The sequence below is a fragment of the Eupeodes corollae genome, chromosome 2 (assembly GCF_945859685.1).
Source record: "Eupeodes corollae chromosome 2, idEupCoro1.1, whole genome shotgun sequence".
Classification (NCBI taxonomy): Eukaryota; Metazoa; Arthropoda; class Insecta; order Diptera; family Syrphidae; genus Eupeodes; species Eupeodes corollae.
This window is the reverse complement of record NC_079148.1, coordinates 29,736,174-29,789,461: the sequence shown is the minus strand read 5'-3', so window position 1 is coordinate 29,789,461 and position 53,288 is coordinate 29,736,174. Positions and strand designations below refer to the sequence as shown.

The window sequence follows — 53,288 nt, the reverse complement described above, 5'->3', positions numbered from 1 at the left end:
CACCGTTGCGAAAAATTTTATGTTAAAATTGAATTTTTGCGCGTTTGGAAAAGAACAGGTCAAAACAAAGAGAGCTTTAAACATAAAGAATCTCACAAACGACATCATCCGTATTCAAGGAACGATTCAGAATGAAATTAGTTGGACGTGTAGGCGTTCATTTTATTTCCTAAATTCTGAATTAATACTTTTTTTTTAATTAAAACATAATCTGTATTTGTTTTAGATATTGCTTTCCTCCACCTGCTATTTTTGAATGTTATCAATAGCCGTATTAATAACAGAAGTTCATCAAAACTTCTGTCGTCACCCTTAAATAAATGAAGAACTTGCTTGGGTAGGATCAGAGGTCTAGATACATTTTTTTAAATTGTCATTTCGCAAAGCTATGTGAGTTCAACGGGTAAGCCCAATATTGCCGTTTGATTACAGCTTTATTCCCTCTTTTTAATTCAAAGGCGCATATCAGTGCGAATTCGTAAAAATCCATTTTTAGAAATTCGGATTGACTTATGATATATCTTTCAAAAAAAACAAAAAGTATATTTTAAATAATTTTGTATTCCAACAATATATCTACTCTTTTCTCTCATAAGGAACAGAATAGGACAGATTTAAAACTATTTTCTTTCGTGTATATGAGATAGAAAAACTGAATAAATGTTCCCTGTGTATTGGTTTATTTCGTTGATTACTTTCGGAGTTGCTTATGTGCGCGATGTTTGGGCAACTAACTATCGAACTTTTGGTCTCGAAAAAATTGCATGTGCGCACCTAGCCTTTAGTTAACTTACTTACTTAAGGTGGCGCTACAGTCCTGTGTGAACTAGAGCCTCACCCAACAAACTTCTCCATCTAGCTCGGTCCCTAGCTAGATCTCTCCAGTTTCGCGCTCCAAGTTGGGTGAGGTCACCTTCCACTTGTGCGCGCCACCTGATTTGCGGTCTTCCTCTACTTTGCTGTCCTGTGGGTGTGGATTCGAAGACTTTCCGAGCCGGAGAATTGGTTTCCATGCGCTCTACGTGACCCAGCCATCTTAGTCGTTGGACTTTTACCCTTCTGGCTAAGTCTACGTCGCTGCACAGCCTGTACAGCTCGTCGTTCCATCTTCTCCTCCACTCCACTTCGATGCATACGGGACCGTAGATCACACGAAGAACTTTTCTTTCGAAACGACCCAAGGTTCTTTCATCCGCTTTTGTCATAGTCCATGCTCCTGCACGGTATAGCAGGACGGGGATGATAAGGGTCTTATTTAGCAACACTTTGGTTCCACGAGAGAGGACTTTACCACTCAATTGCTTTCTTAGTCCAAAGAAACAGCGGTTAGCAAGAGTTATTCTGCGTTTGATCTCAGCGCTGGTTGTTTTCTGCGCTTACAGCGGAGCCTAGGTAGACGAAGTCCTTGACTACCTCAAAGTTACGTTTGTCGATGGTGACGTTTTGACCAAGACGTCGGTGTTGCATGTCCTTTCTTGACGACAGCATGTACTTTGTTTTGCCCTCATTGCCCCCTCCGGCTCAATACTCACAAAAGCCCCATTGACATCACGCTGAGTTCTTCCGATTATGTCAATTTCATCTGCATATGCCAGTAATTGGACAGACTTTTGAAAGATAGTACCTCTAGTGTTGACGTGTGAGCTCTGCACTATTCTTTCAAGCACGATGTTAAAAAAATCACATGACAGCGCATCACCTTGTCCAAAACCTTTTTTTGACATCGAAAGGTTCTGTTCAAACGCACTAGTTTGGCAGAGATGCCTAAACTAGACATGGCTCTATACAGCTCGTCCTGTATATGCTGTCATATGCGGCCTTGAAATCGATGACAAGATGATGGGTGTCGATTTGGTGTTCTTGGGTTTTTTCCAGCATCTGCCGTAATGTGAATATTTGATCAACTGTGGACTTTCCTGGTCTAAGACCACACTGATAAGGACCAATCAGGTTGTTGACGATGGGCTTTAGACGTTCACATATTACGGCAGAGAAGATTTTATAGGCGATGTTAAGTAGACTGATTCCTCTATAGTTGGTGCAGTTTAGAGGGTCTCCTTTTTTCAGGATCGGGCAAACAATACTAGCCTTAAGCTGGCAGCTGAAAATTATATAAGTGTCAGTGTTGAAGGATTAATTTGACGAAAAAATCCAGATCCACAGATTTGATCTTAAATAGAAAATAAATTAATTTGTTTCTGTTCCATGGAATTAATGTTTTATTTGAAAATGATTGAATTCTGTTAAATATTCAAACAAAACAAAACAAATACAAAAAATTACATCTAATAGAATATTTTGCTTTATTAAATTGCATAGTAGAAGTGTCATAATTCATTTCATAAAGAATGAAAATAAAGAACAACACGAAACTAAATGTCAAAAGTTTTCAATTAGAAGCTAGTTTTGATAATAAATAATAATAATAATAAATAATATACTACCTTACCTGCTCTGGAGGTTAACCGTCCGGAGGTAAACCGGCGGTGGTAAACTGTCCAGAGGTAAACTGGCAGAGGTAAACCGGCGGAGGTAAACTGGCAGAGGTAAACCGGCGGAGGTGAACTGTCCTGCTTCGTCAATTATTGTCTCATGAAGAAAAATGTTGGACAGTATTTTTCACATGGTTTTTGTAATCAATAAATAATGTCTTAATATGAATTCCTATACAAACCTTTCGGTAAGAGTAATTATAGATTAAAGATTAGTCATTGAAAAAATAAGCGCTCACCACACTCCGAAAATGCAATCTCTATGATTAAATTCGGACTGGATATGGAAAAAAGAGCAAGATAATTGAATATTTTATAACATTTATTTTTATTTATTTTGTAGCTATTAACGGCCTTGCACATGAAAGCGAACAAAGAATGAACGAATGGACGAACAGTCCTCATTTTACACATTTCAAAAAGTCAATTTAAAACAAAAATGCGTTTAAATTATAAGAAACCAATTGACACTTATTTAGGATGATAAAATTGGCATTTTATTCTCTAAAACAAGACAGTTACGAATTGAAGAGTGGCTGCTACGAACTGTCACAATCAATTCGCGTTCCACATACCATTCAACCTGCAACTAATAAATTGTTCGCGCTCAACTTAACCTCAAAATTATATCACTCTTGTGTTGTTTGTTAAAAATGGTAATTATAAATTGACAATTCGTGATTGTCTGCGAATAGAAATAAAGCTCATGTGAAAGAAAAGTCAACATTTTACGAACGTCCACAGTTCGCAGTTCGTTGCTCATATAGAATATGCTTTTACTCCTAAAAATTTGAAATTATTATATTTTTCAGGTTCTTAAACGTGTCTTTAAAATGCGAACTAACCTTTTCGGTGTAGATTCTAATTCTATACAAACAAACAACATCTGAGCTCCTCAAAACAACCCTGCATTTTCTTTTATCCGAAAAAGTAAACAAAAAACCATCTGTCAAACTAATCTGTCATCAAAATGTCATCTAATTGCAAAAACGATTTTCTGTCAAAAATTTTCGAAAGAAATTAGAAGGAAATTTTTTTTGTAGTCGTTGTCATGTTTTTCCGCAGTTGGCTTTTTCTTCATTTCAATCAAAATTAAACTAAATCAAATTTAAACTACAACAATCTTTCTCTATCCTGTGTAAATAAACTAACTTCCAAATTTCCAACAACAAAGGAATCCCAAGTGAAAGCAAACTAATGTATTACCTACCTACCTAATATCTGTAAGTAGTGAAAATCTGTGATTTAAACTGATTACGACAAAATTTAATTACTTCGGAGCTTTGATATTGACCTAAGCTGTAATTTTGCAATAAAAAGAACAAATGAAAAACATATCACTGAGGTACAGTGGGAAAACAAGAGTTTTCTTTATTTTTGCGTGGCTAACCCAAGTCGAAGCTTCTGCTTTTATATCAACACCCACTACAAAGTCAATGAATTTTATATTCATACCTATCTATGAACCTACGTACGTACTATTTGAAGCTAATTGAGCTTGGGCGGATGTGTGTACACTTCTTTTCCAAAGCATGATTAAATAAACAGTCCAAATTTGGGCACGGTAACGCGTACCTACCTAGAAAAATAAGTTTTAATTGCCTTAACTCCATATGGAAATAATTATACACACATTTGTATTTATTCCAAAATTGTTATCAAATGTCAACACATCAATCTTCTCACTCAGAAGACAAGTCAACACCATTTAAGTCAGAATAATGTTGAGAATAATGTTTTTTCAGATTCCCATAAAGTAGTCAGTTGGTTTTTGATTTCAGTTAATCAATTTTTGTTAATAAATTTTCCTCAGAGTTTTGAAATAAAATGTTTAATTTTGTTATTTGACTAAAAAGGGATATTTAAAGGCATCAAATTATATGTATTTCATTATAAAGGGAAATTAACAATGCAAAGCGATTCTTCTCGTGACTTCACGAATTCTGAATCTTTAAAGCCTTGAATTGATTGACATTTACTTTATCTTTCACCTGGCTCCAAAGAGAGAACATTAAAGTCGTTGAATTACCAGATCTCCGTTGGCCAAATGATGTATTTAGTCTTGCAACACACCTTCGAGGAATAATATTGTCAGAAAATATTGCTTGCAAAATTACTTTTGTTTATTTACTTGTGTAGCACGTAGTATATACTTCCTTACTTAAGGTGGCGCTACTGTCCGGGACGGACCTGGGCCTCAACCAACATGCGTCTCCAGCCAGCTCGGTCCCTAGCTAGCTGTCTCCAGTTTCGCACGCCAAGTTGGTTGAGGACTTCAACTACCTGCGTTCGCCACCTGAGTCGCGTTCTTCCTCTACTGTGCCGTCCCTTGAGATGGGATTCGAAGACCTTCTGGTTGAACAGTGTCCACATCAATATCTTTTGATTCCCATTACACAAAAATCATTGGCCATAAATATGTCGCAATTAATGCAACTTAAACGTTGCTTCCGACTTATTTTCTACTAACACAGCAAAGCTATCAATTGGCATTCTTGGATTAGGAGCTCTAAATGCAACAATTCTCCATATTAACGTTGGTAAAAATGGGTCTCATCTCTGAAGATGATTTTTCAATGAAAACCGTATCATTCCTTCAACAAACCAACAAGCAAAGATACAACGTTGCTGGTAATCGACTGGCTTGAGCTCTTGTGTTAACTTTAGAAGCTTTAATAATTAAATAACCTATCCAAAAAACGTTATGATTTCGTTTGTGTTATGCCTTATTCCAGAGATTGACGAAAAATCCATAAATCTGGGTTTTATCAACACTCCAGGATGCAGCAGTAACTGTTCCTGCGAAATGTTCAAGATTTTATCGTGAAGTTTGTACTTGTTCCTCTTTTTGAGTTCTTTTTGAGTTATTTTAAAGGTAATTAAAGATACACACTTAAAAAATAGGTCTTAGACAAGGTGCTGCGCTGTGATGCGATTTTTTTAACATCGTACCAGAAATTATGGCAAAAAATACCACAATGTCCCAAAGGGAGTAGAAATTTCTGGTCATTTGTAAAAAACGTACGAAACACCACGTCATCCTCGGTTCCAACGCTTGTCCACAATGACACTCCCTATGTAAGCTCGATTGATAAAGCCAATTTGCTTGCAGCACATTTTGTTGTTAATTCGACGCTACCGGAGAGTGTCATGAGTCCTCCTGTTCTTGAGAGCGTAAATGATTCTATGGGACGAATCTTCTATCGAACTCGTGCAGTTGCAAGAGTACTGAAAGACCTTGACATACACAAATCCGCTTGCCCGGATGGTATTCCCGCTATTATTCTGAAGAGCTGTTCTTCAACGCTGGCAAAACCACTGCGTAAGCTTTTCCATCTTTCCTACTCCTCAGGTCTCTTTCCGAGTGGATGGAAAACTGCATTTGTCCAGCCTGTCCCTAAAAAAGGCGAATTCTCCTCCCCCTCTAACTATCGTCCAATGGCACTCACGTCCCTTCTTTCTAAGGTCATGGAAACGCTGATTAGTTATCAGCTTAAGAAATATCTTGAAGAACGGAAGCTGCTTAATGACCGACAGTATGGCTTTCGTAGCAATAGGTCCACTGATGATTTCATGGTTCATCTCACCGAACAGTGGAACAAATCTTTACATCGTTTTGGAGAAAGTAAGATTATTGCACTTGATATTTCAAAAGCATTTGATAGAGTTTGGCACCAAGCTCTCTTATCGAAAATGCGTGCTTTTGGTACAGATGAATCTCTTGTTCGTTGGGGTTAGAAATTACCTTTCGGACCGTTCAATTCAAGTAGTGTTGGGCGGGTTCAAATCTGATATTCACAGAATAAACGCTGGTGTGCCCCAGGGCTCCGTTTTGTTTCCGATGCTCTTCCTTAGTTTTATAAATGATCTTTTGTCTGAAACTTCTAACCCACTAAATTGTTTTGCTGATGGCAGTACCCGCAGCTTTTCATATTTGTTTTTAATTTTCATCCTTCACATATTCGATATTGCAAAAAATGCTGCTAGGTGCTTAGGATTTCTCCGAAGGTGCAAGAAATTTTTCACCTCTTCTGATCTGGCTGTAATTTATAAAGCCTTCATTCGTCCAAAACTTGAATATAACTCGCATATTTGGGCAGGTGCCCCTAAAACAAGTTTAAGTATTTTAGACAGGAAGAAGAGCTTTGAAAATGATAGGCGATAGAACTATAACGGAACACTTTAACACTGCCACAATGTTTCATGCCTTTCGTTGTTCTACCGCTATTTTTATAAACACTGTTCTATCGAATTAGCCAGTTGCATTCCCCCCTAAAACAATTCAGCCGTAATACTCGTATTTCTAGGAATGCACATCAGTTTCACCTTGAGCTCAATTTCGGACGTACTGTCAAGTATAGAGATTCTGCTTTTAACCGCACATCGAGAATGTGGAATGCTTTACCCAGCTCTGTTTTTCCCTATCATTTTGATATTCAAAACTTTAAGACCAATGTGCATCGGTATCTCCTCTTTAATCCTTCCCTATTTTCCTAACGCTCGCACTGTGTTTAAACTTTAAACATGTTAAGGGTATTAATAACCCCTTGAGTGCCCGTTTATTATAAAAAAAACTATCTTTCAAAAGTCTGTCCAATTACTAGCATATGGTGATGACATTGACATAATCGGAAGAACTCAGCGTAATGTCAATGGGGCTTTTGTCAGTATTAAGGCAGAGTCTACACAAATGGGTTTAACGGTTAATGAGGGCAAAACAAAGAACATGCTGTCGTCAAGAAAGACTCCGTTGTAAACTCAGAAAACAACACCAGCGCTGAGATCAAACGAATAATAACTCTTGCTAACCGATATTTCTTTTGGCTAAGAAAGCAATTGAGTAGTAAAGTCCAATTTTGAGGGACCAAAGTGTCGTTATATAAGACCCTTATCATCCGCGTCCTACTATACGGTGCAGAAGCATGGACTATAACAAAAGCGGATGAAAGCATCTTGGGTCGTTTCGAGAGAAAAGTTCTTCGTGTGATCTACGGTCCCGTATGCATTGAAGTGGAGTGGAGGAGAAGATGGAACGACGAGCTGTAAGGGCTGTACAGCAACGTAGTCTTAGCCAGAAGGGTAAAAGTCCAACGATTAAGGTGGCTGGGTCACGTAGAAACCAATGCTCTGGCCCGGAAAGTCTTCGAGTCCAAACCCACACGACAGCGCAGTAGAGGAAGACCGTGAATCAGGTGGCGCGCACAAGTAGAAAGTGACCTCATCCAACTTGGAGCGCGAAACTGGAGACATCTAGCTAGGGACTGAGCTAGATGGAGAAGAGGCCCTAATTCACACAGGACTGTAGCGCCACCTTGAGTAAGTAAGTGAGTAAATTAAAAAAGAATGTTAGTTTTATAACGGAAGCAAAGAGAGATAGATTTTCAAAAAAGGACGATATAGCCTGACCCGTGTGTACACCTAAACCTCAAAATAATGGAGAATCAAGCGACAAGCTAGCCAACCAGTAAACAACCAGATTCAGAGATTTAAAGCAACATTTTGTAATAAGGGTGAAAAATCTTCCAATTATAAACTGTACTCAATCAACCTCAAAATCAACTTTGTAATTAAAATTAAGCTCGTCAAGTCGCCCCGCACAACCGAATGGCTTACCAGAGCGAATTTATGATTGAGGTATTCCAATCAATTAGATAACAATTCAGGAATCCAAACATCAGCAATAGTATACCCACTGCATGAAAAGGGAGCTTTTAATAATCCAGAAAACTACCGGGGTATATCATTTTTGAACACCTCAGTAAAGTTATTCAGTGCCCTGATATTCAATAGGTTGACGCGATGGGTGGATAATAAAGGAATATTAAATGAGTTTCAATCGGACTTTAGGAGAAACCGGTCAACTTCAGATCAACTATTTTCATTGATTAATATTGCGGAAAGTTACAAAAGAAGGATCAAGAAGCTATGTGCATTTTTCGTAGATTTTCGCGCTGCTTTTGATTCCTTTGCACGTGAGGCACTTTTTTATAAGTTGTACAAGATGGGAATCCTAAGTAAAATTATTAATGTATTGAAAGCTATGTATAAAAGCGACGCCTCGTATGTTTGGGATGGTGAATTCATTTTAGAAGATTTCGCAACGGAAATGGGTGTTTAACAAGGCTGCGTTTTGAGCACCTTGATCTTTATATTATTTTTAAATGATGTCGTTGAAGCTATTGCAGGAGTAATTGAGGATCAAAAAATTCGTCTTGACTAATAGCTTCATCATCAACATCCGTTGGAATCAAATTTTCGTCATCAGATGCCTCCACTGTATCGCTCTCGGTTGGAATTAAGATCTCTTCACTACTAACTGCTGCCTCGTCATCTTTTGCTTCGTTGATATGGAACTCGCTACTTGTTTCAACTTCTTCATTTCTTTAAGACATTATTTTTTTTCATCAAAGATAACGTCACAGGATTTGACAATTTCATTGGTTTCAACATCAATGACTCTGTATCCCTTCGATTCTGTGCAGTAGCCAACAAAAAGACGTTCTTGTGATTTGGCATCCCACTTTTTGCGTTTTTCACGGGGAATGTGAACGTTTGCGCTAGAACCGAAAATTCTTAAATGGTTTCTGCTGGTGTCGTTTCATTGACGGCAACCGTTGGACTCCGATTTCTCATGTAGCAAGCTGTATTGATTGCTTTCGCCCAATATTTCCTTGTCAAATTTGCACCAAATAACATCGATCTCGCTTTCTCTACAAGAGTTCTATTAATGCGTTCAGCAGCGCCATTCTGCTCCGGTTTGAATTGAATTGTGGCTTGATGTTGTATACCATGCGCTTTTAAGAAGTTTCCAAAATTATTGTTGACGAATTCCTTGCCATTGTCACTTCGAATAGCTCGTATTTTAGATGAAGTTTCTTTTTCAACACGTACCTTGAATTCTTTAAACTTCTCAAATGCCTCATCTTTGTTTGCTAAAAAGTAAACAAACGTTTTACGTGTGAAGTCATCCACGAAAGTCAGCACATATCTTTTGCCCCCAATCGATGGCTCCTGCATGGGTCCACACAAGTCGGTGTGTAGCACACCCAGTGTCCTCTACATCAACCCGCATCCCAACTGCTTGCAAAAAATGAGGTTAAACTTTAAACCCTCAGCATACCTATTGGGGTTGTAATAGGCTTTTCTTTTATATCGAGCAACACCAGTGTCGCCCATTGCCGAAATATGGAAATGGTCTCCAAAGTCTGTAACAACCTTTCCACCCCTATTCAACACCTTAACATTCGTTAACCAGTCCTTTCGGCCAATTAGGTGAACGGTTGCTCATACCAATCGTCAGTGTTGAACTTACCAACTCAGAGTGCGGTGGAAGTACTAAGCTGCCTTTGTGACATTAAACCAGTTTCAGATTTTTCTCTTACGGACTTCTTGGCAGCACGACATTCTGCAGATCGATGGCCAACTTTGTCGCAGTTAAAGAATTTGCCATGGAACTTACTACTACCCTTCTTAAATGGACGTGTTCTGGAAGACAAAGCTGTTTCCTTACCAACGTTCTCAAAGCGCGCAGATTCAGCTAAGAGACGTTCCTTGATCAGATCAGTAGTGAGATCAGCTCCACAGTTCTCTAGTGCCATAATTAATGGCTTGTAGAAATCCGGAAGGCTAGCAAAAATCAGAGCGGCAACGACCCCGTCCTTGATTTCGTTATCGATTGCTTTCAGTTGTTGAGCAAACATAACCTTTTTACTTAGGCACTCCGACATGCGACTTAACCAATTCCTCAATAAGTGCGGCCACTCTGGAGAAACTTTTTGGCTCGTAAACGCTTTGGAGCCTACCCCAGACCTCTTTTCCAGTTTTGAGTTCACGTATGTCTGTAAATATATGGGTTTTCACTCCAGACACAATTGCCGCCAGAGCACGTGACTCTTGTTTTTCGTCGGACTTGGTGTCATTCCCATAATCCCATAAATCGCAATTTAAAAGATGGATTTTCATTGCGTTCTTCCAATCAATGAAATTTGATCTGCCATCTAGTTTCTCGAATGATGCTGGAACTGATGTAGTCGACATTATGAAGACTCGCTGAAATACTCCGCTGGCGTTTTCGTTTTTGTCTTTTTCTATTTCCTTCTTTGATTCGTCCTCAATGTTTGTTTCAATCATTAGATTGATAAAAGTTCATTAAACTTTTAAATCGACTGTTTTGAACCATCTGGGCCCATAACCTGTAATAAAAAACGCAGTTTTAATAAAAGTTGATCTTTATTATATAAAATGTAGGCAACGAATGATTTAAGAAAGATCATGGTTATTGAGTCGCTGAGCCGCTGACGTGCTGACCAGAGAGAAAAAAACTAAACGAGAGAACCAACTTCGACGGTTGCTCTCTTTTTGCCTACAAGCTGCGATTTGCACATAAACTTGCATATGTATTAACTCCATATAAAAAAAATGTGGGGAACGAATACTTATGCAAGAAGATGTGCATACTCCCCACATTAAAACAAAATGGCGTCCACCTTTGAAAAATGGCGGATGCCATGCTGTTCAGAGGTGTTCAAAGAAAATTCAAAATTGTGGATGAACAATTTTTTGGTATTCTCATTGTGTTACTTTGGGAGTAATATCATTCGAATATGAAGTGAAATTAATTACTCTTGTTAGGTGCCAGAACAATGAAGTTTTAGCAACAATTGTAAATTACGCATTTAGAGAAATATTAGTTAGTTATTTGAAGCCAGTTTTAATTATTAAGTAAGTAAAATAAATAAGGTGGTGCAACGGTGCAATGAGAATTAGGACCTAGAAACATAAAACTCTGAAAGCACTACAACTATTATTTGTTTTTTTATTATAGCTGCGTTTATGCGTTTAATTTTCGCTCAGACCGTTGAAAAATGCAAAAAAAAACTCAGATTTAGTTTAATTTTCAGAGTTCATCGACTTAATTTTGGCTGCGAGAGTTGCTGGAACATTGACAACGAGAGTTAAAGAATGTAAACATGGATCATTAAAATAAAACAACGCAGAAACATTGAAAACATTTTTATATACTCATCTCTTTTTTACATTCCTATTGTATTTGTGTGTACTCGTTGTTTATTTTCTTTATGTTACCGACATTTCCAAAATGCTGAAAATAAGTGATTTAAGTAGAGACTAAATAAAAAACCGTGAACTTCTGTTTCCAATTTTCATCGCATAAGATTTGTGAATTGGCGATAAGCTATTTTCACTAAGCTAGTGTGCTGTTTTTAAAGGCTTAACTACATATGTAAGCCGAAAAGTACTTTTGTACAAAAGTAAAAGTATTTGTATTCTCGCTAGGTCAGTAGTTTTGTGAAGAGAATATACAAATTTGTTCTTCAACCAAAATTTAAGTCTTATGCATCATTTTTATAAGTTTTCCAGTTCTACTATTTATTTATATCTTATCTTTCAGTTATATAGCGACAAGGAAAAATCTGTTAGGGAAAGTTCTAACTACAGTTTTCCTGAAAGTGCATTGTGGGTTATACATAGATGTTTGCTAAACTTTTTAGGCTATTCATAAATAAATGCAAATCCAAGTTAAGGGCTAAACCTGAATAACTATAAACATAGAAAATGCTGTGTTCAAGTAATTATTATCGCAGCCAAATTTCATAATTAATTTTGTTGGTGTATAAAACAGCTGAAAGACTAATTCATGACAAATAAATGTCACGTTAACAATAAAATCCAGAAAATATCGATTGATACCGTAATTACAGAAGATATGGATATTTTATATAAATATTCCCGGTAAACTGTAGACCTTTATTATTTCCGCCTATTATAATTAATTCGATGTAAAATAATTCAATGCAGTATATTGTAGATAAAACAGCAGTTAAGTTATTAATTAAGGTATTACTATTGAAATAAACATAACATACATTTTTATAAAAAACATGTACTTGTTCATAAAAAAACCTTAACCTTGTTATACACTCTTTCTGAACACATCTTTTCTGGTTTTGGTTGTTAATGCCATCTATCTGTAACTCAAAGAAAGAGAAAAGAAAAACAAATTCACCACAATCTTCCGTTTTAACGTTTACCGTAATTCATTGACAAACGAAAATTGTTTGCTAGAAATAATTTGTGAAAACCAGAGAGAGACAGAAATATCAAATGTCTCGATTCTCTCTGCTCTTCGAGGTGAAAACATGTATACACCGATACGAATTCAACACGCTATAAAAAATGAGAGTAAGAGGTTCCAAAGGGACGGAAACGAGGAAATTTGGCTCTCTCATTTAGTTTTTTCTCTCTGGTGCTGACTGCTGAACTCCTGACATGTTGATGTGCTGAACACATGTTGCTTAATTTAAGGTGGAAACATATGTTTAGTTCCCCTTTTTTGTTAGCAGATGGCGCCAGGTATCATCGGTTAGGTGCTATACACATTTCAACAATAACAAATTATTGAAGGCAATTTTTAAAGCAAAATAGAAAAAAAAAGAAAAAAAAAACAGCAAACAAAATTTTAAATTGTATTAAAAATATTAAGTTTAATTAGAAAGAAATTTCAATCTGGTAGACGGCCTTAAGCCAAACCATATTAATGTTAAAAACAATTGTTATATTATATTACTAGTCACCTAGTTCGAAAAGCCATCTTGGAATACCTTCTGTACCACATTCTATTTATGTTATTATTTATATAATGAACTTCCCGATCCGATGATAATGAACAAAGATTTTGTTTAAATTTTAGCGACTTTTAATTTCGTTTATTGTATTTTTCAGATCTGGAAACATACCGACGAAAATATGCGCTTTAACAAACAAGAACTTATTGATTTTGCTAGCAACTCAGATACACAATTCGACAAAGAAGGACTCTTGTATATAACCGAGCAAGAAAGAACCGGCTATATATTTCGTTCAAATGGTAAGTCTCCGAAAAAAATAACCAAACAAATCCTGAATAACTCCTAATGTCTTTTTTTTTCTTCGACGTTTTAGTGAAACATCTTCGATGGTGCAAATTACGAGGAAATCTTCTTTTTTATCTCAAGGACGAAAGTAGTCTATCTAAGCCAATTGGATTGATTGTTATTGAAAACTGTAAACCTGTGATAAATACCTATGAAGAGGAACCAGAGGGTTATCCAATTTCACTAGGTAACTTAAATTCTCCTCAATTATAAATTTCAATAACCAATGAATTTGTTTTTTTTTTGTTTAGAATTCCCAAATAACGAAACAGTGCGAATTATAGCAACAAGCTACCAAGATCGCATTGATTGGTACACGTTCCTGCAAAACGCTAGTTGTGTCGACCTAAATCTCCGAATTGAATTGTTAAATAATAAAATTGCCTATGCCAACATGGGCAATCGCATTACAAGGGGAGCTCCAGTGGCGGCAAAACCTCAAGAAGAAACAACCGCAACAAAAGTTGAAGAAGGTGATCTTATACAATTTTAATCATTTCAAAATTCACAAATAATGTTATACGAATTAGGTTTTAAGTAGTTGAATAATTTTTAAACTTATTTTTATGGAATGTATTCGATTTTATTTGAAACGAAAACAAAAAAAAAAACAGAACAAATAATAATATAGTGCTCATTAAGAATGTAATTTTTGCCATGTGAATATTTTGTTTGTTTATTAATTTTTGTTTTGTTTTTTTAATTAAGATTTAATTTTTAATGAAAATAAAACTCTAAGCTTTATTTTTAAACATTAACCCTTGAACCTAACATGTTTTATTTTATTTGTGGCTGTGGCAAGTAAAACAAAAAAGAAAGAACAAACTTATTGTTTAATTCCTCATAAGTCATAAAATAACATTCATTATTCATTAAAAATGTGTAATTAATTTAATATCATCAGTTTTTCTTATGCATTTTTCGAAAATATTTAACACAGAAATATTAAAAGTAAAAGTTTAAAGGAAAGTTTCTTCTTTTCTCCAAAAAACTGCATGATTAACAAATTTATGATATTTTTTGGGATTCACTGTTAGAACGTATTCTTTGATAACATTTTTAATTCACTTTCAATTCTTAAACCCTTACATACCTCATTCATTACCATGACCGAATGAATTTAAGCTTCCACCAAGAACCTTTTATTTTGAACCAAGCATCCCCAGTGTCCTCTACATCAACCCGCATGTATTAAAATATATTCCTTCATACTTCAAGGAAGATGAATGTGAACATTTTACACTTTTATTTTATTTGTTATTCACGTCGATTTTTCAAAAAATAAGAGTTCTTCAGAATCTTAAATATCTAGAAAAATTATTCCTCTACCCAAGTTAGTCCCATTCTTGCATTTGGAACGTAGTATTTTGTGTTTTTAGATGGTTTCATCTTATAATTTTATCGTCTCAATAAAAACCTTTTGTAAGAAATAGTGAAATAGTCAATAGAGGCCTTAAAGAGGACGCTAGAAAGTAAGTATTCGCATTTAAAGGACTCAATTTATTTAATATATTCTACTAGAGAATCATTTTCAAGCTTTTCTCCGTAAAGTCATAAACATAAACTGGATTACTGATTCTCAAATTTATTTAGTGCTGCTGCTTTTCAAGGCCCCAGTTAAACTATTATGGCCTATTATCTATCTTACAATCTTACATCTTTTTGGTCAGCTACCCCTTGATTGATGGTTGACCTTGGTTGCGAAAAAATTACCAGATAAACAGTTTCTTACTCGATTTCGCTGTTGGGATCTATTGGGGATCTCCAAAGGAATTTCTTGCCCTTTGTTTCTCTCTGTTATCGGGAATTTGAATACCAGTGCAGCGAGTTTCCGTAAATAAATAATTCCCAGGTAAATTTTTGAACATCATCTACATTTTTCAAATCTAAATTTTATTGCGGTGCCATTTTGAAACCGTGGAGTGACGTGATGGTAGACTTCTGGGATCAATCCATCCACTGGTACTACCCCTACGGTGGACTTGAAAAGTTCTTTAATAGTAATTCATGTCATGAAAAATGGTTATTTGGTTAGCCGTTGGTATTCTGCATAAGGACTATAGGACCTTGACCTTGATTCTTGAGTGCTTTAAGTTGTATTTTGGGCTCATCCATACAAAATGCTTCTTTTAGCAGTTGGTGAGATTTGATGACTGCTTTTTTGCTTAAAGACAAACGTAAGAGGCGCTAAAAGCTTATGCACCTAAAGCTAAATGCCTTACTTGGAAAATGGAAATTCTAGTACAGCATTATTTTATTCAAAACAAGAAAAAAAACCAGCTGCCTTGAGTCTGTAGTTTCGAAAACCAAGTTGATTGAGGTCCTTACGATGATTTTTCTCATGGAACCATTGGGCAGGTTCAGACAACATTAGGGACTTCATTTGCAGTCAACTGCCTTCATGATTGAAGGTACATTTTGACCAAGGCAACTAGTTAGTTTTTCAACTGTCATAATCTTCAATCTTGGAACTTAACTTCACTAACCTCTACCTTCGGTTCCTTGTAAAAAAAGACTATCAAAAACCTTATTGTCTACAAAACACTCCTCAGGCAATCTACAAATCCAAAACGATTTGTATTTTGTATTGTAGAGGAACATTACTTATTTCTCTTCCAATTTGACAAGGAACTCTTTTCCACAAAAGATTGAATGGAATTGTGCAGAAAATAAATAATAAAGTTCAGCTTTCAGTTGAATTAAAAAACATCATTAATTGTCATTGTGACATAAGTTCACTTGACTTGATAGTAGGGAGATTTTTCTTGACTAACTTTCCAGTCAACTTTCCAATAAAGTTGCCTAAATTGGAAGGCGATTGGCAGCTAGCCAATCAGATACTAAAAACTTGCATTACTTGCAGTCCCTTATGTCGCCTGAACCTGCCCATTGTTTTTCATTTATTTTACATGTCTTTCCAGTCTTTTTGAACCCCTTTCAGATCTTCTCAATTTTGAAGCTTGAATCACGAATGTTTTTAAACGGTATGGTATCAAAAAAGCCCGTAGAAACGCTGGTTAGAAAAAGTTATTACCATTTAATTGCAGTGTTGATATCGATGACTTTGTTGGATTAGAAGCCTAGCTATATAAAGTCCTGACACTAACCAAATTGAAATAATTCAGCGGACAAAATTTCGTCTTTCCTTTTGCCTCTACTTTGGTCTTAAACCTAAAGATGATTGATTTTCCTTAAATTTGCCTTTATAAGCTGTCGTTAGAATTTTACCTATCCTCAAGTCAGAAATGTTTGCTTAGTTTTCTTCAAGCTGTTCAAAACCTTATTTCCAAGTCGAAGTTAAATTTCGTTCATGTGAAATTAATAATAAGATCTAGCTTTTAGAATTCAAAGCAAAACAAGTTTTTTTTCAGTTAAACACAAAATAGGACTGAGTTTGATACAGAAATAAGACTAGTTGACTAATGAAAGCCTTATACACAATTCGGTCTTGAAAAACTATTTGTTTTTATTTTGTCAACCTTTCGATAAAGTTTTATTCTTACATTTTTCAGATCTCGTTGAAATTCCAATTTGCGAGTCAGCACTTTCTTGTGATACTTTATCATCGGACGAAAACGGTCGTTTCCCAAATGCTCTGATAACAGTGCAAATTCGTAATGGAATCGACTGTTGTTGGCGACAATATGCCCGCACAGAAGTTGTCGAAAGTACTGCAAATCCTCAGTTCCTGTGTACAGTATGTTTCCGAGCGAGTGATTATTTGAATTCCGAATCTTTAGTTCGGTTTACCTTGTACAATATTATTGAGAAAGTTTCACAAACTTCGATTCCGATTGGATTTGCTGAAATCGGTCTTGGAGTCATACAGGTTTGCATTTCTTTTTTAAAATCAGGTTTGGAAGTGTTTTTATGTGTGTTTTTCAGGATGCAACTAGATTTCGAATTCCTCTAAAATCGGCTGCCGGTGATGTTGGCTTCATTACAATTGCATCATGGGCACCGGACCCAGACGTACGACCACCAAGGTCACCTGCGAAAGTCACTGACCAACAATTCAAAGGTTTTATTCACAATATCTCAAAAATAACAACTTTTGTATTGATATGTTTTGTTTTCAAGGCCATAGAAGATCACAGTCACTTCCATCGAAATTGGGTGTAAAATTATTCATTCCAAATCATGAGAAACTATACGAGGTCTGCACTAATCCAAGGGTGAGTAAAAAAAGTTTAAATCAAGAGTGGACAAAAATCAACTAATAAATTGTTATGAATTTGAAGATCCATACCTATCGCTTACATTCAGGACTTGGTGGTGATATAAGCGTTCAAGAGGTTCTTATGGAAAGTCGGTATTGCTTTATCATTCCACAGCAATTGTTGTGCGTGTACTGAAAATGTTGGGAAAGAATTTGAATTAAACGTCTTTCTCTTCTCAGATCGATTTGGATAATGAGAGAAAAAGAACTTCTCCAAGAAATATCAGGAATGGGTGAACTTGGCGGAGAATGGAGACTCCGGCAAATTGAATTACTAGACAAACATTTGAAACTTCTGAAAGATTATTCACAAGCAAAACAGATTTTGAAGCAAAAAACAGAAAAGGAAGATGGTAAGTAAAAATCTCAAGACAAACGTTCTGATTAATAATTTTGTGAATTTCGCTTAAGGACCTTATTTTAAACAATCATCGGTGAAGACGGACGAATCGTTGGAATTTATTCCAGTTAATTTACATTTACAACGAATGTGGGCACATAATGATTCTCTGAATCGCACAGGAGTTGTAGATGTAGTAACTGTTGGTGCCTTTACCCGACATGCGGGCAAACAACGAACTGGAGGCTTAATTAAGTAAAGTTTGAGATTCTCTTAAATCCAATCGAATTTTTTTTTAATTCTAAAAAACTATTTGTAGACTTCTCCAACAAATTCGAGATTCTCCTTCTAAATTCGATGATAATGAGTGTAAGGTCCAAATAGCAAACGATGCTGTTCAAGCTGTGAAGCAGTTACGTCGGGAAATTGTAGAAATCATGTCCCAACTCTTGTGCTTGGCCAAGTCGAAGAATCCCAAAGGAATGATGCCGTTGTGTAATGAAATGATTTCTAAAACAAAAACACTTCTCAACATCTGGGAGCCGCGACTTGTTGAGGAAGCCTTTTCATTTATCGAACAACATCGTATAATCGAAGAACCTGATAACATGATGATGGTAAGCTTATAATTTATTTCTCCTCAAGACAACTTTTAACTAATGACGAACATTTTTAGCCAATGTCACCATTTAAAAAAATCACTCAACAATTAAGTGCACTTGATCTTAAATCTCCAGAATTGGAAGATTTTGCAACACCAGTTGTAGCTCCACCTGATCTTTGGCCAAAATCCCAACGAAGCTTAACCACTCCTCGACACTTTGGCTATTCGAATAATATGCGAATGAAGTCACCATCTTTGACGGACATAAATGCCATATATTCCATACAAAAGTCTATGAAGATCTACAGTGATCAATTGAGTGCTAGAGAATCGAATGAAGAAGCTTCATACCAATCACTTCCGGCTTCGGTAAATTTCGAGAGTGATATGAATTTTCAAGATTCTCACTTCGATGATAGTCCAAAGTCGGGACAGCTTTTAGATGATATGCTAACCGACTTAAGAGCGGGGTGTTCAAACACTCAGAACTCGACTTATAATTTCGATGGGGAAAATCTATTGCCTCCAAACTGTTCTTCCATCATTGGTCAGAGTGTTGGGTTTTTAGATACGAAAATGATGAGTACTAGTCCTTCGGCCAACTACTATCGTCCCACTGAAGAACCAGAACCCCTAGATCTCACTCAGTTGAATATTGAAGCAAGCGTCATGTGCCTAGTGAGCAAAATCAAATTTCTCTGTGGTCGGTGTGGGAGTCCTGCGATTCGTTTGAGACATCCAAAAGATGGAGCAACAAAACGAGGAAGCATTTCGACTCCAGCTCCTGATGTTGTGGCCAATCAAACTCAATTTTCACCAGAAGGTGATGTGATTGATGATGCCACGGGTACTGGAAATGATGCCGATTTGGAACTCAATGAAAATTTAAAAGCTGAAGTTGAAGTAGAGGCGCGTTTGAAGAAAGGAAATAAATTTACAGATGGTTTGAACTTTTTTGTTTTCTCCTTTTTTGAAGAATTTTCAAACTTTTCTATGTTTTTTTGTATAGGTTTAGATCTATCTATGACCACCGATTGGGTTTCAGAGCTTCGACCATCAATGCGAAAGCTTCGTCATGCTATGGATGGGTTGTTGAAAACTGCAAGACTAATGCATTCTGTTCAAAGACTGCAACAAGATATGAAACGAAATAGTGCCAATTTAGACATATTGTACCGCAGAGATGTATGCTTCTCTCAATCAGTAAGTTAATGGTTTTGTTTTCTTTAAACAAATTCGAAATGTTGAAAATGTTGTGTACTTAAAGCTCACAGCTTTAATCAGTGCTCTTATGGCCAAACTCTGGGGAACTGAAATAACCCAGAACTATATAAAAGTTCTCACCGATTTAGGACCTATTGCTTATTTTGAGGGTTTATTGTCTCTATACGGAGGTGAGACAGATATGTGGGGAGACATGTCGGTTGCAATCGAAGATCTCCTCACAGTTCGATTTACTCTAGTCAGGAGCAATATTCAGAGGTTTGTTCTAACTTAAAAATGTAAAGTTCATGAAAGGGATTGTGGTTTTTGCTTTTTTCAGAGATTCTTCAACAGTGCCATTGCCACGAGTTAGTGGGGTTCGTAAAGCCCTCAACGTCTCGCTTCCCGTGCCTGAATCCGTGTACTCCATTTTGCCAACACGAGAAATGGTCACTTTCAAAGTGACTCCGGTCTTCTTCAATATTGGCATCAACGAAAAAGCAACTCTAGCCGAAGCACTTGGCTGTAATCGTGATCAACATCGTTCGAATTGGGATAATTTCGAACGTCTCAAACAATATCACATCAGCTATCGAAAGTTGAGCCTAAATTCCCCAGATACTCCAACAAAATCAGAACCATTCTTACCCACGCAAGCAGCCACGAATTTTCTTTATTTAATGGAAGAGCAATTGCGTTCGAATGTTTCGAAAAATATGAAAATTCTTCATTTAGCCGAGGATATATGCCGATCAATGTCTGGATTGAGATTCACATCGTGTAAAAGTGCCAAAGATCGAACTGGAATGGCTGTGACATTGGAACAGTGTCGGTTGTTAGTGCAGGAATTTCATTTGCCAGCTAAAAGTGTGCCAAATGTTTTGAGTGCAATGCGAAGGTAAAACTAATATTTATTTTGAAATATGAAATAAGAACTTAAAATACATAATTTCCAGTGAGGGTACCCGAATGGATAATGTTAAGAAAAATATAGGAAAACGAAAGTATGCCTTCAATTTACCACAAGTTTATTCGTTACCTGCGATGTATCGCCCACCATTAGGCTCCTACGGAAAAGCTGAAACATAGAAGTCGACAAAAATATCTCCCAAGATGAATCTTTAAGATAGTTTTACTTAATCAAGTTTAAAGTTACATAAACAGCAAGAAACAGACATTAGTCTGACAGCACAACTTAATAGACAGAAAATTGTTTTCCATCAAATTATCACTTTTAACTTGAAACAAAAACAAACAATTAAAACTTTGTTGCAATATTTATTAAATAAGAAAAATTAGTACTTAAAATATTTTTATTTATTAGTTTATAATTTTCCTTGGAATTTTAAATTTGTTTTTTTTGTTTTGTTACTTACTTACATTTAATTTTTTCCTTTTTTTCATTTTAAAACTTACTTTTAATTATAAACTGGTGCAAAATAGGAATCCAATTGCTAATTTTACAACAATAAAAAAAGAGTGATTTGTTTAAAATAAAATTTTACTGTTCTAACAGAACAACAATCAATAATTATTAATTAATCATAAATATGTGCCAAATATCAAAACCAAAATGTTATATAAAGTTAAGTTTATTTTAAATTTTACTCTTATCAATTTGATTCGTTTTTAATTTTAAAATTAAATAGTCATTTAAGTTTATACACTGTTTTTTTAATATACGCAACGCAATATATTGAAAAAGTACTAAGTTATAAATGGCAGCGTACTTTTTCCAAAAATTTAAAAATTGAATGAATACAAAATTAGAAATAGATAATTAAAATAATGTAATTTAATTTGTTAAAAAATACGATACAAATTAAAAGAAAAATTATGAAAATAAGTTTTGGAAGTTTTAGTTTTTCACTTAAAAGTTCCGATGATTATGCGGATGAGTCTATTTGAAATTCAAAAAATAAATTTATATCGGCAAAAGTGTCTTGGGGAGTCTTCTAATTCACTTTCAAAAATCATTTGAAGAATGAGGCTTTTATTTTGCCTTGGCAAGGTTTAAGCTTCAGCGCCATATATGAGAATCAGGATTATGAGGGTAACTAGTTGTAATTCTGCATTTGTTTTCAGCGCTGGTGTTGTCTGAATTTAAAACGGTCCGAAGATAGACAAAGCCCTCAACCAATTCAAAGTTATAGCTGTCGATATTTACGTTTTGTTCTTGATAACACTATGTACTTGGTCATCGACCACTAAACCAATGTTTCAATTCCGTCGCAATGCTCAGAAACGCACCAATCGCGCTTTGATCTTATTATTATATCCATATAAATAGCGTATCCAATAAATTGGACGGACCATTTTTTTATAATAAGCACACACTCAAGGGGATATTACTACCCTTATTATGCAGTGGCAAAGTTTGAGCACTAGGAAGAGGAGAGAGGGTTTAAAAGGAGATGTCGGTGCACATTGCTTTTGAATTCCTGAATATTGCAAAGACTAGGAAAGACAGAGTGTGGTAAGACAATCCACATTCGCGTAGTATGGCTAAAGAACGAATCTCTGTACTTGACAGTACGGCCGAAGTTGGGCTCGAGGGTATAATGATGAGCATTCCTAGAAGCGCGAGTATTACGGTTGAACTGTTTAAGGGGATTTGACTAGAGCATAAGCCGTGTAAAATGTCAGACAAGAGACCTTACGACGATTTTCAAGCGAAGTAAATGAACTTATGATGATATTATCATCTATCAAGTCTGAAAACGAATATGAAAAGCTAAGAGAACTATCGTCAGCGAAACAATGTATTGGATTAGAAGTGCATACAGGAGATCATTAATAAAAGTGGAAAAGAGTGTTGGAGATAAAACAGAGCCCTGGGGCACTGGACTTCAGACTTGAATCTATCTAATACTACTTGTATTGAACTATCCGAAAGGTAATTACTAATCCCATGAAGCAGAGATTCATGAAAACCGAAAGCAAGCACTTTCGATAAGAAAGCCTGATGCCAAACCCTACAAATGCTTTTGAAATATCAAGTGCAATTATTTTACTTTCTCCAAAACGATGTAAGGATTTGCTCCACTGTTCGGCGACCATGAGATCAACAGTGGACCTATTGCTATGAAAGCCGTATTGCCAGTCATTAAGAAGCTTTCGATCTTCAATATATCTCTTGAGCTGATAATTAATCAGCGTTTTCATGGCCTTGGAAAGAAGGGACGTAAGTGCAATCGGTTGGTAATTATAGGGTGAGGAAGATTCGCCTTTTTTGGCAATAGGCTGGACAAATACCATTTTCCATCCGCTCGAAACGAGACCTGATGAGTAGGACGGATGAAAAAGCTTACGCAGTCGTTTTGCCAGCGTTGAAGAACAGCTCTTCAGAATAATAGCGGGAATACCATCCGTAACAGCGGATTTATGTGTGTTTAGATCTCTAAGGACTCTTGCTGCAGTACGAGTGCGAAAAAGATTGGTCCCATAGAATCACTAACTCGCTCAAGTACAGGTGGAGTCATAACACTCACTGGAAGCGTAGAATTGGTGGGGAACTGCCAAGCAAATAGATGAACTTTCTCTTAAGAGCTAACAAAAGGAGTGTCATAGATAACGAGCGTAGGAACCGATGAACGGGAAGAATTCCTCATGTTTTTTACAAATGACCAAACATTTTTACTGCCTTTGGGACATTGCAGTACTTTTTGCCGTAATTTTGGTCATGTAAAAATTTGGTCCGTCGAATATAGGCGTTGCAGGCCTTACTGTCTTTATAGCAACGAAAACTTACCTCTTTGGCCCTAATAACGTCTTAACAGCTCGCATCAAACCATGCGTTTTCCTAAGGTATGATACTTTTAACCCTGTTAGGTATAAAAGATCTCATTCCCAGGAGAATTAAGCTTGTAATCATATCAGCGCTGGCGTCAACATCCGATCGAGAAACCATAGTGACCAGTTAAAGATCCTGAAGTAATTATTGTTGAATTGTAGCTGAATTCAGCCACCTCAATATCTTTTAAGTTGTTGCTGAACACAACCTTTTCTACTGTATTCAAAAACCAACTGTGTAGTTAGTCTGTTTCGTTTTTAAAAGGAATAAAGTTGTGAAGTGTTTCTTTGTTAAAATTGTTTGTTTTATTTAAATCAATCCAATAATTATTTAGACCGTCCCAGTTGGCTTTCTCGTATTGCTAAACGGTTCTCTTAGGAGCTCTTTCTTTAACTGAACAGTTTTGACATGAGAAATTGGCTGATATAACACAATGCAAGTACCCGTAGCGTGATGGTTAGTGCATTGGACTGTCATGCAAGGGGTCTTGGCTACAATTCCTGCCTGTGCCACCTAACTTTTTTCACGGGTACTGCCTCTTTCGAGGAATTTCTTAAATGAGCCGATTGGATTCGGTATATAAACTGTAGGTCCCATCCATCCCTGCAATTATTTGCACACAGAAATGGTTGAGAGTTGTAAGTCACTAGGCCCTTGTTCTTCATGGACTGTTGCGCCACCTAGTTTTTAACACAATCGTCAGATGTGCCTAGAGGAGATAGAACACTAACAGTGTACTTATTAGGTTCAGAGGTAAGAAACAAGTCAATAGTGTTTTCTGCTCGTCTGCTCGACTTTCAACGTCCGATATTCGGGTGGGCTCGTTGACCAGCTGAGTTAGATGGTTCAACTCAACAAAGATTTCCGCACACAGTCCATCGGGTGTTGACTGGCCTGAATGATGAAGCCATGAAGAATTGTGTACATTAAAATCGCCCGTAACAACGATTTCAGTGCAAGGATAGGACGAAACACTTCTTTGGATGGAATCAGACAAAGCATCAGATTCATGAGAAGTGGATACTCTGACTTAATTAGAGCTTCGATAAAGGAAGCAACAGTGTGGTAAAAACGGAGAATTGAAACCACATATAATTAAAAAAGGTATTTTTACAAACGCCATATTGTGGTAAGAGCTGATAAGCAACATCATTCCTAATGATTGGAGAGGCCATGGTGGGAAAAGAATAAAGGAAACAAGCTATACCTACCCATGAATAAAGAATTCAGCAAGATCTGAATCCTCACCTACTTGGGTTTCACTTAGTGCCAAAATAGCTGGCCTGTATGAAACAGTATGGCGGTATGCCAACACAAAATTTGCCCTTAGCCCACGAATATTACAATAATCTACTCCGAATTGTTCAGTCATTGCAAAAACCAATACAGACAGAGATGAGAAATAAAATTCACTGAATTGAAACACAGAATAATTATCAATACCATTCACTGCTAGTGTTATACCTTTGGAAGATTGTGCTGTGCCTCAAGTTTTGAGTACTGATTTATGCACAATTCTGTCCAGACCGATGTTGAATAAGTCACATGACAGTGTATCACATTTTTTGACAGCTAGAGCATCGGAGAGATATTTCCGAACTTGTTAGAGTAGCGTGCATTGTAGTTTTGCCCGGGCTTAGTTAAATGGCGTTTTTTCGCTTGCAGCGGAATTGGATTAGTCATCGCTGTTATATAGTTTCGAGAAGTGACTTTTTGATATTCTCAGCATAGATTGCAGTTCTATCACGCTGTCTTCATTTGGTTAAGAAAAAAGCTCAAATGCATGAAAAAAGAAAGTTAAATTTTATTTTTTAGAACGTATATAAAATAAATAAAAAAGTATTAAATTGAAAATTATGAATCGTTTTCGGATACCGCCGACACCAAAGCTGTCCCACGCAAAATCCAAAAATCTGGGGATTTCTTACTCTCCAATAAAATTGATAAAATAAAATTTGTTGAATGTCCAGTTGTAGACAATACTCCTGAACGGGCTTGGGTCTTATAAAGGGGTGCCTATTTGATTAATAATGTTTTATGTTTATTTATCTATGTTTTAAAACTTTTCAACTGAAATTACCTCATAACGGTTACCAGGGTGCATTTTCAGAACTGGGATGAATTGAATAGCTGGCAAGCGGGAGTATAATTCTCCTTCGCGGGCATCACTAAGCCCTCCTTGCTCTCGATCCCATCGCGCTGCCTCAATGAAAATTCCATGGCAAATGACTCCTACTTCGGGGATTATCAAATTGCCATAAAGATCTTCATCCTGTTACCAGAAAAATAATCATAGAATTCCAGATTTAAAAAAGGGAAGACAATCTTTACCTGCTTGCCTTTCTGATGTTTTTCAAAGAATTCCTGTTGTACAAGAACACTCTCAGTGACAGAGAAATCAATTTTCAAAGAATCAATTGGTAATTGATATTTTCGTGCGTGTGTTTGAAGAACTCCTGTTAGAAAAGATTGCGGGAAATACAAACCACTTAGCCAGTATGAACGTGGTGAGCCATATTCGATCCAATTTTGCATGAAATCAATTCTTCTCTGAAAATCAGCTATGTAATTTGGTAGAGGTTTGATGGAAAGAAAACTTTTAGCAGTCCACATCTTCGGAACCATGTTATTAAGAAGTGACCAAAAAACTTCTTCCAATGATTCCGACATAACAACCAATCCTTTGATGGCTTTGTTAAGGTTAACTAAGCTATCGTGGACGATTTTCAGGAATATATTATATCGATCGGTTTCTTGAATGAGGACAGTTGTAAGTGAGGGGATTTGACCCCTATCATCCAACTAAAAATAAAACGTTTAGAAAGCTTAAGAAGTCTTCAAAAATTTAAACTTACAATTGAGAGCGTTGGATGCATATTTTCTCTAGAAATATGTGTTACCAAAACTTCTTTTATATTTTGAATTATTTCCAGACAAGTTTCATTGTCCGATGACTGGCTATCGTCACTAGCTACTTTCGGTTGTCCCAGCATGAGGGTGGATATAAAGAAATCTGTTTCCTTAGTTTGAAAAACAATATTGGCATTTTGGTTCATTCCGAAAAGTTCGGGATCTTCATCAATAGGGAAGGTCTGCACATACTCTCGATATTCTTCAAGGGTTTTTTTTCTCGGATTCCGGTAGAACGGATTACTGCTATACGTATAATTGACATCGATAATTATGGGCGAAGAAAATGTCTTTAAAATGGTCTTTAAACAACGCAGATCCCAATAGTCCGTAACTCGCCCGCCCCAAGTGATTTCTCCGTTTATATAAGCAATTGCTTCCCATGGGATATCTTCGGGCGCCATTTGTTTTCTATCGATAAAAACTTCAAGTGTCTTGATTCCACACTCACGATCGCTTTCATTGAATTCATACATAATGTTCCAACCGAGTGGACCAAATTTTCTTCTCTCCAATATGACCGAGTGAAACATACAAATGCCAAAGACCAAAGCCCTCCATCTTGGCCCGAGTACATGATGCTCGAAAAAGTCTTTCTCGAGATCAGCAAGTGCTCCTAGAACATTGGCCTTGATTCCCTTTGGTGGTTCATTTGTGAGCTTTACCGAATTCTGGAGTACACTTATCGGAAAAGATCGAGTAGGCATCGATGAGAGAAATAGACGGAAATCGGTATGGGCTTTTGTTAAGCCCAGAGTTATATTTCGAACAATATTTTCCATTTGCTGCATCCAAGATGTAGCTAAATGGCAATTTTGCAAGAAGACCCAATGGCCCGTTTTAAGACTACGATCAATGAGGTTTTCTGCAATGGGACCCTGACCTTGACCCAAGGATATTGAGTAAAATTTGTCGGTGTATTGCATTTCCTCGGAAAACTTCAAGAAACCTGCCATAGGATCTGAACCACTTGAAAGGACGAAAACCAGGGGCGTAACATTTGATGTGTCCAGATATCTAAAACAAAGTGAAGAAAGTTCGTACTTTATATGGTTTTCTAGATGAGATTTTCTTAAGATCTTAGGGAAGCAAGAGTCGAATTCATAGTGGAGAAAATTCAGCAGGAATTTAATTCACGATCGTTTTTATGTTAACTTACACATTTTTCAACTGACTTCCACCGGACACACTCACAAAATAAGACCCAATTGTAGCACGGACATATGCAGTAACACAAGATGTAAACTTCTCTTTTCGAAAAGCTTTTACCAACATTAGTTTTTGAAAGTTTGATAATTTTTCATCCCAATTATGGGTACTTTCATTTTTAGTTTTACCAAAATTAAAGACCTAAAAGTAAAACACTTTTAAAGATAATATTATCATTTAAAGGCAAATATTTTATCTTACTTCTTTAAATTCGTCAATAGTTAATATGAAATTATTTTTAACATCAGCACAAAGACCTTTGAAATCATCGAATGTATGCTCCAGAAAACAGCATAAAGCCCATTCTTGAGATGACATAAAAACATTACGTGGCTTTTGTTTCATCTCGAAAGTTCCAATAATTCCTCTAGTAAGAAAATTGAATTCTGTTGTAAGTAAACGGCCTTCCTGCAGAAATTATTGAAGACTTGACTTCTTTAATTAGAACATAGCAAAAATGTTACCTGTTTTTCAATTGCAAGTGATAAAATTAAACTGAAAATAATTTTATGATTTTCAAATAAACCACGAGAGACATTCAAAAACATGGCTTTCAATTCTTCTTCCTTAAGCTGAGCTATGCGTTCTTCGGTGTCCATTTTTGGATGGTCAACTTGAATAACATTACAGAAAACCATAGAGAAATATTTCAAACTGTATTGATACATAGGATCAATTTCGGCCAAGCTTGCAATGACAAAGTACAAGATTGCTCCACGAGACGCTAGACTCCTGTATCTTTCTCGTGTGGCAGTGATCATTTTCTCTGTTTCTTCAGTATCAATAAGTCTAGTAGCAATGATAAGAGATGTTTCCTAGACAAAGAAACATCATCTGACTTGTTTTGGATAAGATAAGGTTAAAGAGAAAATATACCTTAGCATCATTAAGGGTTTCAACTAATTCTTCATCGTCAAGAATATTGCCTTTCGAATTGAATAGAAGTTTTAAAACTTTATCTTCCAGAGCCAAAAGCTGTTGTTTATCAGTATTAATTTTTACAATAAGATCATTTCGTTGAATTTCTAGGGCTGGCAGCTCAATTGCCACAATATCTCTAAAAAGGAAAATACATATTTATTTTTTGGGGAATACCCAACTCATAAAACCTACGCTAATAGTTGATCTTCAAGTCCGGCTTCTGTAACCAGAAAATTTACCAAAGTTACATTTATACAAATTTCTGGTAAATAATGTGGATTTGATAGTTTCGTCGTCATGTAAAGTTTAAAATTATCATCATAATCAATGACAACTTCTCCCAACTTTAAATAAATACGTCCCTCCTGAATGAATGTTTCACGCTGCAGAATTGGACGCAATGCTGGATCGATGGTTTCATCAATGTCTTCCAAGAGAACGGGAAACCCTTGTCGTATAGCATTTTCTAGGATTCGTAAAAAGTTTCCATCGGTCATTTTCAAAACATACAAATTGTTTTTCTTTTCGAGGTTTCTTATCCAACGATTAGCCTGAACATTATTTTCAATACAAAATTGAGCTCGTTCATGAAAAGACACAGATTCAAAGTTAATACCTGTTCTTGAGGATCAATCATGAGTGGCCATCGAAGTGCTCTTGTAGCATAAAGACCATTCTCTACCGAAATTGTATCTCTTGGAAGTCCAGCCATTGTCCATGATCGCATTTCATATGCATCACCAAGTGTAGCCAAGAGACTGAAGTCATCACTGCTTGGAATTTCATGTTTTTGACATTCAGCAACCCAAGTTTCTGTTAGATTTCTTCGATAATCAGCTGAAAACGCTCCCAGATAGGCAACACAAGCTGACGAAATAAGCACATCACCAGGAACAGCCCAAAGCTCATTGCTCAAAACCTTTAGAAATGTTATTAAAAAATTATTTAAATATCAGTTACACATTCATTTCCATAGTCTAAAACTTACTTGCACTGTTTCTTTCCAACGAATTTCTTCATCGGCTAAAGCTGAAGTTAACCGACCAGCCCTGTTAATTCTTCCATAAGTTAGATCGACACTGTCCTGGATGACCTTAAATTCACGGCTTTTCACTTCGATTGAATCTTTGAGGGCTTGAATCTTGGCTTCTACGTCAGCTAGTTCTTGTTGTTTGGCCCGTAGAACTTTCATCACTTCGTTAAGTTCGGCTTCTGCGGATTTTTGACGTTTGATTTTAGGCTCAACAACCTTATAGATTTTTGCAAACTTATCAATTGCAATTACCCATAAACTTACGCCCTTAGCTACTCGAGAAACTTTTTCTATTTTCTAAAAAATAAAACATTAGAAGATTAGAAAAAGAAGAAGTTCATTATTAGGCAAAAACGTACCGCCGGAACAAAATCTTTGTGGTCAATATAAGCTTTCACTTTTTTAAGTGTAGCCTCTGGAATGTGTTCCTTATCGTATTCCATTAAACGTTTTAAAAAATTGACATCTGCCATAATTACCTTAGCAGAAGCCCATGTCGGTCTAAAATGTTTCAAACTCAGCAAAATGCTTAATACTTAATTTAAATCATCATTTATCACTTACTTAGCTCCGAGTAAAATGCAAACAGCTTCCATGACAAATTGTACCAATTGCGGTGGAGTAGTGAATGCCTTAATCTCATTTATATCCGCCTTACTTAAACTTTTTAAAGCATTTTCGGCTTCTTGTAAGGCAGGCATTGCTATTTCCAAATCTTTCATTGCATCATCAGCTATAGTTTGACAAAGTTCAGCTTTTTCTTTGGCTACAGTTTCATCTTTGGCAACTGATTCCTTAACAGCATCGGAATTTTTGGTATCTACTTCGAGCTTGGACAAGAGGACTTTCATTTTTGTTGATTCTTCGTCCAACTGCGGAACCATTACTTCGAGGTCTTTTTGCATTATAGCAATCTTAAAACAATTCGAAAATACACAAACTCTACTAAATCAAAAGTTAACTCTTACAATTCTATTGGTTTCAAGAATCTTATTAAGTCCGTTTGAAATACGCTTTCGCTTAGCAATAATTATATCAGTTCGACTCTTAAGGATACTCTTATAGAGCTTCAGCAATTCCAAATAGCTGCTTGGTGTTGTGTAGTAATGGCGTTTCGTTTCTTTGTAAAATTGGACAGAAGCTTCTTCAACCGACTTTGAAAAGAATACAAACAAAAAATAGGTTTTAGCAAGATCTCTGTAATCAAGACTCTTCATTTCTTACCTTATGCATAAAAACACTCGTCTTTGCCAAACTTTCTCGATCTTTTTGCTTTTCAGCAACATCTTGTAGGACACCAATAGCAACGGAGTAAAGTGCTTCAGCTGGCCAGCTAGAGAACCAATCAATAGTTGTACAATTAACCAATGACGGAAACATTCGACATCTTCGTCTAAATGCATCACCAACTGGACTCATAGAAATAACAACATGGAGATTATTCCTCACACGATTTATGAAGAACTTGTAGATGTCATCTCTAGAACAACCTTGCTGCAAAAGTTTTAAATAAAATGTTATCTGTTTAAAGTAAGCTTGTCGAAAAAAATACTTACAGCCTTATTTGAATCATTGCACGCTTCCCGTGAATCTAGGATAACTTTTTCGTATTCATCACCTTCAAAAAGATTTGGCACTTCACCGGAATTCAAAATGTTATTGATATCTTCTAGGAATTCCTCTTCGACAATTTGTGTGTCGACGATGAGGAAAACAAGCGGACAGTTCTCAACCTGAAAGATTTTCCAGTTAAAAATTGCAATTTCAGTCCAGTTTTTAACTTGGTTTACCCCAGCACTTCTATAGAGAATTCTTAGATCATCGTGAAAAGCAACAATATCGTAATTTCGTCTTAGTTCTATTTGGAAGCACTTGTATTCATTAACATGGGCTGCTAAGCGAGTTAAGGACTGTTTTCCCATTCCTGCAACTCCGACTAAAAGTCCATTGCCACGATCAGCTCTTAACAAACGTGCCAGTCTTACCGTGTGCTCTAAAGCATCCTGGAACATTATCAACTTCATATCCTTTCCAGTAGTCGAATTGAAATCATCCATAAAATCCATCAAAACACTTTCTAACTTCTCAATATCTTTTATTTCCTCGTAAATTCTTTCGGCACGATTCTGTCCAAAAATCATAAAGTCACCAAATAGTAAAACTTCACCTCCTGTAACGACTGATTTATCGAAGTGCTTTTGGCAAACTTCTGTCATGAGAGCCTTGAAAGTATTTTCATCATCGTTATTGATTAAGCGATCGGAATAAACCCGCATATTTTCGTGATAAAACAACCGTAACATTTGTAAGTCGGTGCTGTAATTTGAACTATCCGATTGAAGAATTCCCTGGACACACTTAGATAAGTCTCGCAAATTGAAAATGTAATGAGATTTATCTGGGGTTGGAAGCATTTCTTCAGCTATGCGGGAATAGACTTCGACGAGAGCATTGCATAGGGGTATTGCAAGTGGGCGGATAGCTGCACAAAACTCATTTAGAAATCTAAATAAAGATTATTAGAAAACTGAATAAATATATTAAAACAAATATGTACCCAGATAAAATTCCAGCAAATATTGTAGTAAGGATTTCATTAGTTGGTTTGGGAAGATTAAGGAGTGCAAAGTGACGAACAAGTCTGCAAAATAAAATCATTACAAGGTTTTATTTTATTTAACAATGTAAAAGAAGATTAAAAACCTTGGAGTTAGTGGATTTCGACCGCCACCTGGTGGAGCGCATCCTACACCAAGAGCAACTTCGATCACATCTTTCCAGTATAACTTCTCCCGATCGTAGAATCCCTTGCAATCCAAAAATTGTCTGAAAATCAATATGAACTATTAGAACTGAATTGAATGATGCTTGAAGCCATTTTGCGGAAGTTTTTAATATCATAAATAGATACAGATATGATTTTAGATCGAAAGCCATCTTTAATCAATTATCTGACCGATCCGGATAATACGAGGATTTATCAAATTAACTTCTCTCGTTAGTCACTTACCTTAAAAGTTCAATTGGGGGCTGACTGCCATAGGTATCAAGTTTAGGCATATTAACATCGTCTATAAATATTAACACACACTTTCCAATTGGAGCACTTAGTAAAGTTCTTCTACGTTTCTCTAACTGAGCTTCAATCATTTCTTGTGTTCGAATACTGCTTGTTTGTGCTGAAAAATTTAGCAAAACCGGAACGAAATTTCTTGTTGCTAATTTTTTTAGTGTTGCCATTGCAAGTACGGTTTTACCAACTCCTGTATCACCGGTAATCATAACAGGGAATTTTCTTAGAAACAATAACTGACAAATGTATCTAAAATTATAAAAATATGTTCGAGTCAGGCTACAAATTGCCTAAATATGAAATTACCCAAATTTAGTTGTATCTACAGTTGGAACTTGCATATCAAAATATTTATCCGAAGGATTAAAAACGAAAGGTTCGAGAATTGTTTGCCATTTTTCCCATTGATTCTGCTCTAAATTGACACGATATTCCCAGATTGAGTCCTCGGGAAGCCTGTAAAAAAGACATTTTAAGTTTTAGAATTTTAAACTTATACGATAAAATCGATTTACTCATTGATTATTTCTTCGTTTGAAAGAATTTTTCGCATTCGCACCTCAAAAACAGTTTGCGACTCTTGTTTGAAATTCGATGCAACCGACCAAAGTGTCGACCAGACAAAGAGTTTAGTCAACAAGCTTTTTGCATAGTCTAATTCCATCGATGTTATTTTCACAGTCTCTATTAGAGCAGTGAGTAATTCACAACACAGAAGGGTCTTAGAAGTGACAACTTGGTGAATTGGAAAAGTTCCATGTTTGATGCTTATTTTGATAAATTGTTCAAAATATGTTTTAAGTAAACCGTGAATAAATTCTAATTGATCAGGAGTCAATAATTTCGTTATCGTTCCATTTCTCCAGGATTGTATCAGCGGCAAGCAACCGAGTTCATCAGGATCAACATAAACCATGCCACAACGCGACACAGTTGCCGGAGAAGCTTGTGCCAAATCTTGTACTTCGAATACCATATGAACCCAAGGAGTTAACTTTATTCTTTCAGAATTGGCTAAACAAAGCATTTTGTTGTCATCCAGGACTGTGTTCATGTTTTCGATCCAAACTGCATCTACAGGGCCATCACAGACGATCCATTGGTGAATCTCATCTAAAATGCGTCAAGGTGCACATAATTGGGAATAAAAAAATAAAAAGTCTATTACCTTCGTTATTCACAGCAGTTCGAACGGCCAATCCCAGCAATCCATCTTGCCATTCCATTGTCTTCAAATTCACATAGCCATACAACTCATTCATTGACACTGACTTTGGGTTGAGTTTTTGTATAACAACTTGTCGGAATTGAGGTCCTTGAATTTCGTTTTTGAACAAATAGGTCAGGGCGTATTCTAGTGCATGTAAAACAGTTGACTTTCCACCCCCCGTTGGACCCACCAACATTACACCCCAACGTACACACATGGTCTCATAGAGTTGAATACATTTTCGAATTGTCGATGGAACTGGTTGAAGATTTTTCTCTTCCAATCCAACCACCATTCCCTGCTGCAAATCTGGGTGCGATGAATCTGGCAGCTCAACGCCAGGAAACAAATCCGAAAGAATTCCACGAAAAAGAAAAGCATCGTCAGCCAAAAACTTGGGAATATTCGAATCACGGAGAGCTGCTATTAAAGTAATGTCCTCGCGCTGATTCGGAGCCGATCTCTTCAGAGAACCAGCCATGACTAGAACACTTTTCACTGCACGCATTCCAAAATCATAATGATTTTGTTGACTCAGCTGTTCACTGCACAACTTGTACATTTGAACCATTTTGTGAGCCAAAATTTTGGGATCTTCAAAGCCTTCGGAATATAGAATAACTTCTGATATGAGTGCGTAATCGGGTACCATCATCGATATTGGACGGAATAAGGCTTTCAAGTTATCCGGAAGTTCTGTTCGTCCAGCATAACCCGGATTCATTGTTATATAAACAGAACATGATTTATTCAGCTTGATTTCTCGCCCTTCAAAAATAAACCTCTTTACATTTGCAACTTTCGCATTTCGAATTGTTATCAATTGCTGAGCAATCACTGATAGAACTTCGATATCTATTCGATTGAATTCGTCAAAGCAACACCAAGCTCCACATTGAGCTAAGCCTGAAAAGAACCGACCCATCATCTTGTAATCCAAGCCTTCTGAACAATTGAAGACCACACACTGTTTGGCAACAGCTTTGGCAAGATCTTTAGTCGTTTCGGTCTTTCCAGTTCCAGCTGGACCAGCTGGAGCACCACCTAGATCCATTTGCAAAGCACCCATCAAACACAAGTAGCATCGATCAGTCAATGGTGTTAGAACTAGTACACCCCCAGCACCAAGGTATTCATAGTAATAGGGAATTTTGGCCGAAGCCATTTGTGAAACCATAGTTTCTTTGATATCGTCCCAGTAGAATCGAAGCATCTTGAGCCAATTAAAATCCGTTCTGTAAAATTTCAAATTGAAACACTTGTCTTCTAAAGTTAACAGAAGAAACTTACGATTTTACAACATTTTTCTCCAATAAGTTAGTGACTGAATCTCTAGCATGAACATCCACTGTAATCAGGGCGCAAAGAACTTTTCTCAAAAGGTTTGAAATCTCTTTGCGCGTTATTGCCGCTAGGGCTGATAAATTGTCAAAGCATTTCATTTCAAATTTTTTCAACGTTTTGAGGATATTATCGTTCGTTTGGTCAGCCTTATCATAAATAGAGTGAATTTCAGCAGCCCATTGTTGTTGAGACACCGTAAGAACTACTTGATTTGGGTGATCTTCAAGGAGGTATAAAATAATTGTATGTAAGTTTTTAAATCTTATATTTTCTATTATACCTTCAAACCATTTATAACGTTCCTTAGTAGGATAACAATGATATCCAAATTTCATGTAACGTTTAACTGCCAGAAACATGGCTTCTTCTACTTTACTTAGCCATTCTTCCACAGCTCCACGGGCCTTGAGTCCTTTTCCAAATAGCAACTTTTCTCCCTCAGGTGAGAGCATTGCGATAATATCATTTGTAGCCACCATTTTACCCCCCTCCCCACTCTCCTTCTGACCAAATTCCAGTTTTGAAATTGCATCGAAGCATTTTCTTAAATGTGGTTGAACAGCTTGAGGAACTCTTGTTTGAGCGAGTATTTCAAGAAGTTCATCATTTGATAGAAAATAAAATCTTAATTCACAAAATATTATTAGATCTCAAAAATTAAATGTATACATTTTGGATTTACCTCGGAAATACCACCCTCTTTACCTCCAAATAAGCTTCAAGACCTCTTGTTATACTATCCAGCATTTTATTGTGTTCTTTAAGAGTATTATATGTATCAACATTTGTCATTACAGGAAGAGCTAGAGAAATTTTAAGGGAATTTCTCATAATTTCCTTGAAGCTCCGATCTACGATGGCGAACATTTTCGCCTCGTTTGGTAATTGCCTTTGAATGTCAGGCGATGAAAATATAGCTTCTAGATACATCCATGATGTTTGACAATTACTCCATTCCTCTATAATTGTACACTTATTTGTATTTTAAGTTAAATATTATTATTTTGTAAATTTATACCCATTGTTTCGCCAAATTGTTCCATCATTGAAATCCATTCGTCAACCTTTGCCTTGATGGGACCAACATATTTTGATGCAGCAATTGTGTTGATATTAACATTGGAATCATCCAGAATCACTTGCAACTCATCAGTTCCCATCAAAATAAAAACATCTTTCGAATCTCGATGAGGAAATATCATAAGTTCAGTCTCTTTCCAAATATTCTCAATACTCCTCAACATATTTTCCAACTGAGCTTCACCAGTTGCTTGTGATGAAATATCCATAAGCTGATTTGAGATCTCTTCATCGAAAGCATGGACTGATTCGAAGCTCGAAATGTGGATATTCTCTTCGTTGTATATTTTCATTCCCAGTATACCTTCTATGTCAGTATAATGGCGCTAAAAAAAGAGAAAAATATAATTCACTAGATCAACTTCCTTCAAAGTTTTTAAGTTGTACCGCTTTAAGATTGGGATTCCTAAGATAGCCCAGAACTGGGAGTTTTTCTCTAAATAACTCAGCACTAGCCTTCAAAGTTGGCACCAACTCGTTGGGAGGTAAATATTTTTCAAATTGAATGCAACTTTTCAATATTTTTGCATTCAAATTGCTCATCGCCTCAACGTTTAGATGTTGGTAGCCTAGCTTCTTCCACAGTTCTAAGGAGCTCTCCCATTCTTCAATGCTGTTCCAGAGATTTTGGCGCATACGAATTTCTTGAAATGCACGTTCCAATTCATCGTAACGTGTAACATCAATCTTAAAATATCAGTATTTTTAAAAAAGCTACTAACATAGTAAAACATGTTTTAATATTACTTTAAAATCTTTTTGATATGTTCGATATTCCTGTGCTTTTTCTTGGCACTCATTAAGACGTTCTAAGAGGGCACCCAGTTGGAGTTTAGTTTCGTCGGCATCAGATTTTTTCTGTAACGATAAATGATATTAGAAATGTCCAAACTTAAAAGAATTTTTTTTATTTCAGTTCAGTAAGATTAAAATTTCATTGTTGTCCGTTAATTCAATTTAGGGGGTTTTGCACTTAAACAAACTTTGCTTAAGCGAATACAACTTATGTTTGCGGTAGCCCGCATAAGTGAAAAAGTTTAATAAAATACAAAATAGAAACATTTTATAACTTAAATTTTAGTTTTGTTAAAACGTTTCTATATTAAAAAAAAAAATGTATTTTAAAATCGCATTTTTTTCCTTACATCTAAAAATTTAAATTCTTGAGCCTCTGCAGCTACATCTCGAATTTCTTCGAATATCAATTTTATATCTTCATGAAGAATTGCATTTAATTGTTGAATAAATATATCTCTTTCACCACGTTTTTCCTGCAGTGTCTCTTTGCAAGTTATAACCAGGTCCTCAGTATCTGAATTAAAAGAAAAGTTTTTAGTGGGTTCCTTAAAAAGATTTGCAGTTTTTGTTGTGTGTTCCATTCAGAAGTAAATTAGTTTAAATTTGATCTAATGATTTTGACACTATTGAGGTGAATAGGTGAAACGTTTGGCGTTTTCACCATTTTCAGAAGTGATGAAAAATATTAAGAGTTTATTTAAAATTCTTAAGTAAATTCCCATATTTTAAAATAAGACTGTTTTAACAAAAGTCTTTACGAGAAAAATTAAATTATTAAAAAACAACTTGTGAAACTTTACTATCGTATCAAACTGCTAGACTATCAATTCTGTCTGAATTAAATCAGAAAAGTTTAGTTATAAAGTTGCCTCTTCCATAATTTCGTTTTTCAAAAGTGTGTTAAATAGATTTCAAACAGCAATAAGTAAATTGAATGGCAACTGACCAAAGAGTGACAGGTTGTTACCTTTTTGGGAACATTTATTTACATTTATTTTACTAATTTTTTAAAAAATACTTACCCATATATTTCTCCTTCTCCTCATGATCAATTAATATGTTAAAGTCTTTTATAAGAATAAAACAGTCATGAGCATAGTCAACTTCTGTAAAAAGAACCTCAAGATCAGCTTCAACATTTGTCAAATATCTTAAATGTGCAACAAGTTCAATAGTTGTGCTTGGAGCTGATGTTAATTTAGCAATAAATTCTTCAGCTTTTGCTCTAATTCTGTCCACTTCTGAGATCGCAAGTCTACAAAAAATCATTAGGTTAGTTTTTGATTTGAAATAAAAGATATGAGTAATGTTCTAACTTTGGCAAATATATTTCTAGAACATTAAGAAGTCTAAGGCACTCTGGTGTAATGGTGTCTTTAAAGCTGTTTTGTGTAAGTTTTAGCAAACCAAGATTCACATGAGGAAGCATACCATCTATTGAATGCATATTTTTATGATAACGTTCACAATATGCTCGTAAGACTTCAAGATCTATAGAATAATTTAAAATAAACAAATAAAGGACCTTCTTTACAAATTTAAAGTTAAATATTTTGATTTACTTCTTTCATTTCTTATAATACTGGCATCTGTCTTAACATCAGCTTCATAATTTAGGCGAATTTGTTCAAAACGCTCGGCGTAGAGTGTGGCTTTCTGATATCCACTACGAATAATTGAAAATAAGAGTTTTCGATTTTCTAGAAATGATTCATCTGTTCGAAACAGAAAACCCACTTCTGGAGCTTCTTCAGCTAACCGATCTTCTTGTCTTCCCATTATTGATGGCCTAACAAAAATAAAATCAAATCAAATGTTGTTATTTAAAAAAAAGTTTTTAAGGTTTTGAGTTTTGTATTATACTCGGTAAAAATTATATATTTTTTATCTTCGGTAAAGCTCTTGATCTCCATGACACAATCCATAATTAAATTCATCAGCTGATACAATAGTGCCTTCGTGCAATCTCTAAAAAAAAACGAAAAAGTAAAAGATCATTGTTTAAAAAAAAAATATATAATATGCGTACTCTGAAGGTTCAATATCCACACTTTCAGGTTTAAGCAAAAGTTCCACAAGAAAGAAAGGATTCTTTAAAAAAATAAGATTAGAAGAAATAGTTTCTTGAATTTAGGATTTTGGAACTTAAAACGAACCTGTGGCTTATCACTTGGTCGTCGAGGTTCAATTTCAACTCCAAATCCCAGATCATCTTTTAAATCTTCTTCACTGGGACCTAAATCATCGTGAATTTTGAAAACATTCATAAGAGTTTCAAAACTATTTCGAGTTATGGTATAAAGCAAAAAGATAACTACTCTATCACAATAGTTCAAGAAGCTGTAAGAGAATTTTAAACAAATGACATTCAAACATTGATGTAAAATGTTTTTTTTTTTTAAACTTACTTGCAGATAAGCTTACAAAAATTTCTCTTCCTAGTCCGATCCATGAAACTCATTGCCTCACGCATTTTTTTCACTGATGAGTAAAAATCAATTTCATCAGTAGGAAGAAATCCTTTGGCTATAATTGCTTCGTGACATGCTTCATCTTTTAAATTTAATATTTAATATTTTATTAATATAAGTTATAAGAATATTGCACATATTTTGGTTTTGTTAAAAATGCTTACAAATATAGTTTCGTGCGTTATCACGAAATTCCTTGAGACTAAGTTTTATTTCTTCATAAACTTTCATGTGAGTTTCCATAAAGTAAAATGGGTGCCATTCTTCAATAACTGAAAATACAAATACATATTTATTAAAACTCAGAATTTTAATAATAAATAATTTTGTTTAGATAGTTTCAAGTCTTTTTAAAAGAACGTACTTAAGGGATTTGAAATTAAAACAGATACATTTGTCACTTGACAGCAAAAAAAAACATTTAAAGGGTTTTCTAACAAGAGGTTACATTTTAAATAGCCTCCTATTTGTGCCAGAAATTAGTCTCAAGCTGTAATTTTTTGGCATTTGAGAAATTGAACAGTAACCAAAAGCAATCACTAATTTTGCAAGACAATTTTCTTTTCTAGAAGAGATGACAGTTGATCAAAATTAGACACACTTTTAGATTTTTTTTAGTTGGGGCCACATGATATGGTTGTTCATCAGTATGGCGTCAATTTTTTGCTGATATCGTACATATATTTTCTATTATAGTACTTTTTCCTTGTTTTGAAAACCCTATGATAAAAAAGAGAATATTTAAGAATGTTAGATCAATCTTCATTAATAAAGAAACCTCGTTTTTCAAAAAGGAAAGGTAAATCGTTACCTAGTTTTAGGAGATAATGTATTCAAATCTCAGAATATGGACATGGAGTATTTACTTAGTTAGCCTTAGAACCTTGTATTCCAAAGTTAACAAAGAGAACAAGTCGCGACCTTAGAACAATAATGTTCTAACTGCACTCAAGTCACTTTTGCGAAAACAGAGATTGAATTTTTGTTTGCCTATAACTTTTATATTTTTGTTTGGAACTATGCGAGTTTTTGAAAACACAATTTTTTACTAAGTTATGTTGATCTGAATTTAAAAATCTACAACATAATTCATAATTTAAGAATAAAATACCTTGTTACTCGATGCTAAGGCATTTAAGTATAGAACAATAAGGTTTTAATTACCTGATAGAACTAAGTGTAATTATACAAAAATTAATTGTTCAGATAGAACCCTGTTAGCTAAAAGAAATATGTACAATTTTTTCCAAAAGAAACTGCGAATTCGAAGTCATCTCAATAAAGTTTTCGAATATGAGAACATTTTAAATGAGCGTTTTATTAAAAACAGTACACTTATTGACTTACTAATTATTTATAAAAAAAAAAACTACCTTCACTTAGTAAAATGTATGAATATTTGGAACACAAATTTGGAAAATCACACAGCACAAACTTATAAAACCGAATTTTATAAAGACTTAATTGAAAATGCATTTCTGATCAAATTCAAATTCATCACAAAATTCATAGCCTACATAGTTTTAAGTGCGGAAAACGTTGAAATATTTAAGGCAACAAAGTTCCATCTGCATCTTGTTGTGTAACAAAGTTTTATCTGCATTTTTTTAAGTATACTTTGTTCTATTCACCACATAGAACTTGTGAACTTAGTTGTTTTATAAATTAAGGTACTTAGAACTGTGTTTCCTTAATTTGTATTGTCTATATAGGAAACTAAAAGATATAGACAAATATGGATGAAAGGAATCGAAAGAGCATGGCTTCTCCAATAGCTACAAAATATAGAAATAAAAATCAATTTCAACAATTTTCGATTTTTTTTAAAAACATGTCAGATCCGTCAGAAAAATATTGACCCACATTTTTGCGGAAATATATTGATTTTTGTGACAACGAAACATCATTGGGGAGGTTCAGACAACACTAGGGACTTCATTCAACTGAACATTCTTTGAACCTGAATTTTGAGCAAGGCAACTAGTTAGTTTTTCAAGTGTCATAAACTTCAAACTCAAAAATGTATTTCACTAACCTCTACATTCAGTTGGTCATGCAAAAACTACCCAAAACATAATTGTCTACAAATCACTTCTTAGGCTAACAATAACTCCATCTCAACCTGTGTTTTGTTATTTAAAAAAAAATATTACTTATTCCTATTTCCAATTTGACAAGGAACCCTTTCCCATAAAACATCAAACTGAATTGTGGAGAAAAAATAAATTAGAGCAATAAAGTTGCTTTAGTTGAATGAAAAATTATAAAAAATTATGAAAAATTATAAAAATTTAACATACATAAGTGAAATTGACTTAAGAGTTAGAAAGGTTTTTCTTGAATAACTTTCCAATAAATCTGCCTTATTTAAAAGGCAATTTTTTGGCAGCCGGCCAATCAGATGCTAAAAAATTGCCTCAATTTTAAGTCCCTTATGTCGTCTGAACCTGCCCAATAATGAAAGGATTTCAAAATCATTTGGACTCAAAATAACCATAAATTTCTCTTCAATTTGAAATGTGTGGATTGAAGGGGTGAGGCAAGTTTCTCATATCTGCTTAGCCAAATTTATTTAAAAGTTGATTGGAAAGTTAGACAAGAAAAATCGACCCCACTTGAAAAGTCAAGTGTACTTTTGTCAAAATATCAACTGTTCACATTTTCTATTTAGCTTAAAGCTGAATTTTTTTGATTCGTGATGTATTAATTTGTTGTGTTATTTTATTTCAACTTTTATATAAAAAAATATTCCTTGACAAATTTGAAAAAGCTTTTTTGTACTTAATATAATGTTTTGGTTTTTCTCTGTGCGGGCAACTAAAGGTAAAGGTTTGTGGAGTAAAATTTGAAGTTTAACATTAATGTTATTGTAAAAACTAACAAGTTTCCTTGTTGTGCATTTACGTACAAAGAATACAAATTTGACTGCAAATGAAGACCCTTATGTTATCTATGAACCTTATCATTTTTCACAAGACAAAATTATTACCTTCGACGTTAATGAAGTTTAAAGTTTGCAATTCATAAAAATCCGATTGCAATTGAAGAGCTGCCGATGCTAGATGTGGAATAGCATAGAATAAGTTCTCACTCAAATAGGTGTAGGCTTCATAGAATTTCCTCCATTTAAGTGCCTTTTCCCAGGCCTTAAACCCTTTCCACATTCTAAATTTTGCAAAACACTTAATCTTTACAATAGTCATGAACATTTTATATTCTTTTTGCCATTGATTTAATTCGGTAAAATAGTTTTCAGCTTTACTCCAAAGTGTAACTCCATGTCTGCTCATTGTGTAGTATTGGCTTCTATTGGTTATATCCTTAAATTCTACCTCCCTTTGAAAAAATATGATGATTATTTATCACATTCCATCTTTTTTTAGTAAGAAATTCTTACGCTAAACTATATGGAGTAAAATATTCACTGTTTTTTGGAACCGTATAGGTTAGGTATATGAATTCGTCTCCTTTGAATTTTTTAATTTTGTTGTCAATGATCGGGTTCAAATCAGTCATATACATATACAAATCGTGAGCATCTGTTTCCTTCTTGGGCTAAATTGTTTTAAAAAAAGTATTAAAAGTAATGTGTATTTAAAAGTTGATTTCATGTTACAATTTGTGATTTATCTTCTCTCCACGAATCTTGAAGTTTTTGTTTGGATGTGCTTAACATTGAAACAGAAGACTTCCGTCTGAAAGCAACAGACTTTTTTCTTGCATCATTAAACACCATGTCTTTCATTTTATTTTTTAAGCTATCGGAACTGTATTTACTCGTACTAAATTCGCTAGAACTTAAAGAATTGGTTCTTCTCATGGCTTTTATTGTTTATATTTATTGTTTTTTAAACTATCAGTTGTAGATTTTTTGTCAAATTAAAAATTTATTTCTGAAGCTAGTAATGAATTTTTGTTATGACAATTCTAAATAGTTTTTCGATGGTGACGTAAGGTTGTTTATTAGCAACTCTTTTATTATTTACTTGTTTCTAGGGCACAAAGGAAAAGATAGGATATTCCAAGTTGCTGGTTGCTATCCTATTACCCCGAGAAAATGATATGGTATTTTATCGAAACCAAAGAACAAGTGCTCATGATATAAAAATAGTAATCAATCAATCTCATATGAAAGATCTTATAATTATTTTTTTTTATCTGATATACAATTTGCCTACATATATTTCCTTCCTCTACACCTGCGAAAAAAAGATTGACGGAAGTAATCATTTAAATAAAATGATTTGTTCGCGCTTTCGACCATTATTCACGCATGTTTACCATCTTCATGGATTTTAAAATATAGTTAACATGTTAAGAAGGAAAACATAAACATGATACACACGATTCAATGATGTGTTTCAATTTTTAGCGGATTTATGGTGTGAACGTTTTTAAGAAATTATTGACAGGAAGATAAATGATGATAACATTTTTACTGTGATGTGTATGCCTGTGAAAATACCGTATCTAATTTAAAACATCATTTCATATATTTTGAAGCGCACTTTGAAGGTCTTAAAAGGATTCGCTTTTACTTTTGATTGTTCTATTTGGCAAAAATTCGATATTAGGTAGATAAAATTTGTCTTTGTGTTTATTTTGACTTTTTTCCTTTATTAAATATATTAAAACACTAGAAAATTACTCAAAAACCTTTAAAGTTTGAGTTTATTTTGTTGCTAGCAGAAATGCCGATCCATAGCTTATTGAAAACTATTTCATCCAAATGTATTTCGTCGAGTTGCACGCACTGTTCAAAACTGAGTTTCGTGTTCCGCGCCATACGCTGCAGTAAACTTGATTGTCGACGAATATTTTCTTTTAGGTTCGTTAGAGTTCGGGGATTGTTGCTGCAAACTCTGTTCTTGAGGTAGCGCCACAAAAAAATCCATTAGGGTTAAGTCGAGGTCCTTGGTAGCCGTGTGATGTCCCCAAAGCGACTGATAAGTTTTTGAGGGAAAGCTTCCCCAAGCAAATTCATCGAATCTCTAGCCATGTGCGAAGTCTTACCATGCTGTTGGAACCACATGTGTGATGAAAACGATGAGTTTCAGGTTCGGTAAAAAAGAAATCTGTTATCTTTCGTCGGTTGTTTTCACTATTGACATTTTCGAAAAAAAAATGAGCCAATAACATGACCCAATGCAATTGGTTTTGGTGTTTGAGTCGAGGTTATGGTTTTTGGAGCCCAGGAACTGGAGTTATGTTTTTTAATGTGTGCGTTCAATAGTTCAATAGTACGAAAACGTTCCAAAATTTGTGTGTGAAACAAAGTCACTTTGTTTGAGTTATTGAACGATTTGAATTTTGAAAAGATGGAACATTTATTCCTTTTTTAAACTTTTATGAATAATCGTTTCCAATATCGCCCTTTTCTGTATCGAAGTCGTGGATTTTCACGTAAACCACAAATGTTTTCGGGATTTCTTGAAGACCGATTCCGCTCTGTCGGTTCGTCGTATGAACAAAACTGCTGACGTGCAGTAACGTACGCATCGTTGCTCTTGAAAAATTCCTCAATTGCGAACATGCGTTGCTCACTTAACCGGTGTGACATCGTGTCTGAAAAATCCGGAAGATCACTGATCCCAATAACACCCCTTCCCCCCGCAACATTTATTACTTTTTTAAATAATGGTATTGAAAAACCTATATCTGCCACCAGGCACCCTCTATAATATGAGCTATAGATATTACGAAACAATCTTTTCAGAAGACAAACATTTTTAGAAATATACAACAACTTTTGTTCGTAAGCTTGTCTGATTCTAAAAGCAAATTCAATAAGAAGTTTCATATTGAAACGAACGTTATTTGGACAACTTCTGAAATTGCTGTTTATTTACATTTGATAGGTTGAAACTACGCCATTACCAACAAATTGCAAACTCTTGAACAACGTATTGAAATTTTTTAATATTCACTCCCAAAATTTTGCTATTCTATTATTTGTAGTTGCAAAATTGGCAATGTGAATAATCGAAACTGCTCCATCCCGTAGTTTTGACAAAAACCTTGGTTTGTCTTTACCAAAATGACGGAATTTAATTTGAAAAAAATATCTATAGTGATGATGCTCTTTCTTACCTCGAATTTAGGGTTTAGAAAATCTAAGAAGCGAGGAATAAATTGATATTGATATGGACATGACAAGCGTTGAAATAATAGCAATTTTTCAAGAAAAGTTTCCTGACCGGGTTTCAACAATAACCTTTTTTTTCTGGGCCAAAAATAAGTTTTAATCGAATGCTTCACAATGGATTTAAAACTTTAAAGATAAAATTTGTGAAGCTATCGAAGACTTACAGTCTTATATGTGTGAATTGGTCATGGAAATTATCATAAAAAGTAAAAAGGTGTTGTTGTTATTCATTGTTATTCATTATTTACGGCCTTGCAATAAAATAATCATCTTTTGATTTCTCTGATAAAATATTTGTTTTTTTTGTCAAGTATAGCAATGGAACTTTTTGTTGGAAAAAAACTGTTTATTAGTTATTTTCTTCATATGTTTAAGAAAGCGTAAACCATGAATGAATTCTAAGCACTTCCAAAGTTAATAGTATTATAATTAAATTATAGAAACATTTTTAAAGGTATGAAATAAATTCCATATGGATTAAATGTGACATTATTGCCATAGACATTCATTAATTTCTTATAATTCTCATTTCTTAAGTAAGTTTTCTTTGTTCCCACATTCATTGATATACTTGGTTTGGCATACTATGCACATAACCTACCATATGTTCTAACTTATTCTCATTTCATGCTTCGTAGACCAATAATACCATGTTGTTGCATTTGTGTTGCACGCGAGCACACTTACTTTATTACAGTAACACACCAGTTGATTTCCATATAATTTTCTTTTAAACAAAAACCTTAACCAGAGAAGGACCTTTTATAATATTCTAATGTGTTTAAGAACGACACATATGGTGTATAAGGATAAGGAACATCAACGGCACTACTTGGAATGTCATGATGACGACACAAAAAGGGATGCGGGTATTTCTATTGCAATGTGTTATTAGTTACAACTGTCAACAAGATCGTTTTTATCATAGGATGAAGGAAGAGAAGTTCAACTCCCTCGTTTTTTGGTGTGAACTCATCACAAACACTGTTGCCTCACTTTCACCCAGATTTCTACTCTCTAACAACATCAAACAAAGATTGATTAGTTTCAGTAGCACTTCCACTTAACTTGTCAACGCACCCTTCAGCGTAGATCAAAAGAACATGATCCTGGGATGATCCTTCGAGCTACTGATTCAACTCTTTATATGACATTCCAAGAGTTGTGTCTCAAAAAAAGAACCATCAACAAGTCTCATGAGTGCCGAGCTCAAATTACTTCCATGTCCTCCTTCTACTGTATAGGTACTTTGCTCTGGTGCATGATGTGAAACCCCAACTCCTTCCTCCCTCGTTTAAAGAGAATGATACTCTACTCGTATAGAAGCTACAAAAGTGGAAAAACGCGTAAGCATTATGTAAATGCAATAACACTATCGGATCACACCATCTCACCATCAGTAAGACCACAGAGCTCGCGATGATGATGTCAAAATATTTACCACCATAAATTCAGGATTATGCTACAAGCTGCTTATTGTCCGGCCAGCTCGGCGCAGCACAGAGCAGTGGACAAATAATAAACTAAACAGCAGCAACTTTAAGCGTTGTCATAGCAATGCAGCGCAACACATCGCTCTCTTCTTAGATGAGGTTAATCCTTTGCTGGGGACGTCTTTTTGTTTGTATTATTATTTTGTTCGCCGCTTGAAGGTGATATAAGATGCGTGTGCACTTACTGCATCAATACGTGCCATAATTGAAACTATAATGGGGAATCAATGGCAAGATGAATGTCGGATATTAATTTGATGGAATTAAGGTGGACAGTAAGTAAAGTGCTGCTTTTTTTGAATGGAAGCGAACGACATACCTATACATAAGTTAGTGAAGAAAATATGTGAGAGACTATTACGCGAGAAGTCGAAAATTCGGCATATATTTTTTTGGGAAGCCCAATCGTAATGGATTTTTGTATGACTTAAAAAATAAAAGTGATGGAGGACTTGTTTACAATGAAATTCATTATTATCCTCATCGATCGGCTTTTCTGGTTTGCTAATACTTTTACATGAAAGTTAAAATTATAAAGCCTTGATATCGAGACACCTACTAAATTTGTTTTCAAAGGTTTTCCTGGACCTGAGGAATCCGATTCATGGAAGGCTTTCAGAAAAAAAGAACGTACGTCTGTGTTTCAACAGGAAGAAATAAAGATAATTCAATGGTTTGAAACTTTCTTTTTTTATTTATAAAAACAAAATTATAATTGAGATTCCTTAAGATCCTACTATCTATGGAGTCTAAGCATCGTTATGAAATTACATTTCATATCCACGTGTTTGGCTCAATCCGCGTCCATGATACATTACATTTTCCCTTCAAAGGGAATGCTTAAATAGTTTTTGGACAAGTTTAAATAGTTTTTGGGCAAGTGTCTCATGTTTCCTCCGAATTTAGGTAGGTACTTCTTCCTTATTATTGTGAATCTAAAATAACAATAAATTCTTACATCAAAAATGTCGTAACTCAACACGCACAATAGAGCGTATCTTGAGACACGCAAAATCTAAGATCCTTGTCCAATATAGTCCTTGATCCACTTCAAACTATAAAAATAATATAGGCATACGCACAATCAGACAAAAACAAAACTAAATAAAACTATGAGCGATGGCGGCGCGGCGCAAGTCTATTGAAAGTAAAAACGTTTCCTCTTCATTTGTTCTCAATTTTCCATTTTGCTTCCTCAAAATAAAGGATCTTCTCAATAGAACAAGTGTTTTTTTTCTACGATGCTTTAAGAATCTTATATTCAAGGACATAAACTCAAATGAAAGAAAAAGTATGATTCTATTCAATAATAGGAATATATAGTTTTAATGAGATCCATTCTTTGTGATGCGGATGATGCCGAGCGCAATTGGTATAGGTCTTCGCTTTATAATATTATAAGGATCGTCTGAACTTCAAAAATGATTTTGACATTCAAACCGGAAGTGGGTGTTTTTTTTTGTTTGTTTCTATGACTATTGTTTGGCATATTTCATTTCCTTTTTTGTTTAAGTCTTGATTTCTGTCATTTATTTGTAGTTTTATGATAATAAGAATTTTATTTAGGTAAGGTCGCGTGTAAGTCGCGTGCATAGCAAATCTTTAATATGCAGATGTTCATTGTTCGCATGTTTAGACAACATGAGAATTATGTTTTATGTTTTAGAGATAAAAAATATATAAGATATGAATTAAGTAGGATATAAAATTAATTTTGTAATCAAAAGGTTAGAGATATCAGTTTCTTAGCTCTTGGCTTATTTGCTAAGCCAAAACGCTTGTTTCGATAAGCATTTCTTCTTTTTTAGGCTCGTGAGTGAATGAAATTGAAAAGTATTTATTATGTTTTATTAATCTTAAAATTGTATTTAACTCATCAAAGTATTTCTAGAAAAAAAAATTCGCTGATATCTTTGGTGAATGTTTTAAGTAAATAACTCGTAATTAAAGATGTGTTTGAAAATCTAACAAATTGTGAGCGTCAGAAAAAAATAGGATTTGAAAATATGAGAGAGAATTGGTTTAAAGTTATGAATACCAAAATGGAATGTAAAAACAAAATATTGTGTTCAAAGCTAAACTTAAATTTTTTAAATTATGTGCAATTACATATGTTAGTTATGCTCAAGCTTGAAATAAAGTCAAATTTTAATTTAATTTTAATTGTTCTTATTTCACTTTTGAAAAGTGTAATGAAGCTTATTTCTAACAGATGGTCTTATGCACTAAAAAAAAAGTAAAATAAACCCAAATCATTTTTATCTGACTTTCAACATTATGGCTTGCTATAAACGCGAAGAAACTTTGCATTCACTCAACCTCGCACCTACCACAAATCCTATAGTATACCAAAGCGGGAGGGTTAATTATTATTTCGCAAAATAATTTGGCCGTATTTCAATTTGTCAAAGTGAACCAAATGTTGAGAGTTTACCTTATTTCATTTTTGAAAGTGCAATAATGCCAATTATTGAAAGTTGGTGTTATTTCACGGCTCCAACAACGTGAAAAAGGCCTAGTGAAATAATATCAACTTTCAAAACTTGGCCTTACTGTACTTTACAAAAGTGAAACAAAGCTAATTTTTAGCAATTGGTCTTATTGCACTCTGACAAAGTGAAATAAGGCCAAACTATTTAGAGAAATAAGATGAACTTGTTTTTACCGCGAGGTATGCAACACCCGTGCTTGGGCATGCTATAAAATTTGGAGTAGGTGGAACATTGAGTGTATGCAAAATGACAAACCATACATTTAAAAGAGAAATAAAACCAATTTGACTTTATTTCATTTTTTTTGTCAGTGCAATAAGAGCAACTGTTAGAAATTAGCTTTTTTACACTTTACCAAAGTAAAATAAGACTTTATTTCACTGCACCACCAAGACCACCCATACCGACAGCTACGTACATTGTGCAAGATACTAAGAATTAGGCAATTTGGCGTAACTCCGAAAAACTAAGCATTTTGTTGACACCTAAGAAATTTTTTTTTGTGTTTTCGTCTCAGTTGCGTTAAAATCGAAAAACATCAGTTTCGTCCTGGTGTCGTACAACTGAGTCTCGTCTCGTTCTTGCATGGGTCTTGTTTTTCTTTTCGTTCTTCATTTTTGTGGTCTCTTTCTACTTTCCCAGGCTATGTTTCGTTTCGTAAACTGTTGTTATTTTAACATTTATAAACTTTTTCGTCTTAAATGTCATTCTTTAGCAGCAGGATTTAGAAAAACTTCGATTATTTCAGAAAACGTCAGTTCATCTAAGGTAAACGAGCGTATATTGTAACGATATATGTTTGCTGAATAGCTTCTAAAGCATCTAAAATCTGACTGTAATTTTTACAGAAAAATCAACGCCCGCAATGACCAAAATTATTGAATTTTTGACGCATGTAAATGACACCCAAACGACCGTAACAGTCCGTTGAGAACTAGGGCTAGTGACTTACAACTCTCAAGCATTCCTGTGTGCGTGTACTGTTGTCAGGGATGGAGGGACCTACAGTTTTAAACCGAATCCTAACGGCTAATTTGAGGAAGCACTTTTAATGACAAGATTTACATTTCGAAAATTTGTCAATTCGTCGCAAGAGGCAGTACCCGTGAACAAAAAATTGGATGATGCAGGCAGGAATGGCACAGGGAGAGGACCCAAGACCTCTGGCATGACAGTCCAACGTACTAACCATTATGCCACGGGTACGATTTGTCGAATTGAAAATTTTCACATTTCCCGACGTTTCAAGGTCAATAGAGTCGAAATAAAAGATATTTATAGAGATGTCTGTGATTTCGTGTGTACGTACGTTCGCTAAGTTTTTTTCTTATTAAATAGCTCAAAAACCAGTAAAGATTTCGACTTCAAATGAATTTTGTATACAGACAATAATGCAGAAAGAACTCTAAAACTTTAGTGGTATTTTTTTACAATAGTAATTTAAAAAAAAGTGAAGATTGTGGTTAACTTAAAATATCTCACGAACCAATAAAGCTAGAGACTTGAATTAAATTTTATTATTATATACTGTTACGTGATACCAAACAAGTATATTTTTGGAAAAAAAAATCCAATTAACGTTATTTTTTACAAATAACATAAAACTGACAAAAATATTTTACAAATTAAAATCATTTTGCGCAACGAAAATAACATTTTTGACATTTAGCTAAATTTTTAGAAAAATCCAATAGACTGTTTTTTTTATAATGAATACCTTAAAATAAAAGCCTTAAAAAACATTGCTAAAACTTGGTAAAAATTGATTTTCGACTCAAATATTCTTTCAAAACTTTAAGGTTATGCTACAATCTAATTTCGTCTTATAAGAAATATTGTTTTTAACATTAGGTCAAATTTTGAGAAAAATATAATAGACAGTTTTCTTACAAAGAAATAAGAATCTAAAAAAAATACTAAAAAAATTAAAAATTATAAATAAATAATTAATAATTCAGTAAATTTTTTATATTTAACAGTCCGTTTTTTTTTTAATAAAAAAATAAAATCTACAAAAATTATTAGGCAAATTTGGTAAAAAGTGATGTTCGGTTCTCGATATCTCGTCTATATCTATGTATCGTCAATACTAAGTAAGGTATTGACTTCAAATATATTTCATTCATCAATTTTGTATTTGTTTATATAAGAAATAAAAAGTTTTAAAAAATGCTACTAAAATTGGTAAAAATTGGTTTTTGACTACAAATCTCGTCAACTCAAATAGATTTTGAAATCAAACTATTTTATTACATTGGTAATTTTAAATTTTTAAGAATAATTCAACTGGCACCTTTTTAAACAAAACACGAAAACCTACCAGCTTTTAACCAAGGCAAATTGAAAGACGTTATGTGAAGATATCAGTGTGGGTCGTATCCTCTTTTTTTGGAGTAGATTTAAGGCTGAAGGCGCCAGTGATCAATATCTCTTTCAGAATGTCTCTCTATTCTCTGTTATTGTTTACGACGCATGTTAAAAGCTATTAACATACTCTAACTCCTATTTTTTAACCTATGACGAACCACAATTTAATCATTAAATTTGATACAACATTTTCGGGACATAAGTAATACATTTCGTTTTCTCCGTCAAGCCTAAAATCGACCTTGTTCAAAATGTATCCGGCTTTAAAACAAAATGACAACTCGGTTCGTCTCCTTTGACATAAGTTTATCACAGAAAGATAGATGCAAAGATGTTGCACTCAAAATAAGGCTTTTAAATAGTTATAATACTTCTTTCAATCCTATCGACAGATCTCTGCTATATCTGATGAAAACAGAAATGTGACCAAATCACATTGCTTTTTCGAGTTTATAGAACAAAAATAAGTTGTAATAGATATACCAAAGTAGTCCATTATTTTTGTCGGCACATATGAACATTTCAACATTCTATACGTGCTGCATGGATAAAAGTATTTAAAAAAAACATAGGTACATATCTTAAAATGAATCTAAAAATCCATTAAAGAAGTGTGAATTAAATGTTTAGACGGCAAAATCAAACGAAACTTACGAAATACAATCCATAAGAAAGACTATATTTTCTTTTAATTTCACCCTTCATAGGATTTTTGCAATACACTCGTAATCTTAAGTCTAGTCTTCTTTTAAAATAAGTCTTCTATTTTTGCATATATTTATTTTTCAAAATAACATAAAGTGCTCATCCAGCCAGAATTACAAAATCACACTTAAGTGCGTTGAATGTTGATGTTCAATTGTTGTAAAGTTGATAATCTCCTGCTGGTAAACAATGATGGTGTTTCGACAGCTTTGTGTTTATTTTGCTGTTGTTATCATTGTCCATCACTGTCATGGATATCCTTTTTTTAGTTTTTGAAATATATATCTGGAACACCCAAATAGTTACGAGTATGTATGTGCAATATTACTTTTCTTTTATTTTTTTGAAGACTTCATTATCTTGTACCAATATAGTTTGAGAAGTGAGACATATATAGCAGAAATACATTATCCATTCTTAAATTCATCGAAGTGTTAGGTGTTGGACGGATATTG

The 53,288-nt window shown here is 34.6% G+C and overlaps 3 protein-coding genes across 3 annotated transcripts; 1 reads left to right on the top strand and 2 right to left on the bottom strand.

Annotated features, from left to right (window-relative positions):
- Window positions 1–3,470: 3,470 nt before the first annotated feature.
- Window positions 3,471–21,635, top strand: LOC129946139 (inositol polyphosphate-4-phosphatase type I A). Its single transcript, XM_056056201.1, has 16 exons — window positions 3,471–3,715; window positions 13,233–13,377; window positions 13,452–13,610; window positions 13,675–13,896; window positions 16,936–17,252; window positions 17,309–17,444; window positions 17,504–17,598; window positions 17,665–17,765; window positions 17,823–17,995; window positions 18,054–18,237; window positions 18,302–18,599; window positions 18,659–19,529; window positions 19,596–19,789; window positions 19,854–20,068; window positions 20,130–20,687; window positions 20,746–21,635. The coding sequence occupies exons 2-16, from the start codon at window positions 13,257–13,259 to the stop codon at window positions 20,876–20,878; spliced, it is 3,777 nt and encodes a 1,258-aa protein (XP_055912176.1). The 5' UTR covers window positions 3,471–3,715; window positions 13,233–13,256; the 3' UTR covers window positions 20,879–21,635.
- Window positions 9,809–10,192, bottom strand: LOC129944819 (uncharacterized). The gene has a single exon (XM_056054480.1). The coding sequence runs from the start codon at window positions 10,190–10,192 to the stop codon at window positions 9,809–9,811; it is 384 nt and encodes a 127-aa protein (XP_055910455.1).
- Window positions 21,636–25,362: 3,727 nt separating the features above from the next.
- LOC129947806 (dynein axonemal heavy chain 6) lies at window positions 25,363–43,496 on the bottom strand. The gene is made up of 41 exons (XM_056058507.1): window positions 43,248–43,496; window positions 43,029–43,186; window positions 42,621–42,967; window positions 39,796–39,903; window positions 39,569–39,713; window positions 39,317–39,500; window positions 39,190–39,251; window positions 39,024–39,128; window positions 38,723–38,949; window positions 38,477–38,651; window positions 38,183–38,415; window positions 37,508–37,674; window positions 37,110–37,220; window positions 36,750–37,049; window positions 36,301–36,688; window positions 35,965–36,241; window positions 35,563–35,906; window positions 35,229–35,502; window positions 33,897–35,173; window positions 33,244–33,841; window positions 33,035–33,184; window positions 32,666–32,977; window positions 32,359–32,481; window positions 32,213–32,296; window positions 31,446–32,160; window positions 31,212–31,388; window positions 30,880–31,149; window positions 30,624–30,809; window positions 30,220–30,569; window positions 30,015–30,156; window positions 29,611–29,952; window positions 29,239–29,541; window positions 28,815–29,173; window positions 28,578–28,758; window positions 28,166–28,516; window positions 27,903–28,109; window positions 27,652–27,842; window positions 26,438–27,509; window positions 25,914–26,384; window positions 25,663–25,854; window positions 25,363–25,598 (listed from the first exon to the last, which is right to left on the bottom strand). The coding sequence occupies exons 1-41, from the start codon at window positions 43,449–43,451 to the stop codon at window positions 25,437–25,439; spliced, it is 12,024 nt and encodes a 4,007-aa protein (XP_055914482.1). The 5' UTR covers window positions 43,452–43,496; the 3' UTR covers window positions 25,363–25,436.
- Window positions 43,497–53,288: the final 9,792 nt, after the last annotated feature.

Bases quoted from the DNA above. Each gene is read 5' to 3' on its own strand.
- LOC129944819 (XM_056054480.1), bottom strand. From the start codon at position 10,192: ATGTTTGCTCAACAACTGAAAGCAATCGATAACGAAATCAAGGACGGG.
- LOC129946139 (XM_056056201.1), top strand. From the start codon at position 13,257: ATGCGCTTTAACAAACAAGAACTTATTGATTTTGCTAGCAACTCAGAT. The intron at 13,378-13,451 runs GTAAGTCTCCGA...TCGACGTTTTAG, and splicing joins CTATATATTTCGTTCAAATG to TGAAACATCTTCGATGGTGC. The intron at 17,766-17,822 runs GTGCGTGTACTG...TTCTCTTCTCAG, and splicing joins ATCATTCCACAGCAATTGTT to ATCGATTTGGATAATGAGAG.
- LOC129947806 (XM_056058507.1), bottom strand. From the start codon at position 43,451: ATGAGAAGAACCAATTCTTTAAGTTCTAGCGAATTTAGTACGAGTAAA. The intron at 36,242-36,300 runs GTATAAATTTAC...GTACAATTATAG, and splicing joins ACAATTTGGCGAAACAATGG to AGGAATGGAGTAATTGTCAA. The intron at 25,855-25,913 runs GTAAAGATTGTC...TTCTGGTAACAG, and splicing joins AACATCAGAAAGGCAAGCAG to GATGAAGATCTTTATGGCAA.